At 38.0% G+C, this 62,372-nt stretch overlaps 8 protein-coding genes and 2 long non-coding RNA genes across 27 annotated transcripts; 9 read left to right on the forward strand and 1 right to left on the reverse strand.

Annotated features, from left to right (window-relative positions):
* Window positions 1-635: 635 nt before the first annotated feature.
* On the reverse strand, window positions 636-3,224 carry LOC148692145 (uncharacterized). 3 transcript variants are annotated; one of them, XR_015954235.1, is made up of 3 exons: window positions 3,014-3,153; window positions 2,610-2,696; window positions 636-774 (listed from the first exon to the last, which is right to left on the reverse strand). It is a non-coding gene; the product is annotated as an uncharacterized LOC148692145 (long non-coding RNA). The 3 variants fall into 3 exon arrangements; XR_015954234.1 differs by lacking the exon at window positions 636-774 and adding an exon at window positions 1,088-1,527 and having other exon boundaries at window positions 3,014-3,224; XR_015954233.1 differs by lacking the exon at window positions 636-774 and having other exon boundaries at window positions 2,496-2,696.
* A 2,262-nt stretch (window positions 3,225-5,486) lies between these two features.
* On the forward strand, window positions 5,487-9,547 carry LOC137745879 (vesicle-associated protein 2-2). 4 transcript variants are annotated; one of them, XM_068485913.2, is made up of 9 exons: window positions 5,487-5,871; window positions 6,312-6,365; window positions 6,686-6,756; window positions 6,866-6,947; window positions 7,329-7,444; window positions 7,519-7,698; window positions 7,914-8,360; window positions 8,567-8,644; window positions 9,165-9,547. In XM_068485913.2, the coding sequence occupies exons 2-9, from the start codon at window positions 6,317-6,319 to the stop codon at window positions 9,279-9,281; spliced, it is 1,140 nt and encodes a 379-aa protein (XP_068342014.2). In that variant the 5' UTR covers window positions 5,487-5,871; window positions 6,312-6,316; the 3' UTR covers window positions 9,282-9,547. The 4 variants fall into 4 exon arrangements, with proteins under 4 accessions (XP_068342014.2, XP_068342015.2, XP_088537670.1 ...); XM_068485914.2 differs by having other exon boundaries at window positions 5,548-5,918; XM_088681544.1 differs by having other exon boundaries at window positions 5,553-6,222.
* Window positions 9,548-11,775: 2,228 nt separating this feature from the next.
* On the forward strand, window positions 11,776-14,345 carry LOC137745303 (uncharacterized). Its single transcript, XM_068485238.2, has 4 exons — window positions 11,776-11,994; window positions 12,611-12,728; window positions 12,822-13,047; window positions 14,039-14,345. Exons 1-4 carry the CDS (start codon window positions 11,843-11,845, stop codon window positions 14,065-14,067), a joined length of 525 nt encoding a protein of 174 aa, XP_068341339.2. The 5' UTR covers window positions 11,776-11,842; the 3' UTR covers window positions 14,068-14,345.
* Window positions 14,346-15,226: 881 nt separating this feature from the next.
* Window positions 15,227-20,636, forward strand: LOC137746088 (uncharacterized). Of its 4 annotated transcripts, none has more exons than XM_068486150.2 (4): window positions 15,227-17,540; window positions 18,339-18,881; window positions 19,204-19,376; window positions 19,493-20,636. In XM_068486150.2, the coding sequence occupies exons 1-4, from the start codon at window positions 15,413-15,415 to the stop codon at window positions 20,372-20,374; spliced, it is 3,726 nt and encodes a 1,241-aa protein (XP_068342251.2). In that variant the 5' UTR covers window positions 15,227-15,412; the 3' UTR covers window positions 20,375-20,636. The 4 variants fall into 4 exon arrangements, with proteins under 4 accessions (XP_068342251.2, XP_068342250.2, XP_068342252.2 ...); XM_068486149.2 differs by having other exon boundaries at window positions 15,238-17,540; window positions 19,201-19,376; XM_068486151.2 differs by having other exon boundaries at window positions 15,238-17,540; window positions 18,381-18,881; window positions 19,201-19,376.
* A 1,608-nt stretch (window positions 20,637-22,244) lies between these two features.
* Window positions 22,245-27,906, forward strand: LOC137746128 (uncharacterized). Of its 7 annotated transcripts, none has more exons than XM_088681235.1 (6): window positions 22,289-22,428; window positions 23,049-23,125; window positions 23,216-24,825; window positions 25,594-26,172; window positions 26,459-26,631; window positions 26,738-27,906. In XM_088681235.1, exons 2-6 carry the CDS (start codon window positions 23,097-23,099, stop codon window positions 27,404-27,406), a joined length of 3,060 nt encoding a protein of 1,019 aa, XP_088537361.1. In that variant the 5' UTR covers window positions 22,289-22,428; window positions 23,049-23,096; the 3' UTR covers window positions 27,407-27,906. The 7 variants fall into 7 exon arrangements, with proteins under 7 accessions (XP_088537364.1, XP_088537361.1, XP_088537363.1 ...); XM_088681237.1 differs by having other exon boundaries at window positions 25,597-26,172; XM_088681236.1 differs by having other exon boundaries at window positions 22,290-22,428; window positions 23,059-23,125.
* Window positions 27,907-28,808: 902 nt separating this feature from the next.
* On the forward strand, window positions 28,809-33,314 carry LOC137744692 (uncharacterized). The gene is made up of 5 exons (XM_088681875.1): window positions 28,809-28,905; window positions 29,122-30,795; window positions 31,309-31,881; window positions 32,560-32,732; window positions 32,844-33,314. The coding sequence occupies exons 2-5, from the start codon at window positions 29,142-29,144 to the stop codon at window positions 33,126-33,128; spliced, it is 2,685 nt and encodes an 894-aa protein (XP_088538001.1). The 5' UTR covers window positions 28,809-28,905; window positions 29,122-29,141; the 3' UTR covers window positions 33,129-33,314.
* A 5,591-nt stretch (window positions 33,315-38,905) lies between these two features.
* LOC137745316 (bifunctional 3-dehydroquinate dehydratase/shikimate dehydrogenase, chloroplastic) lies at window positions 38,906-43,947 on the forward strand. 4 transcript variants are annotated; one of them, XM_068485256.2, is made up of 12 exons: window positions 38,906-39,083; window positions 39,191-39,391; window positions 39,865-40,097; window positions 41,326-41,431; window positions 41,520-41,738; window positions 41,833-42,179; window positions 42,250-42,313; window positions 42,458-42,566; window positions 42,673-42,816; window positions 43,033-43,181; window positions 43,330-43,492; window positions 43,616-43,947. In XM_068485256.2, the coding sequence occupies exons 2-12, from the start codon at window positions 39,371-39,373 to the stop codon at window positions 43,657-43,659; spliced, it is 1,599 nt and encodes a 532-aa protein (XP_068341357.2). In that variant the 5' UTR covers window positions 38,906-39,083; window positions 39,191-39,370; the 3' UTR covers window positions 43,660-43,947. The 4 variants fall into 4 exon arrangements, with proteins under 4 accessions (XP_068341357.2, XP_068341356.2, XP_068341358.2 ...); XM_068485255.2 differs by having other exon boundaries at window positions 38,906-39,391; XM_068485257.2 differs by lacking the exon at window positions 38,906-39,083 and having other exon boundaries at window positions 39,370-39,559.
* Window positions 43,948-48,253: 4,306 nt separating this feature from the next.
* LOC137745730 (uncharacterized) lies at window positions 48,254-55,821 on the forward strand. Its single transcript, XM_088681824.1, has 4 exons — window positions 48,254-48,651; window positions 50,061-50,214; window positions 50,302-52,529; window positions 54,878-55,821. The coding sequence occupies exons 3-4, from the start codon at window positions 50,418-50,420 to the stop codon at window positions 55,265-55,267; spliced, it is 2,502 nt and encodes an 833-aa protein (XP_088537950.1). The 5' UTR covers window positions 48,254-48,651; window positions 50,061-50,214; window positions 50,302-50,417; the 3' UTR covers window positions 55,268-55,821.
* LOC137724531 (uncharacterized) lies at window positions 52,826-54,767 on the forward strand. The gene is made up of 4 exons (XR_015954291.1): window positions 52,826-52,966; window positions 53,068-53,136; window positions 53,822-53,883; window positions 54,568-54,767. It is a non-coding gene; the product is annotated as an uncharacterized LOC137724531 (long non-coding RNA).
* A 3,627-nt stretch (window positions 55,822-59,448) lies between the features above and the next one.
* Window positions 59,449-61,742, forward strand: LOC137745457 (protein neprosin-like). The gene is made up of 5 exons (XM_068485420.2): window positions 59,449-60,247; window positions 60,413-60,577; window positions 60,797-60,850; window positions 60,931-61,077; window positions 61,183-61,742. Exons 1-5 carry the CDS (start codon window positions 60,074-60,076, stop codon window positions 61,558-61,560), a joined length of 918 nt encoding a protein of 305 aa, XP_068341521.2. The 5' UTR covers window positions 59,449-60,073; the 3' UTR covers window positions 61,561-61,742.
* The last annotated feature ends 630 nt before the right edge of the window (window positions 61,743-62,372 follow it).

Consider the following 62,372-nt stretch of genomic DNA (forward strand, 5'->3'; position numbering starts at 1 on the left):
AAATTTCGTCATTTCTATTCCATTCGTTTTAAAATTTCTTAATAATCTTAAATTTCCTCATACAGATATAGTATCTAGATTCCCAAGTCCTAATCTCTCTACATTAAAATTTACACCATCACAATATATATTAAAACTTATGTCACAACAATATTTTACTTACTAATCAGTACTTTTTGACTAAGTTTTTTTTATCCCTGCTCATTACTTTTTGATATTTCTCAATCACATACCCTGCATGGATCTACATCTTTTTTACTCCATCCCTAACCATCTTTTTGCTTCCCAACGCCCCTGTTTATCAATGCTACCCCCTTAAAGCTGCAAACTCAGTCCTTTCAATTTCCCATCAATTCAATCCATCGTCCAACAATGTGAATGACTACCATTATAATTTTCCCAGGAGGTAGTTGCATAGCTATTTACTTCGCAAAGTTTAAATATAAGGTACTAACATTTACTTCACAAAGTTACTCCCTTCAATTTCTACTTCTCTCTCTCTTCCCAAATCTTTTAAATGGCTAGGCCACAATTTCAATTTTTTGTAAACGCTACTCCGCTGGCAGTTGAATCCGTTTCAGACCCGATCTATAATGTGTTTTACTATCCATTAAACTCTTGTTCCCCTGCAACTGAACACGGTTTGTGGGTGCAAAATCAAATATTAATGATGCAGAATATAATTTACGAAATTGAAGGACGGTCGTTTTCAACAGTAGCAGCCTGGGTAGTGTAATGGAAAACCAAACTGCTTTATGCGGGTTTGTGGTAGTGCTGCAAAACAAGTGTATAGAAGATAGGTGAGATGCCCTGGATAATGCTAGGGCTGCCATGATGTAGGTGTGATTTCAATTTTTTTTTTTCTTTTTTGCGTATGTTTTAGACTTGATAAGAGTAGCACACTGATCAAACTCAGCCTTCATTCTGGCTTTTAGAAGCTCATGTTTTTGGACTTCCAACTCCTTTTCAGCTATCTGAGCTTTCATTTGTTCGCATTCTAGTTGGAAGGGAGAAACAGCCTCAAGCCTGCTTTTTATGTCAGCTTCTAGTTCATTTTGTTTTGCTTCAAGTTTTTTTAATTCTATCCTTAAGGCATCAACCCGACCATAGATAACATTTAGCCTTTCACCAAGGGCAGTACAGTCATCACAAAAGATTAGAATGATAGAGGGACTAACAGAATGATGATTAATAAATTGTTTTGCTTCTTCTGCTATTGGGAGTGCCTCTAGGAATTCCTGATGAGTTTCAAGAATGGCAATAAAATGAGGGATAAGGGCTTCCTGATGGACTTGAGGAATTACGCATGTCTTAGCTAAAAGAGCTATGGCATCAAGCACATCTTTGGTTGCCTTGGCAACTTGTCCCACATCAAAATCTTGATTCACCTATGCCTGTAGAAGATCCTTGGCCTCTTCAATCTTTTTTCTTTTGAATTCTAAACTTGGGAGGACTAGTGAACCTTTGGAATTTGGCTAGTTGGGGCAACACAGATGAGCCAGTTGGTACTTAGAAGTTATTGCATATCTAGATGAAATGAGGAATGACATTGAGTTAATCAAGGTTAGAGTGGATGTTATTCAATGTGATTTACGAGAAACAAATACTTGTATAAAAATGATGGAATATCTTAAACCATAAATCAAGATTTGCAGCAAGAGTTGCAGCATGCTGACAAATACTCAAAAAGCAATGACAATCAAGTTGGATAACCTGATCGAAGTCATGGAGAAGGGACTTAGGAGGGTATTACCTGCAAAGCCTCAGCCTACACCAACGACACCAAGAGTCGGAATTTATGAAGTTCCCGAGAAGCTTCTTATTCTGGATGTTAATGGAGTTCTCGGGAACTTCATAAATTCTGACTCTTGGTGTCATTGGTGTAGGCCAAGGCTTTGCAGGTAATACCCTCTTAAGTCCCTTCTCCATGACTTCGATCAGGTTGTCCAACTTGATTGCCATTGCTTTTTGAGTATTTGTCAACATGCTGCAACTCTTGCTGCAAATCTTGATTTCTTCTTTAAGATATTCCATCATTTTTGTACAAATATTTGTTTCTCACAAATCACATTGAATAACATCCACTCTAACCTTGATTAACTCAATTTCAATCCTCATTTCATCTAAATATGCAATAACTTCTAAGTACCAACTCAACCAGTGGCAACTACTCCTGGGTCTGGCCCATCTGTGTTGCTCCAACTTGCCAAATTCCAAAGGTTCACTAATCATCCCAAGCCTAGAATTCAAACAAAAAAAAAAAAAAAAACACAGATTGAAGAGGCCAGGGATCTTCTGCAAGCATGGGTGAATCAAGATTTTGATGATGGGACAAGTAGCCAAGCCAACCAAAGATGTGCTTGATGCCATAGCTCTTTTAGCTAGGACATGCGTAATTCCTCAAGTCCATCAGGAAGCCCTTGTCCCTCATTTTACTGCCATTCTTGTCAGTATAAAGCTCGGATTGAATTGTGCACGTAAACTAAACCTTGAACTTGAAGACTGAAACTTTTGACACTTAGGACGAAACAACAAATTATTTTCCATGAAGAATACAAAGTGTAAAGATCTAAGCATAAAATAAGAACAGTTCAAACAGAAACACAAACAGCGCAGGAAACACGAAGCCGCAAGGAGCGTTGCTGCAACCCGAAAGAAAGTGAGCTTCTTCAATAACCATTTGTCCTGGATAATGCCTGTTCAAAAATGAATAATTCAACAAAATTCAAATAAAAAATTCAGTAAAATTCAAATTGTTCGTGCATTTTTTATCAGTACCAATCAAAACATGCGCAATTGGGTAGAATTTCAAAAATACAATCATATATGTAAAATCACATAATTCCAACACCAACACAACAAAATATTAAGCTATATAATCGATAAAAACTATATCAACATGATTAATTGTTACTAAAATTAAAAATTAAAAGCAAATAAAGTGAACTATAAAAAAAACCTAAAATTGATCAAGATGGTAAAATAACAGAGAAATCGAAGAAATGGTGTTTACGAGATTTTGGTGGAACTGTTGGGGAGGAGCGGAGGAGGGAGATCGAGGAGGCTCCGGTGACGGTGGCCATTGATGGAATTCCGGCGAGATCAAATTACAGGAGGAGGGGGAGAGACTCAGACGGCGGGACCGAGGAGGGGAGAGTGTGAGAGAGGGTCGTTGGCAGGTTGGTATTTATGGAGCGGTGAGAATGATTCTGTGGTTGACACGTGTACTGTGACAGAAGGCAAGAGAGAGTGCAGCGGGGAAGCCAATAGACAGAGTGACTGTTGAAATGGTCGTCTGGCTCGTCATGGACCGACGGTACAAATGACTTCGACTTAATGGGCCTGAAAAAGTTGGTTGTTAAACTTCTGAAATTTTTTTTTTTTAAAATTTTTACAAACAACAACGTTATTGCGTTAATTGTTAATTGCTAAAAAGAGGAGGATTTGTGAAAATCAAATCTGCACCAAGGTACATAAGCGATATTGCTTCATGAATATCAATTTGTGATATAGAAACTGAGCTTGTTTGAGACATTTTGTAACGTTAAAAAATGTATTCCAAAAATTAAGTGTTCAAAGTTTAAAGTATTTCTGAATTATGGAAGCACATTTTAAGCGTTTCTTCCTGAACCACTTCCAAATGCTTTTCAAGTAAATATTTATAACCTTTTTCCTAGCAAAATTACTTATTACAAAAGCACTCATGCACCAATGTGCTTCCACTCTCAAACGAGCCGTAAACTATGTAGTATATTTTTTTTTCGAATTTTTGATTTAAAATAGAATCATTTGAACTTGAATTTTTAATTTGGTTAACTTTGGATGAGCAAGAAATTCGGATGGGATATGCAACAAAAATTTCTTGGCCTTCCCTTTGCATGACCAAATTAATAGCTTCTCCTAAAAAATTATGAAAACCTTTTGGGAGCGTTTTTGCTAACCATCTTCAAGTAGTGGTAATTCTCACTATCCTATTTGCCACCGTTGGATAAGTTTAAACTTTGAAATTTGTGTCTTGGATGAGTTTAAATTTTGATATTTATATCTATTTACCTCACGAATCTCGAAATTTAAACTTATCAATTGATTATAAATAGGGTGGTAAGCATCATTATCACTTAAGGCGAGGAGCAAAAACATTCCCAAAACTGTTTTGAGAAATGTTGAAGGGACCCTCTCAAAGTGAATCTTTTTATGAACTCTCTGTCTTCTCACGGTTTAACGTTAATTTTCATATCAACATTACAAAACTTTGTGCTAAAGATATAAAGTGACAAAAAATTCATAAAAAATTATACTTTTAAAAAAAGTCATCCAAGCATTTCTCAACCTTTATATTTGTTTTAACTTTTAAGGAACTTTGACCTTGATGTTATAGCTCTCGAACCTTGTCACGTCCCAACTTTGTTCGCTAATTTTATGCAAAAGCCCAATATAATTAGTATTTATTTGGTTCAATTCGACTGGACGGAAATTCTCGTCCATAAAATTTGAATATTTAAAGTCTTCCCAAAAAGTCTTTAAGTTGGAGATGTGATTCCAATGCCACGATGAGCTTCTGTCAAAGGATGTGATGCTTTGATATTTGAATTAATTTACCAATCACACGAGGTCACATGGAAATACTTGTATGTCCGATAAAATGCTTTTATGACATATAAATACTTTAAGCGTTATAAACGTTTTTTTTTTTTCAACAAATAATATTATTTACATTAAAAGAAGAAGATGTTATAAACGCTCTTAATTACTAAAAAAACTCTTTAAGCGGTTATAGAAGCAAAACCCCAAAAAATAGACTCGTTGTAGTTTGGACATGCCTATAGCAGGAAAGATATCCACTTCAAATCTCTATGCCCTAAGCTTTACCGACTAAGAAATTATGACCGTTGAAGAGAAAGATAAATAGATCCGGACCGTTCAATTTTTTTAGAATTTTTAGTGGGCCCAATAAAAGGCGTATGATTGAAATTGAGCAATCCAAATTTTTCGCTCCACAGCTCCGAACACAAAAATTTAAAGTGAATCTCAATAACTATGAGGAAAAAAGATTCTTGCCAAATCTTTTTCATGGGGATCCGGTGATTATGACATCGTGCGGTCAGTTTTCGTTAAGTACTATTTATATTTAATTTTAAATTTTAAATTTTAAATGATTTCTGATCGTACAATATAGAAAAACATACATGATTGCAGAATCTTCCGGATCCCAGGAGGATTCTTTTCCAACTAGTAGCGGTTAGCGAGGAGGGACTTGCCAGATCGTACATTCCACGGTGTCAATATTTGAATGAAGGGATCTGGTGTACTTTTCCCGGAGCCTGTTTATCCTTTGTTTTTGCTCCCGCCTCATTTCAACCCGACCCATTGAGGTAAAATACCGAAAACAGGAGTCGGTAGAACCCGACCCAGTAAGAGCAAGACGGAGTTTCCCACCGTCCTAACGGCGGGTACAACTAACGCTCACCAGCACGAATACTACTTTCGGGTTGGTTGCCCGTCACTTTCTCCCGTCAATATATCATTAAGCTTCCACCGTAATACTTCAGACCACCACACACACAAACACGCCCTTCTCTCTCTCCTCTCCCTCCCTCTCTCTCTCTCTCTCTCTCTCTCTCTCTCTCTCTCTCTCTCTAGAATCCAGCGACTGACCACCTGCTTGGATTCATCGATTCCACCAAATCACCTTTCCATCCTTGTTCCATCGATTATGTTATATAATTCATCCAAACGCGGCCTTTCTACTTCCTCACCGTTTCTCCCTCGGTAAACGCTTCCGCAACTTCCCCTCCTCCTCCTCTCTCTCTGTGATCCAAACGTCGTCGTTTTCCGAAGTCCATCCCCGGTGAACGCGTTCTGACGATCAGAGTGAGTGAGAAGCGAGTCAACTCTCTCTCTCTCTCTCTCAACGCTGTGTTAGTGATTTTGTACTTGATTTGTTATCTGGTCTGTGTTGTGTCCTGTTTGGTTGCTGAGAAAAAAGAAAAAAAAGCAGAGTGCGGGAAAATGGAATTTGATTGAGTTCGATTTCCGCGGCAAACTTTATTGCGAATCGCGAATCTCTTCTTTTTGTTTTGGGATCTAGTGCTCCAAAACTTTTTCGCGACTTTTCGTTAATTATTATTCTGCTGGGACCCCAAGGATTCGATAATTTGAATCATATTCGTAATCGATTAGTAAATTTTTGTTTCTGAGATTTTCTCAGCAACCAAACAGCCGGTTAGTCGCTAACATATACCATCATATATGTGGACTCTGAAGGAATTTTTTATTTCTGATTATATTTTTATTGTTTCATTGCTATGCAGTAACAATGAGTACGCAGCTGTTAGAGATTCAGCCAAAGGAATTGAAGTTCTTATGTAAGTTCGTCATTGATTGATGACCAATGCTAATCATTTTCTTTTTGATTTAGTGTTTATTCGATCGCTACAATAATCGTTATTTGAAATTTTTTAACGTTTTGGTGTTGCTGACTTACTGGTTTTGCTGATATCATGTAAACTCTGGTTTTGCTGATATCATGTAGTTTACATCTTTTCTAGATTTTTTGTACCGAACAGAAGATCAATTTTGAAACTATGAACGCTGAACAGATTGATTCACGTTCTTGTTAGATATGTTATGTTTTGTTTGTCCATTGCTTTTGAATTGTAAACTGATGGCGAAATATTTCTCGTAGTTGAGTTGAAGAAGCAAAGCTCATGCTCGATTCGGCTTACCAACCTTACTGACAACTATGTTGCTTTTAAGGTGCATATTGCAATTTGTTTGTTTTTCAAATTGTGAAAACAGCATACGTGCATTTGGTTGAGTATGATGAAATATTAGATGGGTTGTAATTTAGTGATGAAATTCGCAGGTTAAGACTACTTCCCCTAAGAAATACTGTGTGCGCCCAAATGTTGGTGTTGTCTTGCCGAATTCAACTTCTGAGTTTTCAGGTATGCTTTTTCATGTATCTCATTTGGTACATTTCAAGCACGTGTTAATGTTTGATTGTTCACGTAAATATTACTTCGTCGGTATGTAGAGAAGCATGAACTTTGACGCTTAAGTTCCACTTCTGAATTTTTGGTTTAAGATGACAGGAGAAAAAGATTAACCATACATTGACATTTTTTATACATGCTGTCTCCTTGTGGATAGAGTAGATTTGCTACTATAAGGTTTTCGGGTTGCTTTTACATGCTTTAGGCTTCATTTTTTTGGCATGTGAATCACAATGGAATGACATCATTTCTTTGGTTTTAAATTGCATAACTTTCTAATAGTTTTCTTCTTTACTGGGTCTTGTTATAACCATTTAAATTTTGTCAACATAGTTATGATGCAAGCACCACGAACCAGTATGACAGATATGGATTGCAAAGATAAGTTCTTAATCCAGAGCACGATTGTTTCTTCTGCGACAACTGACGAGGATATTACATCTAGCATGGTAAAGTCTTGGTAGTTATTTTTGGTCTTGAGATTTTGTATTGATTTCTCATAGTTTATGTTTTACATTCACAGTTTTCTAAAGATGGTGGCAAGTACGTTGAAGAGAAAAAGCTAAGAGTTACCCTCGTTAGTCCACCCAACTCACCAACGCTGTCACCAATGAAGGTAGACTTGAAGCAGGGGCTCGGTCATGAACATTCATTTCTAAAAGATCAATTTGGTGGAGTTGAAATCCTCCCTCCGCTGAACAAGGTTAGAGAATCTATTTTGGCAGTGTTTGATTCTCTTCCTCTCTCCCACTCCCCCTCCCCTTCCTTCCTTCCCTCCCATGGGCTTGCAGAAAACTCAGCGTAGGAGATTTTTTTCAGGAAGTTGGAATAATTTCTTGGTATGCTGTTATGTGGTTCAAGTACACCGTGCAAAATTCACTTCCGGAATCTCATTTTTGGGTTCTTATTTTGGACCAGGTTACTAACGATGTGAAGTTCACAGCTACTAGTGAGAAGCCAAACCCATCAATGAAGACTGAGTTGAAACCGTCAAAGGATGTAGAGTTGAAACCAGAAAAAGATGTTGAGCTGAAACCAGAAAAAGATTTTGAGTTGAAATCAACAAAAGACGTGGAGCTGAAGCCAGCAAAATATGAGGCATTGGAACCAGAAAAAGATATGGAGGTGAAACCAGAAAAAGAGGCAGAGTTGAAACCAAAAAAAGAGGCGGAGTTGAAACCAGTAATAGATGTGGAGCTAAAATCAGCAAAGGATGTGGAATTGAAACCGCCGAAGGCTATGGAGTTTAAACTGGCAAAAGATGTGGAGTTGAATGCAACAAAGATTGTGGAAGATTTGGAGTTAGTTAAGGATATCCAAGAGGTGAAATCAAAGCTAAATGCACTTGAATTAAAGCTGAGCCAGGTTTTGGTCTTGGACAGAATTTTCTTTCGAAACATATGACATTATTGTGATTCTTATTATTTGTCTGTGCGTTGCTTGTAGAAACTGACCTCTAGGCTCTAGCAGTATTCCTCTACATCATGCAAAGAGTTTGTTTAGTGGTTATACACTACATGAACAGTTTTCAAAATGCAATATTAACCAGGTTTCCGTTCTTTGTTTTTCAGGCTGAAGTTACTATTTTAAAGCTAACAGAGGAGAGGAGTTCAAGCATTCAAGAAACGAGAATTATGCAGGAGCAATTAGTAAATTTCTCGCACCCCTTCCTTTTTTATATTCTCGCAACTCTTTTTGTTTGTCTAGTGATGAATCCGCAGAAGTCTGAATTATCTGGTCGTGGTCGTGTGGTTATTACCTGTGGAAGGCTTGGATAACCCACTGTCAAATGATCTGAGCTCAAATGTTTTGAACTGTTTTTCAAGTTTTATTTCGGGTTTGTTGTAATGTTCATCCTACCGTTCTTTCTTCAACTGCGCATATTTTACCATGTACTGTAAATTGCGCAGTTGGGTTTATCTTGAGGATAAAAATGGTTGTGGCCGCTTTTCAAATTTTAACCCAGCTGCATTGCATTTACAAAATATGAAATTTTGAACCAGGTGCATTGCATTTACAACATTTATATTAAGGAAATTTCAGAAACACGTTCGTTTAGCAAACGAGTCAGGATTTCTAATGACTGCAGCAAGTTTTTCGAACACATGCTAATCTCCTTAACGCTACACACTCGTGCTTGCACTTATTAAGACTTGTTCATGATTGCAGGCACGACTGAGTAGAAGAGGTGTGGATGTGAAAACAATCCATGTCGGATTTCCTCTCCTATTTGTTTGTATGGTGGCGATCATCAGTGTTGCTTTCGGATACTGTCTACGCCCTTGAAAAACATGTGCATGAAGCTAGAACCGTCGACGGCAGTTAGATAGATACGTATAAAAGAAACTGTCTTCCCCGTTATAAATGTACAGATGAGGTATAGAGGGGAGAATCTAGCCAAATTTACTCACAGTAGAGATATACTCTGTTTTTAAGTTTTCTGTAAGGTTTGCCTTGTGTACTTGTTTTGAAAGCATAGTGTTTTGAAGGAACTATATGTGCTACTCTAATGGTGTTTATATTTTGATGATCGTGGTCTTATACTATGTAAATCGCTTGCTTAATCATTAATTTAAAATGAAAAAATATTAAATACAAGGAGCGGCCCGGTGTGCCGACATATAGCGTCTAGATCTAATAATGCATTATTGGACCGAGACGTCACAATAACAATAAACTGGTGTCATATAAGTTATTTTCCTAAACATGATCTCTATGTACTCCTTGTTTTGAAAGCATGGTGTTTTGAAGGAAACTATGTGTGCTACTCTGATGGTGTTTATATTTGATGATCGTGGTCTTATGCTATGTTAATCACTTGTTTAATTATTAATTTAAAATGGAAAAATATTAAATACATGGAGTGGTTCGGTGTGTCGACACATAGCGTCTCAATGTAATAATGTATTATCGGGCTGAGACGTCACAATAACAATAAACTGATGTCATATAAGTTACTTTCCTAGACATGATCTGTATGTACTCCAATCGGTTATATGCAAACAAGCTTTAGCTTGCTGCCAGTAGGATCCACGCTATTGGCTACGACGTTGGCCACCAACTCTCCGATGGACCACCAACTCTACGACTTGTATAATTATATATAACATATGTAATCGTGTTTTGAGCATTCTGAAAATCTTTTTCCTTTTATGCCATGGCCTCTTTAAATGTTCCCTTAAATTTTTATTTTATTTGGATTGGATTTGTTTGATTTCATCCATATTTTCAAGGGAAAAAAATTCAATTTAGAAACGAAAAAAGCATACCATTATTTGCTACCAAATTAGTTCATGTGCATTTTGGTAAATAGAATTTTAAATACTTTATAGTTTACTATATCTAGAAGATTTTGTTTTCCAATCATTTGACTCATTACCATGTTTGGTAATTAGAAAATAATGGTACTCCTACTATAAATAAGGGTACATCAATCTCTGTAATTTCATCTTGTACTCGAAATTTCATTATTAATCATATATTTCGACTCTCAGAAATGAGAAATGGAGAAATTCACACTCAAGTTGACTTTCTTGGTGACTCTTCTGATTTTTGTCTCTTGTAAGTCTTTCTCACATTGCGTTTTGTTAACGTACTTGTATGGTTATTTGTCCGCGATCCACATACTTGAACATACCGCTTCACGAGCTCGTTGTTGATCCACATACTTGAACATATCGCTTCACGAGCTCGTTGTTGATGTCACATTATTAGTTGATTTCAACTACAAGCATATTGACAGTGTTTAAAATATTGATATGCAAATTTATGGAAATAACGATTGATAGATTGCTATCGATGCCTTCGATGAAATTTATAGAAATTTGCAATGAAAAATTTCTCTGGTGCCACGATTTCAATTTTGTTGGTCATTGTGATTGGTTTGATTATAAATTTTAGTCAGTGGTGATTTATGTTTGGGAAAAACAAATCCGTTTGTTTTCAGAAGAAAAAAAAAGCTTTTTTTTTTAGCCAAAATGATATGTGAGATTTTCAAAACATCTCATTTTGGTTGTTGAGATTTAAATTGACAAAAGTGGTTACTAAGATTGTTTACAGTCAATCATTTTGGTCCATTCGTGAAAAATCTCCATTAAAATTCAAGAAACCAATTCAAGGTGAGAGAATGATTTGATACCATCAATTTAACAAGGATCTCTTACTGAAGGATCAAAATGATTTTAGGGTGATTTCAAATTAGTCTCAACTTTTAAAACATTTTACATAACTATCTAACGTTTTAAAAATTAGACATCTGTTAGGTCACCGACGTTAAGTAATGACTTTACCAACATTAACTGATGATGTTTCTAGCATTAAATGGTGAGGTAGACAAACACTAAAGTTGGTCTCTATTAATCGGCATCTTTGGAGCTTTGATTCACCAAACCGACTCCTTTCAACCAAGTTAAGCCATAAATTTGCTTAGCTAAAATGTGTCGATTTGGAAACTCAAAGCTTTATAGACGACTTCAGAGTAAAATCATGCTTTAATAATTGTCCACATCATCACTTAACGCTAGTGAACCTAACAAATCTTTACTTTTTAAACATTAAATAGTTATTCAGAATGTTTTAAAAAATTAGAACCAATTTGAAATTACCTCCTAAAATTCGATAGTTATCCTACTTAACCCTAAATTATTTATAATTTTTCTTCACCATTAAAATGTCGTATGGTCGCCCAATGGGCCAATTATCACATACCCACATGCCCATATTTCTATGAGGCCCAACAGTCCACTCTCAAAATCTATTTTTCCTTCTTCTTTTTCTGAAAATAAAAATTAATTTAGAAAGGAAAAATCAGAGAAGAGAGAGAGAGAGAGAGAGAGAGAGAGAGAGAGATGGGGAGGGAGGTCTCAGAGAGCTGCGTGGATAGTCTACTAACAGAGATGGTCTCCATGTACTGCAATCGGTTATACGCCAACAAGCCCGAGCTCGCCGCCAGTAGGATCGACGCTATTGGCTACCAGGTCGGCCACCAGCTCTCCGAGCGGTACACCTTCCCGCACTCTATCCCAACCACCCCGCCCTCTCTAATTGTTCCTTAATTTCGTTGTAATTGAATTGGCTTTGTTTGATCTCACAGATTTTGGGTTTTTAGATCTGAAAATGCATGTTCTCAAAGTGTTTGATTTCGAAATTTGTTCTCTTTTTTCCGTTTTTAATCATTTGGTAGAGTGTTTGGTTGCTTAGAAAATGTGGGAAAGTAATTCCAAGTGTTTGATTTCGAAATTTGTTCTCTTTTTCCGTTTGTCATTAGGGTGTTTGGTTGCTGGGAAAATGTGGGAAAGTAATTCGAAGTGTTTGATTTCGAAATTTTTTCTCTTTTTTGGTTTGTACTGATTTGGTAGAGTGTTTCGTTGCTGATGAAATGTGGGCAAGTATTTGGAACTGTTTGATTTCGACATTTTATTTTCTCTTTTTCCCCATGATTTGGTAGTGTTTGGTTGCTGGGAAAATGTGGGAAAGGAAAGCACAAGTATGTGGCATTGAATCCTATGCTATTTTAAGTCTGCTTGTAACTTTAAGTAAACAAAATAATGCTCATTGTAAATCCTAATCAAATTGTAGGAATAAGAGTGTGATTATGGTTATATTTTACTTGTTAGGTACACGATGGAGCGGCCTCGGTTTACTGATCATCTGGATGCAATTAAGTTCATCTGCAAGGACTTCTGGTCTGAGCTCTTCAAGAAGCAGATTGACAACTTAAAGACAAATCATAGAGTAATTTTTTAGAATCATTTATTGAATTGGGGTTCTTTATCGGTTCTTTGTTAAGGTTAATTTGATAAGACTAAGACGGTGTTTGTGTTATAGGGTACTTTTGTATTGCAAGATAATCGATTTCGTTGGGTTTCACGCATGTCACTTGATCCTTCCGAGAATGGAGACTTGTCTCAAGAAAAGGCTGAGGCGGCTGAAAACAAGGCAGCACAAGAACCAAACATGCATCTCCATTTCTCGTGTGGAGTCATAAAAGGGGCTCTTCATAACTTGGGGATTGCTTGTGCCGTTTCTGCTGACCCGTCCCACCTTCCTGCGTGTAAGTAGTTCTCTGTTTGTTGCTTTAGAATTATGAATACACTGTCTGTGCACATTTTAGATTCATCTAGCAATGCTGTATATGACGTTTTGTTTAACAATAATAAACCCGTTCACCTGTAAAGTTAAAAAATTTGATATATCTGCGATAATTCTTTGTTTTCAGAGTAAATCATCCATAGAATCTATACCCTCTTCAATCCACTTATATGTTAAGCATCACTTTGCAGTGTCAGCTGCCAATATCCTCTTTGTAATCTTTCCAAGAGTGGGTTAAGTTGTGAAATTTTGGGCTAGTGAATAAGTGTCCGTCTGTATCCCGCTAGTCAAGAGATGATGATTCTCACCTATGATAGTTGCTTTAGTGTCTTTTTGACTTATTTTAGGTGGTTCATGTTTAATTAGAGAGCAGTATATTACTTTGAAGTGTAGTAGACGGTAAGAGGATGGGAATTTTGTTGACCAGCCATGCTTAGAATTCCATATTTCCTGGATAAGATGTGACGAAATCAATCATAATCTGCCCTATATATTCTGCTCGTGGGCTCAAGTTTCTGTTTCCGAGAATCAACACTTGGTATATCACGGGTTTCACTTTGACTGCCTTGCTCTTGGAATACAAATGGTGTTGGTTGATTCAATAGCTTGTCATGCAAACTTGTTTTATCCTTTAAATGCATCAAAAGCCTCAACTCTTGAATATTTGGAGTTTTCGATGGTTTTCTCCTTTGGTTTTTTTACGTCGTGCTGCTTGCAGCTTGCCCCGTTATTGCAATTTGACATCAATAAATACCTCTGTCTATTTTCTTTCATACATATCTGTCTCATTATTATTTCATGCACTGAAATACTGAAACTGCTATGATCTCACGACTCTCTTGAAATGTATTCCATTCGTTGGCAAGTTGGCTTAAACTAAAGGATTATATCTGCTTGGTTTGCTGGCCTCCTTGTAGTAATGATCGATTCTTTTTGCTGAAATTGTTGAACAGGTTCATTCGTGGTTCGTATAAAGCCCTGATGAATGCTTGTCCAAGGAAACTTTCGGAAAACTTGTGGTTTAATTCATCAGCTCATCGAGATTTGTAATCTTCTCCTTTCTCGTATGTACAAGAATTTATACTTTGATTTCGGAATTTCGTTGTAACCTTCAAATTGAGAAGATTCATCTGGGAGAAATCACAAGATTGTACCTACTGGTGTTGTGAGGGTGCTAATGTAGGAGAATGTCGACAAACATAAATTGTATTTATCCTAAATTCCTAATACAAGACGTTGAGACCACAAGATTTACTTGAACCTTGTTTCTAAATCACATGATCGATTGCCACTTAGTACTACGATATAGTGGTATTCTTTTTCAGCTGTAAGTGAAAAGTTTTAAGTTCGATTCTAGCTAAATGTGATTTCAAACTAAATTAGTAGCAATTGGATTAGGCACTGACATCTATTTTCATTGTTAAAATATGAAAACCAAAAGTTCTACGCTCCTCGTCTATCCATCCAAGGACCCTTAGACCAACAAGCTAAGTTGTCACACTTAAAAGACCAACTGCCATAAAATGGGTTCATCACCATGTAGCGTCTCAATTTACTAAAACAATGAAATGTGTTGAAAAATGCTTACGTATGTTATTATTCTATTAAACACGATATCATAGTGACAGTAAACCTTTTTCATATAAGTCACCACTTTTCATCCTAGTCGCACCCTCCTCTTGATCCCATGCATTATTTTCATTTTATTAATTTTCAAATTTCAAGTAAGTAATCATGTCATGTTAATGATTCATGTCATGTTAATGATTCCAACACCTATCCTTAATTATTTCAAGTAAATAAATACGTCATTAAATCTGAATTATTACTAATAAGAGCAGTTAAAAACTTATTAGGAAATTTATCAGAAATTATTATAACTTTTAAAGTAGATTTCTGTTTGTAATTGTTGTATTAAATTTCAATAGGTCGAATTTCTGAATTTGATAGTTTACGAGGAACAGAACCAAAGAGGATTCCTTTTCCAATTCAAATCCATTTGGGAAACGTATCGACCATCCAGATTCACACGCGTGGCAACCTGCATGCTTTCGTGGCCCACCACTCAGTCAACTCTTCTTTGCGTACGGAAGCAAACGTCGGTTTACTCTCGGCCTATTTAAACGATACGCAGTCGTGCCTTTATCAGTGTTTGAGAGAGAGAGAGAGAGAGAGAGAGAGTGAGAGGAGAGAGAGCCCGACGGTCTAATCCTCTGTTTTTTTTTTCTAGGGTTTCTGAGCACAGACGATTTTCTTGTGCTCTTGTTTTCTTTGCTTCTCCGCCACCACGACGCCGTTTCGCTCAGGTTTATGCGGTGGCGGAGACAATGGAGAAGATAGATGCAGAATTGAAGGAGGCGGAGACGAAGCAGAGGAGTCTGAGCAAGGCGTACGAGTGCATACACGCGCAGGCAACAGCGCTCATTATCTTCGCCGTGCAATGGAAGGATCTGGAGGAGCACTTTGAGTCGACTCGGTACTCGCTCGAGTCGCGATTCCGGGAACTCGCCCACCGCGAGACGGTGGTCCGTGTGCGGGACGAGGAGTTGGCGGCGAAGGAGATGAAGTTCAACTCGGAAGTTGAATCGAAAGCGGACGAGTTGGGGAGGATTCAGAGTCTGATCGACGAGAAGGCTGAGGAGGTTATACAGAGTAAGAACCACTTGTACTCTCTCCAGTCTTTGATTCTGGAACATAATAATGAGGTTATGGTGCAAGAAAAGAGGTTGATGGAGGTTGAGAGTTTTGTTGGGGAGAAGAAGAGGGAGTGCGATTCGATTGAGAGACGGGTTAAGGAGCGGATGAAGAAGTTGAATTGGGTTGAGAGAATGGTGGACGAGAAGTCGAAATTGGCTGAGTTGAAGGCGGAGAAAGTGCGGGGGTTTGAAGAGGCGTTGGAGAAGTGTGTAGAGAAGACTGAGTTGAAGGAGAGGGAGTTGAATGAGATTATCGGGTCGATTGAGGAGCGCAAGGAGGAGTTCAGTTGGATAGGAGAGCAGATTTTGGAGGCGGAAAAGTTGATTAAGGTGCAAGAGGAGCAGTTGGATTTGAAAGAAGAGAAATTTAAGGAGGCGCAAAAGGCGATTGAAGAGTGTGACAAAGAGTTGAAATTAAGAGAGGAGCGGATTAAGGAGGCAGAAGGGGCGGTTGAAGAATGTGACAAGGAGTTGAAAATGAAGAAGGAGAAACTTAGTGCGATAGAGAAATCGTTAGTGGAGTGCTTGAATGCCGTGGGATCAAGGGAGACAAAGATTAGGGAAATAGACTCGAAAAAAGATAAAGATTTTTGCTTGCGTGAGAGATCGTTGGAGGAGTGGTCCTGTAAGCTTGATTTCCAAGAGAGGGAACTTATATTGAAAGAGAGAAATGTCGAGTTAAAAGCTGGGGAACTCAGAAAGTCGAAAGAAGAAGGCGAAAAGTATTTGGAATCTCTCTCACAGGGACTTAAGGAGAAAGAGAACCAACTTCAAGGCTTTGACAAAGAGCTCAGATTGAAGCAGAAAGAACTTGATTTGATCAAAAAATCCACTGAAGAACGCGCCAAAGACCTGGAATTGAAAGACAGGCAACTTGAAGATCAGGCCAAAGAGCGTTCGTTGAAGCAGAAAGAATTTGATTTGATCAAAAAGTTCACTGAAGAACGCGGCCAAAACCTTGAACTGAAAGAGAGGCAACTTGATGACCAAACCAAAGAGCTTGAATTGAAGCATAAAGAATTTGATTCGATAAAAAAATTCTCTGAAGAACGCAGCCAAAAACTTAAACTGAAAGAGAGGCAACTTGAAGACCGAGCCAAAGAGCTTGAATTGAAGCATAAGGAGTTTGATTCGTTAAAAAAATTCAGTGAGGAACAGACCCAAAACCTGAAAGCGAAAGAAAATACTAGTATTCTTCTTTCTCAAGTGAAAATTGAGCAATTGGAACATATCCCTGCCAACAATGCTGTTGTTCCTTCTCCCGCAAGTAACCAGTCCAGCGTCAATATGGATGGTAGAGGCTTGCTGTTGTTCATAAACGAGCATTTGAAGAACTATGTTCTAGTGGGTAGTGAAATCTCAGCTGTTCTTCAGGCGTCCCCTGACCCGGCAAAACTGGTTTTGGATTCTATGCAAGGGTTGTACCATTCAAATTCAAGAGCGGACAAAAGCAGGTGTGGTTATGATTTGAGCATTACTAGAGTGAGTTGTATCCTTTTGTTGGAGACTTTAAAGAGTATCTCCCCCCAAATTAACCCTGAGGTGAAAGAAGAAGCAATTAAGTTGGCAGGTGATTGGAAGGTTAAAATGACGACTAGGATGGAGAATTGCTTGGAGGTTTTGGGTTTTCTGCGGTTTGTTATTACATACGAAATCACCTCGTTTTATGATGCGATTCAAAGTCTTTGTGCGATCGTTGCTAAGGATGAACACACAACTGAATTATCCTGGCCCCTTGGTATCACTGATAAGGCACCCGGTAAGCTGTTTTTTCTTGTTCATATTTGTACCTGAATTTCTAATTTCCTATTATGTTTCTCATCCCTGTTAAGTCAATAAGTAGAACTCTATATCAGCAGCAAACCAGCAACAGTGCCTTTTAAGGGATCATGTTGTCCATTGAAGATGAATTTCTCGCTAAGGAAACTTATCTCTTCCGATCCTCTCCAAAATGGTATGATAAGAATGGGCAAGTTTCAATTCGACATGCCTTATAGTTGTGCCGTTTAGAGCAGGATTGTATACTAGTCCCTTCAGAAATTCTCAGCCCCTAAGTTACAACTACGTTGTGTATCTTGTTCTCTTCTTATATCTCATCTTCTTTTGTTAACATTTCATCTTGGATCTTCTTTTGCACATTTTACATATACTTCCAAATCGGTCTTTTAGGCCTTCTTTATCTCAAATGTGCCCATAATACCATCTTATGCTCTTAACATTTGCAAAACAAGCCTCGATCACTCTAGCCAGTCTTGGTACTCTCCCTCGTTATCATCAAATATGTTCTGCTCATTTTCATTTACCCGCTCTCTCAGCAAATCTTCTTTCCGGCTTGAAAAAAAAAAGAAGCATATATTCACTTCTCTCCTACCTCCTGTCTTGAACTTATTTACTTTGGCTTTGATAGGATCTTTAAGTGATAGCTTATGACCACCACACCTTACCGATTGACTCAAAACACAAGGGGACACAGTGATCTAGATATATTCGATATGTTAAATTTGGAACTATTCACTCTCTAACCTGCCTACTGCATTTTCTTTGTTTCTTACCACAGCCAAAACTGAGACACCAGAATCTTTACTGGTAAAAAATGCAGGGACTTTTTCTTCTCCGAATCTTCCACTATCTGCCACCACAGATGCTAGTCATTTGCAGGGGGTTTTAAATGAAATTTTCAGTAGGGATCGTCTGTTGCAGAATGAAACTTGGGCTACTTTTCAAATGTCGTTAGATCCAGAAAAGTTTGTGATGGATGTGATGCAAACTTCTTTTGCTAAATACTGCACAGTAGAAGATGTTGGTTTTAGAGAAACTGTCATGTCGAAGTGCATTTCACTACTCGACAAGCTAATGAGAATTAAACCACATGTTGGACCTCATGTTAACAAAGATGCCCTAAAGCTAGCAGTCCACTGGAAATCGAAAATTGGTGCAGGCACCCAAGCCTTCGAACTTTTGGGTTTTTTGCAATTCATAGCTACATATGGACTGCTTTCTATGTTTAATAGAGAGATTTTAGTGTTTCTTGGGAGGATTTCTCAGCAGAAGCAGGCGCTAGAAGCATGTCAGACACTTGGTTTAGCTGATAAGATCCCTGGTAAGTGTATAATTTAATGCTTTATAGATGATGGAGTCTTTTTTATTTCTTTCCAATTAAAACATGCACGAAATTGAATACAATATTAGAGAAAGAAAAGAAATTATGTCGATAAAAAAATTTAAAAACGAGGAATTTTCTTTTACACATGAAAGAACTTCATCCCTTCGTCCCTTTTCTTCAATGTCAATAGTGAAGCTTTCTCAATGTTCTATAATCTTTCTTTCTCAAGATGTAATCTTCAACATTATCTTCTTTATGATATTTGAAACTTCTTCAGAGCAGTTTGATAAATCCTGCAAATCTGTTTTATATGTAGCAGATTTCATTCGGAATCTTATTGAAAAGAAGCAACTAATTGAAGCTGTTCAATTGATTTGCCCGTTCAAGTTAATTGACAAGTTCCACCCAGTACCACTCTTGAAAGAATTTGTGGAGAATGCAAAGAGGCTGTGCATACAAAATAGCAAGAGAAGTAAATCACTTGATGAAAAGGTACCTTGTAACTTCTTTCGACATCCAATATCTCTTCCTTAAAAATAGTTAAACATAGCACCATCTTCAATGTAAATACACATATACTGACAGATACTTTTTACGTTTGTTCACAGGATAAATGTATAAACAACCAGATTGCTGATCTTAGAGTTGTGATTCAATGTATCAAGGATTGCAAACTCGAGTTCGAGTACCCTTCCAGGTTCATTGAAACACGAATAGCTTTTCTGGAAAAACTAAAAGAGGATCAGAGACGTCCAAAGATATCTCCTCCCTCCAAGGTTGAACAACACAATCAGAAAAATTCTCCGGTCTCCAAGGTTGAACAACAAGAGCAGAAAAAAGCTCCTGCCTCCAAAGTTGAGGGACAAGAGCAGAAAAAGTCTGCTGCCTCCAAAGGTGCTGGGCAAGAGCAAAAAAAATCTCTCTCTAGGGTTGAGGGACAAGAGCAGATCATATCTCTTGCCTCCAATGTCGAACAAGGGGCAGCAATGCCCCTTGCTTTCATTGTTGAGGGACGAGAGCAGAAAATATCTGTTCCCTCCAAGGTTGAACCAGAACACCACAGAAGTGGTCAGAAAGTTGAGGGACAAGAGCAGAAAAAATCTGCTGCCTCCACAGGTGCGGTGCAAGAGCAAAAAAAATCTCCGTTCTCCAATGTCGAACAAGGGGCAGAAAAGCCTCTTGCTTCCACTGTTGAGGGACAAGAGCAGAAAAGATCAGTTCCCTCTAAGGTTGAACCAGAACAACACAGAAGAGGTCAGAAACGTAGACCCAACACTTTGCCTCATAGGTTTCAACCACAGCATCAGCGTCAAAGCAAGTATCATCGGACATCTGAATCAATCGGCCCAGGGTATCGGAAGCCATCTTTGTGGCATGAAAACTATAGACACCGTGGGCAGTTCGGTGGGGATGACAACTATGAAATTGGTGCTAATGCTGGTACCGGTTTTACTGCCATCCCGAATCCTCGTCCTTGTGTTCCTGATTAGACCTAGTACGAACCTGCTATACATGCTAACTACAAAAGACCGGTGCGTAACTCTGACCCGTCCCAGATCACAGTGCTGCTTACGGGTAACTTCCTCGTAACGTTTCCTCCTGGTTTTTTTTTGGTGGCACAACTTTGGTAGGTTGGCAGCCCGCTCTTTTCTGTAAGTTGCACTACTGCTATTAGGCGAAGCAACCTAATTTGACCTTACTATTGTAGATACCCTTTGACATATTGTCATTTTTTTTCCTTTTTTGTCCAAAGTTGATATAGTTAGAGCTGTTTTCAAATAGGATAATGCTAGCGAGATAAAAAAATTTAAACCAAATTTGCAAACTAAATGATGCAGTTGATGATTGGATTGTTACTTACGTGTTGATTAACATGCTTACTTCCTAATTTCCTATTAGTTATGCATCATTGAGTTTGCAAATTTAGTTTAAATTTTTGGTCTCTCTAATATTATCCTTTCAAATATAAGAAGTTTTTTGGTTTGAACGCCCGCACCACGCGCGTTGTCCGATTAGGACTCATTGGGTAACACGTATTTATTTTAGGCTTAATTGAATTATTAGTCCCTGTGGTGATAATATAGTTGGAAGATAGCTCATGTGATAAAAAATAAAAAAAAACTAGGATTTAAGTCTCTATGGTGAAGTTTGTTGGGATTTATACTCAAAATTAAAAATTCCGTCAACTTTCTGTTAATTAATAGCATGTGAGCCACACATATTAGGCTAAAATGGAACTCTTCGTTAATTGTTAGCACGTAGGGCTTACATGTAAGGCTCACTTTATATTCTTAGTGTCACGTGTGTGCCTCATATGCTAACAATTAATGGAGAGTTGACGAAATTTTCAATTTTGTGCCTAATCCTAATAAACTTCACCGCAAAAGCTTAAATCCTAATTTTTTTTAATTACAAGAACTATCTTCCAATTACTTTATCATCATGAAAATTATTAATCCATTTAGGCCTTTATTTTAACAAGTAAAATTAATTTTATCCAACTTGCAACTATAAAAAATACAAGAGTTTTGGGCCCAAAATTTGTGTATGCTTAAAGATTTTTGTCTATGGGTTGAGCAAAATCGACGTTTTAATTTGTCAACAACATAATCAAATTACTTTGAAACTAAAAAGTAAACAAGAGATTAAGCGTTTAATCCAAAGTCAAAACAAGTCAACGAACGACCAGTACAAAAAAGTTGGACACGTGGCAAGTTGCATGGTTCCGTGGTCCCTCCTTGTCTAAATGGCAAAAATACGGGAACATGGTAGTGGAATGAAGCACAAACTCTTTCCGATTCATGTAGAAGTTGTTGCTTAAGGACCACTGTTACGAGAGTTTAAGTGTTATAAAGCTCATTTGAAAATATTTTTAAAATGATTGAAAACGTTTTTAGAAAAAGTATTTTTAAGTTTTAAAAGCACTTGAAGTGCTTTTTACAAGAAGCATCAATTATATGCTTCATGCAGGAAGTATTTTAAGTGTTTTTTCAGAATTCATTAACATTTTTACTAAGAATTATTTCTAAAAATACTTTCAGTCATTTGAAAAACAAGCTCATAATATAATTAGTTAAAAATAAAAAAAAAATTCAAATAAATTATATTATGCCACTTAATGTATCGTGTTTTCAACGTACCGAAAATTTTATCTGACTGCAGCTCATAAAACGACTGTGTTGCTTCTGGTCTCTGACTGCATTCCTTAAATGTTTTCACAACTTTGGTTGCTTGGTTAAATGGTAAATTCACTTTTTAAGAAAAACAAAACAAAGGAAAATTTGAAAATGCAGGACACGTGTCGAATTTTAAAAGCCTGTCCAAATGTCATTTCAAAGACATGATCTTTTGAGTATTTGTATATTGTATAGAATCATCTGCATGATTCAGAAATGTTGAACTCCAGAGCTCCAGACACAGACAGAGCTTCAAAAAAGTGACAAAAACCTTGCGGGCACTGGCTGGAGGTTGAAGACGAAGAAGCTTGCCCTAATTTTCCCACAAAATCCACTGCAAGAAAAAGTTTGAAAGACCCAACTCGAAGGTATGTCAAATGAATCCCTCTCTCCCGTTCAATTTCTGAGAAAATGAATAGTATTTCTAGGGTTTGGAGAAAAAGAACAGTCCTTTTAGGGTTTTTATACCTTGGGTTTTGGGAAATGTACCTGCTCTCCCCTGTTACTCTGTTTTTAGGGTTTTGGGAAAATGTAGCTTCCATGGCGGGAGAGCTAGGGTTTTTATGTTTATTTTTCTCCTTCTTTTCTGAAGCTTGTCTGCTGCAAACAAAAGTCAGCAATTGCTGCCAGCTTTCACACTTCTTTCGGCTGCTACATGAAACCAACAGCAGCTTCAGCTGCCTCTGAAAAATGGAGGCAGATCTCCTATTTGGGGTGCCCTTCCCATCCTCTCCTATTTTGTACCATCACAGTTAAGCCACGTTAATATTTTATATTGATTTTTTTTATAAAGATAATAAGATAAAAAACGATATGAATGTAAAATGTTGACGTGGCTTAACAGTAGGAGGAGATGGGAAGGGGCACCCAACAGGAGGCAGACAATCTGCCTCCTTGAAAAATGCCAAAAGAAAAAACGAAGGCTACTTCCTAGTCTTTATTTTTTCTTCCCCTAGCAAACATCATCATTGCTAACTTTTACTATTAGCGGAAAGTAGATGCAATTTGGCCACATATTCAACAAAATGTACCTTCCATGGCGGGAGAGCTTTTCAGGGAAACCAGGTTTTTTATGTTTCTTTTTTATTTGCTTGAGCTTTTCAAACTCTCTGTTCTCCGTGGCCGTGTAGCCTTAACAAGTTGGGGTTTTTACAGGGGCAGGAGAGTAAGAATGGAAGAGAAAGGTTTGAAATTGGAAGAATCAGAGTTGAGGCAGAGAAAGGTGGCCCTGCAATTTAAGGACCTTTTGGACTGTGTTGATTCTATGCGGGACGAGATCCTCAGTCTATTTCAAGAGGTCCAGGATAAGGAGAAGCAAAGTGGAGTTTTGCAGAGCCAAGTCAAAGCCAAATCCGAGGAATTGCATGGACTTGAGAGGTTGATTGAAGAGAAATCAAATGAGGTTGAATCACTCAAGTCTTCCTTGTGCGACTTTCAGTCATCGATTGAAGAGCACAATGAGGAGCTTTCTGCTAAGGAGAAGCGTCTGGAAGAAGTTCAGAGATTGGTTGGAGAGAAAGAGAGGGAGTATGATTCGATCAAAAAAGGTATTGAACATGGAAAAAGTAAATTGAACTGGTATGAGGAAGCTGTGGAAGAGAAGTCAAAATTGGTTGAGTCGAAGGAGGAAAAATTGAAAGGGGTTCTACGAATGTTAAAGAAGTATGATGAGGACATTGAGTTTAGAAAGATGCGATTAAATGGGATTCGGGGGTCAATTGAGGAGCGGAAGAAAGAATTTGCTTTGAAAAATAAGCAAGCTAAAGAGGCGGAAAGAAGGGTTGATCAATGTGACAGAGAGATGAAGGATAAAGAGAAGAAACTTAGTTCAATTCGGAAATTGACTGAGGAATCCTCTAAGAAAATTGAATCGAGAGAGAAAATAATTGATGCAATGAATTTGAAAGTGAAAGATTTTTCTTTGCTGAAGAAATCCATGGAGGAGTGGTCCACTAAACTCGAACTGAAAGAGAGAGAATTTGAGTCAAAAGTTAAGGATCTTACTTTCATTCAAAAGAGAGTGAATGAATGCCTCAATGAGGTTCAGTTGAAAGAACAACATTTCGATTCACTTGAAAAATTGATTCGAGAAGGAAAGAAGAATTTGGATTCACAAGAAAAGTTGTTACAAGAATGCTCCAATGATCTTGAATTAAAAGAGAGGCAGCTTGAGCAGCGGGCTAAAGAACTTGAATTGAAACAGCAAGATATTGTTTCGATTCGAAATTCTACACCTGATAACAGTGTCATTGTTTCTTCTTCCACAACTAATCAGTCCAGCATCAACAGGGACGGTGAAGGCTTGCAGTTACTCATGAAGGAGAGTTTGAAGAGAATTGATTCATTGAGTAGTGAATTGTCAGCTTTTCTTCAAGCATCATCAGACCCAGCAAAATTGGTTTTGGACGCAATGGAAGGGTTTTACCCTTCAAATTTGACTGAGGACAACATGGGGCTTAATTATGATTTGATAGTTATTAGAAGGAGTTGTGTTCTTTTGCTACAGGAGCTGAAGAGGTTAACACCACAGATCAATCCTCTGGTGAGAGAAGAAGCAGTGAAGTTGGCGGATGACTGGAAGGAAAAGATGACGGTGGTGGCTGAGAATAGCTTAGAGGTTTTGGGTCTTTTGTGGCTTCTTACGGCATTTGAACTGACCTCAACTTATAATGCGAGAGAGCTTCAAAGTCTTCTTGCTTTAGTTTCTCAGCCAGAACATGCACCTCAACTGCGCCAGGCCCTTGGCATGACACATAAGGCATCCGGTAAGAACTGCCATTTTCTTCTCAGCTAAAACATATTGTGCGTGTGTGTTATATACAACTATACGAGGGATATTCTTCTCAACTAAATGTATATTTATATCTAAGTTACTTTTGAATGATATGCGAAGGTTTCACATTCTCATTATGATTCTGATTTTGGAATAGTAACAGATGGGATATCAAAGTTGGAATGTTTATAAGGATTGCATTGCATATATAGATACAATTTACCATATATAGCTAACCCTTCTTAAAAAATAATCTTGGCTCCGCCACTGCGTAGAAATGATCCCTGCATTAGCTGGTATTTATTTAGTCATTTGGATAGTAACTGGCATGTTTTTAGCTATGCATCACACACCTCCTTTGGATCTAGCTTTCAACAGCGTAGAACACATTATGAGAGTCTAATAATCAGGTACACTCTGGGGAAGGCTACTCGTTCTCTAATATTGGCTGGTGGTGCAAATTTGGCATATACTCTTCAGTTTGCCTTTTAGGCTGTGCCTTTCTGATTTACGCATAATACCATCTGATATCTGAACTACGAAAAAGAAGCATTTTCTTATTTATGCTTAGGTACTATTTTATTTATATGAGTTTTTCTCGGTATAATTTGAACCAAAAAGATATGCCCACTGCCACCTATTGGTTAACTCTTGACTAGAAGCACAAATGCGACATAATGTTGTAGATATCTTTTATTCAAAGTTATTCGTGTACTGACCTGTGCACTGCCTGGATTTGTTTCCTTTTGCAATTCCATAGCAGATAGCGCCCTTTCTATCCCTATCAAAATTGAGGAACCAGAACCCTCAACAGTCAGAAATGTGGCTGCTTCTCCTTCTCCAATTCTTCAACTAAATGCGAATGCCCCCACAGATGCAAGGAATTCGCAGGGGCGTCCAAATGAGCATTTAAGTGGGAATGATTCAGCTAATAATGAATTGCTTGATGTTTTACGACTGCCGGTAGACCGAGAAAAAATTGTTTTGAACTTGATGCAAAAATCTCTTCATCTGTACTGGAGCAATAGAAATGTTGGTTTCATAGACAATCTCGTGAAGACCTACATTCCCATGTTGAATGAGCTGATGAAAACCTCATCAAATGTTGCCCTCGATGTGAAAAAAGAGGCAACAAGCCTAGCAGTCCAGTGGAAAGCAAAAATGAGAATAGATAAGGAAAATTCATTGGAGATTTTGGGTTTTTTGCAATTTGTGGATACATTTGGATTGCTTTCGACCTTGAGTGTAGATAATACTGTGATGCTTCTTGGGATTATATGTCAGAATAAACCGGTCCTACAATTATGCCAGATACTTAGTTTTGCAGATAAGATCCCTGGTAAGTTTCTCGACCATTGACATTCGTATGTGATGTTTGTATTCCATTACATTTCTCTACAGTTTACTATATTTTGGCTATAGATGTTTGTAACTGTGAATGCCTTAGATGTCATTTCTGTGTCCATAGTGTTGGGTGATAGCTTGGGGTTGGTTACTTCCTTAAAAAATCGTGTTTCTTGTTGATGGCTTTGCTAACAGTAACTTCAAGTTTGGGTGGTGAAACTGTCATTTTTCAGTGAAACTGATCAGGAGCAGTTTGACGAACCTGCCATTTTGTTTTGCAGGTTTTATTTGGAATCTGATTGAAAGGAAACAGCCGATTAAGGCTGTTAGATTGATTTGCACCTTCAAGTTAACTGACAGGTTCCCGCCAGTGGTACTCTTAAGTAAATACGTGGAGGATGTAAGGAAGTCTTTCCGTGCAATATTACAGGGAAAGAAAACAATTTATGAAAAGGTATCTTTACTTCTTCTGGACATCTAATAGCACTTCTTCTTAAGTAGTTAAACCAAGGACTCCTTATTGTATATATATATTTATCAAGGCTTATTTTTTCTCACAGGATAATGTAATAAACAACCTAATAGCTGATCTGAGGGGTGTCATTTGGTGCATAAAGGATCTCAATCTTGAGTCCGAATACCCTTATAAGGACATTGAATTGGAAATAGTTCAGCTGGAAAGACTGAAGGAGAATTTGAGACGCTTGCCAACGGCTATTGCCTCCACGTGTGAACAACAAGAACATGAAAGAAGGAAGAGATGCAGTACTAGTTCTGCCCCTCAGTTTCAACCACCAGAGAAACGTCAAAATAGAAGTCATCCGACAGCTGTAGCAGCTGCTGCTAGATCCTGCACAACTTTCCGTTTGCAGTTAAATCCGTCATCTCAGCTATTTGGAAATAATGAACACCCTGGGCAGTTTAGTATGGCTGCCAACCACCATGAAACTGGTGGCAGTTTTGGTTCTATGCAGTTGACTTCGTCGTCTCAGCTGTATGAAAACTATGGACACCCTTTGCAGTTTGCTATGGACCATGAAATTGGTGCTAATTTTGGTCGCATGCAGTTCAGTTCGTCATCTCAGCTGGCTGAAAATTTTGGATTCCCTCCCCTGGCTTCCAACGAGCATGAGATTAGTGGTAATTTCAATGCTATGCAGGATGCCGGTTTATGTAACTCTAATCAGTTCTTTCCCGGCACTCATGGTTCTAGCCCTAGTGAAACCTAGCAGGGAACCCTCCACACATGCTAACTTCGACGAACCACTTTCAACCCCAGTGTACAGTTCTGATTCTAGCTTACACCGTCCTTATACGGTTATAACGTCTTCCTTGTGTCACACGTAATTGTACCTACGACGTGAATTCGGTAGGTCGCCAGCCTGCTTTCTGTTTGTGGGTTGCATTACTTCCCTTTGACTGTTGTAGTGTAGAGTCCTTCACATGTTTAGAAAACATTACTGTGTATGGCTTAGGATGTTGCCCAAATTCTTGCTACTGAAGTTCATAGCATTTTGGGTATTTTCTATGGTGCTCTGGGTATCTTATACTACGGAGTTTTTAACTGTTAGAATATTATTGGTCAAAAATACACCGACCAAGTTTTAACGGTTAAACCCACAGTATAGGATGGTTAAACCCACATTACAGGATACTTCGAAGCACCGTAGAAATTCTTACCATTTGGATAGCAAATCAAAACAAGTGTCTTTCCTATTTTGATGCCAAATTACATGTTTTTGTTTTCTCTATGCAAAAGACAACCACACTACGAACTCTTTCATTTGATAACTCAAAATATGTCCTCTTTCTGTTTCTGTACGAGTTATATTGGAAGAGGGAGAATAAAACACATGACTACAGGTGTAGAGATAAATGCTTGTAACTTCTTGAATTATATGCCATAAACGTTCTTAACTTCTTGAATTATAAATCATAAATGGTTGCAATGAATATCGTACTTCCTCAGTATTTTCTCCTAAATAAAAAACTTATCAAATTTTTTCATAGAAAGATAACTATTGATCAGTTTTTATTTAAACAGGTTGGATGTCCCATCAAATATTGGAGAAATTTTTAGTGTGTTGGAAACACGGTTCGATACACCAAGTGTCATAGTACAAGTGATTTATTTTTTATTTTTTTGAAGTAACTACACTTATATTATGACCAAAATATGGATCTGTTTCCCTGAAAACTGTATTTCCTTGGGATCCCCATTTCCTTCTAACATAAGACCAATTTTGGAGCGATTTTTCAATGTGACCGGTACATGAATTGGTACACTACGTGTCACTATATAAATGGTGAGATATGTGGGTTAAAAATTTATTAACTTCAAAAATAAAATTTATCATCATTCATATTAAAACACGTGGTGTACTACTTGTGTTTTCATCACAACTAAAAATTTCTTCCAATTTTTGACCGATCATAGGCTAAGGCGGGAAAACGATAGACACGTGGCAGTCACGCGTACGGAACAAGACTCGCTTCTGATTGGCCTAATGGCCATACCCGGTTAGACTCAATCCTATCCGTTGACTCACCACATCTCTAAACCAACAGCCCAGATGCATCTTACAATTAATAAACCCACTGAGCTCTGTAGAGAATGATTCTGCATGAGCTCTCGCCTCTGAGCTACTGAGAACGTCGAGCTGAAGAAGAAAGCTTGAAGCTTCCGCCATTGCCGATACGGCGTCGTATTGTAGCGAAACTGACTTAGGTACGTCGACACGGTGTCGTATTGTAGCTCTCTCCCTCGCATTCTGGTTCAACATCTCACCTCCTCTGTTTTAGGGGCTTTTTTCTGATAAAATTGGAAATGTACCTTCTCTGATCGCCATGGCACATTAGGGTTTTATCATTTTTCTTTCTCCATATTCATATGGCATAGTATTGCAGAATTTAGGGTTTCGATGTTTTTTTTGTTTTGCTGCAGAAGTTGCAGGGACTTCAAAGATGGAAACTATGGTGTCCGGTTCAGATGAACCGGAGTTGAAGCATAGGAATCTGGTCATGCAGTGGAAGCATCTTTTGGACCACATTGACTTGCTCCAGACCCAGTTTGAAGAGCTTCAGGAACGGTTCGACTCGGAGCGGAACTCACTCCGGACCCGGCAGCAGGAGGTTGAGAAGCGCGAGGAGGAGTTGGGGGCTAAAGTTCTGAACTTTCAATCGGAATTGGAGTCCAAAGCTCAGGAATTGTATGAAATCGAGAGAATGGCGAAAGAGAAAAGAAGGGAGGTTGGTGGTAAGGAGAAATGGTTGTTGGAAATTGAGGAGTTGGTTAGGGGAAAGGAGAGGGAACGTGATTTGATAAAAAATGATATCGAAGAGCAAACGGAGAAATTGAATTCGGTTGTGAAAAGTTTGGATGAGAAGTCCAGGGAGCTGAAGGTGAAGAAGGAGGTCACTGAAGTGAACGGAAGGCGATTAAATGCGATGAAGGGGTCTATTGATGAGACCGTGAAAGATTTGGTTTCGAAACAAGAGCAGGTTAAAGCGGTGCAGAAATCTCTCGAAGAATGTCACAAGGAGATTCAATCGAAAAAGGTGTTACTTGGTGGCCTTGAGAAATCGATTAGGGAATGTTACAGTACACTCGAATCTAAAGAGAAAACCATCAGGGCAATGGAGTTGAAACAAAAACAATTTGAGTTGGTGGTTCAAGAGTGCCAAAAGCATTTGGATTCAAAAGAAAAGTTGTTGCTAGAAGGTTGCCATGGACTCGAAATGAAGGAGAGGCAACTTGAAGAACAGGTCAGAGTGCTTGAATCGAAACAAAAACAATTTGAGTTGATGGTTCAAGAGCGCCAAAAGCATTTTGATTCAAAAGAAAAGTTGTTGCAAGAAGGTTTCCATGGACTCGAAATGAAAGAAGGGCGACTTGAAGAACAGGTCAGAGAATTTGAATCGAAACAAAAACAATTTGATTTGACGATTCAAGAACGCCGACAAATTTTGGATTCACAAGAGAAGTTGTTACAAGGAGGTTCCCATGGAGTTAAAACAAAAGAGAGGCAGCTTGAAGAACAGGTCAGAGAGCTCGAATCAAAACAAAAACAATTTGAGTTGCTGCAAAAATCCAAGGAAGACATCCAAAGTCTGAAATCCAAGGAGAAGAATAATTGTTCCTGGGATGGCAGATGCTTGCAGTTGCTCATGAATGAGCACTGGATGAGAACCGATTTTGTATGTAGTGAAATTGCAGCTGTTCTTCAGGCATCATCTGACCCAGCAAAGCTCGTTTTGGATGCAATGCAAGGGTTTTACCCTTCAAATTGGACCGTGGACACCACTGAGTTTGTCTATGATTTGACATTAATTAGGAGGAGTTGTATTCTTTTGTTACAGCAGTTGAAGAGATTCTCACTACAAATCAATCCTCAGGTGAGAAAAGAAGCAAGGGCTTTGGCGGCTGAATGGAAGGCTAAGATGACTGTGGCAACCGAGAATGGATTGGAGATTTTGGGTTTTCTGGAGCTTGTTTCTGTGTATGAAATCACAACTGTTTATGATTCGAAGGAGCTTCAGAGTTTTCTTGGTATAGTGGCTCAGCACGAGCAAGGAACTGAGCTATGCCAGGCCCTTGGTATCACAGATAGGGCACCTGGTAAGCTCTTTTCCAATCCTATTTATGTCAGCTGTTTATTCATTTCAAAATTGCAGATTATTCAGTTAATCGAAGATGTAGTTGTTATATTATGTAGAGATGATAGGGCTTTAAAGTTTTGCAAGTAAATACTTTCTCCTTTTTGCTGGCCTGAAAAAACGTAATCAGTTCTATTCATCCCAATTTTGTAACTGTGTTATTTAAGGATTTCGCATCTGCTGTTTCATGTTCTCTTCTCATTTGTCATGTAAGTATCTTAGTGAAGGTATCTGGTGCCGCACATACTCTTGCTTTGAACCGCTTCATCCCAGATCTCGTTATTGGAGTTCTGCAACTTTTTCTAATTCGATCTTTTAGTTAGCATCTGTCTCCAATTTGCACATAACACCATTGGTGTCTGATACATGCAAAACACAATGGCTATGCCATACCCCAATCCTACTGCTTACCACTTTAGTAAAGCACAACCCTGGCAAGTAATCTTTTTCTTTGTTTCTTCTTGCAACTGCACAGCAGGTAACAGCGTTTCTTTGCCTATCAAAATTGAGGAACCAGAATTTTCACCTGTTATAAATGTAGCAATTTCATCTTCTCTGGATCTTCAACCGAATGCAAACACAGATGCAAGGAATTTGCAGGGCTGTACAAATGAGCATTTAAGTGAGAACGAGTCAGTACAGACCAAAATGCTTTTTAATCTACAAATATCATTGGACCCAGGAGAAGTTGTTTTGAAGTTGATAAGAGAATCTTTGGCTCAGTGCTGGAGAAAAGGAGATGTTGGTTGTGAATCTGCTGTCATGGAGGATAGCATTTCCCTGTTGAATGATCTAATGGATGTCTCCACGCCTATTGGACCAAATGTGATAAAAAATGCAAAAGAGCTAGCAGTCCAGTGGAAAGCAAAAATGAGAGTTGATTCTGAAAATTCAATGGAGATTTTGGGGTTTTTGCAGTTTATAGTTACATATGGATTGGTTTCTACCTTTAGCAGAGATGAGATTGTAAAGCTTCTTGGGACGATTTGTCAGCATAAAAAGGCCTTGGAATCATGCCAGGAAATTGGTTTTGCAGATATGATCCCTGGTAAATTTCTTGAAAATCAACTTTCATAGTGTGGTGTTTTGTTCCAGGACCATTGCTCTTATCTGTTTCTTTTGGTTGTTCACAAATTTTCGGCTATAGCTGGTTGTAATGATGAGTGTCCTAGCTAGATGCCATTCATGTGTCCATTGTGCTAGGGTGATAGCTTTGGCTGTTTTACACTGCCTTTGGGATTTAATTGGGTGAATATTTGCCAATGGCTTGAAGATGATCGATGGAAAACTTCATGATTCAGTATAAGCTATCATGAAAATGTACATGAAATTTAGAAAGAGAATGTTTACAGGCTAGACTGAATTTTCTTTGTGGATGTATTATATATTGTAAGGTGAAAGTTTTATTACTGTGGTTCAGAAGCTCTGAAAAATTTACATACAAGTGTCTTTTGATTCGTTTGATAGATAGTTTTTCTGAATGGTTCTCTTCTCCTCGGGTGAGAGTTCCAGTAATTGGGAACAAAGTTAGGATTGCGTCCTACGTTTTACCTGCATAATTAGGTTGTGTTCAAATTTCTTTCCCACCTCAAATATGTTTTCTTTTGATAATGCATTTGCTAGTGGTGACTTCTTTAAGTTTAGGTAGTTATAATTTGCAATTCTCCTTACGGAAATTCTCTGGAGCTGTTTGATGAATCCGTCAATTTTGTTTTACATGCTGCAGATTTTGTTCAGGATTTTATTGAAAGGAAGCAACTGATTGAAGCTGTCAGCTTGATTTGCACCTTCAAGTTAACTGACAGGTTCCCGCCGGTGTTACTCTTAAAAGAATACGTGGAAGTTGCAAGGAAGTCTTACTGCACAAAATGGCTGGTAAAAAGATCACTTGATGAAAAGGTATATTACATCTTCCTTGGACATCCTATAGCTCCTGCTGCTTAAATAGTTAAATTCGGGATCATTTTCAATGTAAATGTACATGTTTCAAGCCTTTACTTGTGCTCACAGAATGAGGTGCTAGACGACCACATAGCTGGTCTGAAGGCTGCGATTCAATGTATCAAAGACAACAACCTCGAGCCAGAATTCCCATACAAGGACATCGAAAAAGAGATAGTGAAGCTGGAAAAGCATAAGCTGAATTGGAGATGCTCGGTTCCACTTGCTGCCTTCAAGGTTCAACGAGAGCCCGAGAAAGGGAAGAAACCTGATACCACCCGTGTATCCTTCAAGATCAAACCGCCAGAACAGCGCAACAGTAAGCGCCTCAAACGGGGTGGCCTGATGGACTAGTGTGCATAGTAAAACCGGAAACCTTGACAGTAGTATTAGCCTCTAATTACCTGCTAATTGCAAAGTTTGATAGGTTGTTGTCAGCTGCTTTCTTTTGAGTTGCATTACTTGCATTTAGCAGAAGCAACTACTTCAACTGAAAGGAAATGCCTCGAGAGATATATGAAGAGAAATGCCTTGACTAAAGCAGAATCCCTATTGTTTATAAATATATATATATCTTCTTGGCTATTGTTTTTGAATTTCTAAGTTAATTGATAAAATTGCAAGAATTGGAGTTTGGTTGATTTTATTTTTGAAAAGTTTACAATGTTATTTAAATCAATTTCTGTGTACTTTAAAGGACATAGATCCTCTCTGGATCCATGCATTCTAATTCTAGGGATCCATCAATTCGGGCTATTGAAATTTAATCAAACGGCTATAAACAGAGACCTACTTTAAAAATTATAATAACTTTAGCCGTTGGATCAAATTTCAATGGTCTGGATTGGTGGATCCCTATGATTAGGATGCATGGTTCCGGGGAGGATCCATGTCCTACTTTAAAGCTTAAATATGAGGATAGTATTGTTTTTATACCAACGATATCCAACACTAATTTCAAAGGAAAACTAATAAAAATGGTTTGAAAATTTTGAATTTTAACCAAAAAGATAAAAATGTATTATAAGTGAATAGTACTAGGAGTGACTTTTTAAAGTAAAAATGTTCTTAATGTTAAAAGGGAACAATACCAAAAATGTTTCATTAAGATCCCTAAATTCAAATTTGGGTGTCATGAGGGAGGAAAACAATGTTCTAACCCACTTGTCTGACCCCTAATTTCCAAAATGTGATGATATTTTATTTCATTATTATAGACACCGAAGCACCATAAATAATTAAATATGAGGATATTTTTTTAAATATTTAATTTTATTGAACTCTCATGTTTAAATATGATTTATGAGGAAAAAAGAATGCAAGTGGGATCAAATAGTAAGATAAGTTGTTACGATTCTTGATTTAATATGGATTTCAAAGTGAAACTTCGCTTTAGTCGATTTTGGATGTGTTCGTCAACACTCGAATAGTTGGGGAGCACGCAAGATTGATTTTTTATTTTTTATTTTTGTCAAATGATAGTAGTATGTGTTAAATTTGCAATGGAATGTTTTCATCATCAACGAGGATATTTAACAACCGCTCGAAAAAAAAATCATTACAAGGAGGCCTAATGGTTAAGAATGGATTTTAAACTCTTATTCCATACAATGTATTTTACGTTCCATTTATAACGTTGATGAACAACACGATGGTGGCCAAAAAAGGCCTGCTAAAATGTTTCTGTGAGCCTTCCCAACCTTCAGCTATTAGGTTGTTTATTACATTATCCTATGAGAAAAAATAAGCTTGATAATTATTAAATATATATACACTGAGGAGTTCTCGGTTTAACTGTTTAAGAAGAAGCGCTATTGGATGTCCAGGTGAAGTAAAGGTGCCTTATCAGAAATTGTTTTCTTTCCCTGCAATTGTAGCATTTGAAATGATAGTACCTCTTCATATGTAGCATTTGTGTTCGATGAACTAACGTGTTGTGTTGTGTTGGCGTTTATGATTTCAGTTTACTGCCTGGATTTTCACACTAGCAATGGCGGATTTCAGAGCAGTCATACGCTGCTAAGTACGGAAAATTTTTCATTGTGACGGGAATACGGATGGTACATCAAGTGTTTTTAAGTAAGCGATGAGAAATTTTATTTTTTAAGTTATTAACTTTTTAAAACACATATTCCACTATTTATACAGTGATATACGATGTACTACTCGTGTGCCTGTCACATTGAAAAATTTCTCGCTATGTACGCTGCAAATGGGAACCACGGTGGACCAAATGCTGAATGAGACAAGGCTAAGGAAATCGGAGCAGATATTGTGGCAATCAGGCTTGCCTGTTTGAGAAACTTCAATTCTCAGGGTGATCTCGAAATTCTTATAAAGCAGTTTGCCTACCCTCTTGTTACTTATAGTTAGAGGTAACGAAAACTTTTCAGTTGTCCCAGCTGAAAAATGTCGCAATTCATACTATCCTAGCGGCTGACGAGGAAGGTTATCTAGTTAGGACACTTTACGATAGTATAAACATCACAACCAGAATCGATCATTCTCTTTATTTTATCTAATTAAAGAAATAGATGGTTCATCATGTGGGCTTCATGTTATTATAACCATTTATTTGTTTGTCACATATAAATGGCTAATCAATCTCCTAATCGAACAAATTTTTCTAAACGTTGTTTCTATTAGTTTATATTATTACAAAAAGAATGAAAGATTTCATTAATTACGAAGTTTGTACGATAAAATGATACTTGAGAACTTTCATAAAAGGATCAAATTAACTAGCACTAGTTGCGCTGATTAGTGCAAAGTTGAGGTTCAACAAAAAAAATCAAATACAACAATAATAGATGTTTGCTCACCTACGCACCTAAGTAGCGCGCATGACCTGGTAGATAGTGTATTGAAAATATAACTTTATTATAGTGATCATATATAATGTGTTGTCGTTATATTATCAATATAGTAAAGATACATCGTCAATATGAGTCATACACAGATCAACCCAAAATACGAGTACTAATGTCCAATAATGATATGGGGAGGTCAGGTAACACACGTTCTTATGCTTTGTTTTCTCTTTACACATCAAATCAACTGCATATTAAGGAGATGAATTGTCTGCCCTCCCCTCCCCATGTCCTCCCCATACCCTCCTATTTTATGCGGTCATGGTTAAGCTACATCAACATTTGCTTTTTGTCTTATTATTTTTATAAAAAAATTAATATAAAATATTAACGTGGCTTAACCGTAATCGCACAAAACAGGAGGGCATGGAAAGGGTATGGGAAGGGGAGGGCAGACAATCCATCTTCCTTTTCGAAAGCTCAAGAAAAGTTTGAATGGCAAGGGAGGGGCCAACAAAATGGACTGACCATCTGGAAAGCTCAAGAAAGGATTTGGATCCTCTCCTGAGCCAATGGAGAGGATCCTCTTGATCAAGTATTGTGGGTCGTTGGATTTTCATCCAACGACTATAATTATTATAACTTTAAAGAAAGATTAGATGAGGTTAGCTCTTCGGCAATGGTCGCATGCGAGATACCTACTCGCCCTCGAAGGGATGAGGATCATTACCACCAAAACCCCTCACCCGTCCCTTTTCCACTTTTTTTATTTTTAATAATAAAAGAAAGTAAACGAAAAGGATACATATTGGGGACTATGCCAAGAACCACAAAGACAAAAACGATAAATGAAAACGGTAATAAAGACAAAACAAATTGTCATGAGCATGAGCAAAGGTTACAAAATCTGCAATCATAGGTCACCAATAATAAGCATAACTATCTACCCCAAAAGAAGCTAAAGCATTTTAACCTGATTTATGTGTACACTTAATAAATCCCATTTGACAAAGTTGCTAAAGACAATTTTATTTTATCATAAAATCAATTGGTAATATAGAGAGTAACAACTATTCATTAACACATACAACATCCATTCTTTCTCGATATGAGATTAATACTCTCAACAAAACGTTTTTATCCACTTAATTTAAATTCCAAACCTAACCTCTACATTTAAAGAAACACAAGTACAACTTGACTACTTTGTCATCCCAGTCACTCGAGAGTCAAGATCCATAAGCTGGTTGTGGACCAACTCCATCGGATGAAAAGCGTGGACTCCCGTGAAATCACATGCAACATGCAGGATTCAGAACCATACATGTATAAAACATTGTTGACCAAGAAAAATACATATGAAACATTAGTAGACAATGTTGGATATATGTCAATAATCTGTGATAAAATTATATATGCTAATAAATAATAAATGCAAATAGGAAATTAACAGAGTATGAACAATGAAATAATATTGAAGATTGAGGCTTGCATACTGCAATGTCCTTGAAATAGAAATTTCATCACTACTCAGTGCTTGTAGTTCTACAGACGTCTACTTCACCAGGATTCAACAATCAAGTCAGAATTCCAGCACCGGGAAAATTGACTTTTGGCAAATTTCTATGTGGTTCTCTCAGTAAGGATGTTTTAGATTATAGAAGAAGAATTGTTTGATCTGTATTCTAAATATCATGCAGATGGATGTATATATAATATGATCATGCATGTTCGCAACAGGTATGAGGAAGGGATGCATATGTTGGGAGACATCTTCTCAGAGGAGTGTTTTCTTTCTGCATTTTTCTCTTCAGACTTCTGAAAAGATGAGTGTTTTCTTTCTGCATTTTTCTCTTCAGACTTCTGAAAAGATGAGTCTGTTGGTAAAAATTAATTAATTAATTAAATTCTAAATTAATTAATTAATTAATTATCAAAAGATGAGCCTTAATATATAATTAATTATAAGGCCTTAGATAATTAATATGTAAGTAATTATAATTACCAATTAATTAGTACATCACAAAGTCCAACCTTAAGGGTGAGCTTAATTTTCGTCTCCAAGGCTTATCATTCTAATAACTTTTTATAAAGAACAAAGTCTTATAAAGTGAGAAAATATTTTGAGAATGGTCAATATGGGACAAAGAAATTTCTACTTAAAATTTCTAACAGATAAAACATGTTTTTGTACGGATATCTATGAAAAAAAGTTCCCGCCTTATAAAATACAAACACACAAAAATAAAAAACTCGAAAACGTGAGCTGTTTTTATTTTTGTTTTTTTTATTTGCACAGTTACTCTGCAAATTGCATAAACAGATGCAGATACAGCCAATATACCCCGGCCCCAGGACTTGCAAGGGAGAGGCAAAATAGTAGGTAGTTGGGGCAAATGGGAAACCATGACCTTTTACAGTTTCCAATAGACAACTCTTGAAGATTTTTTTCAGTATGTTAATAATTCGTTCTGATACACAAAGTGTTATATTATAAGTAGTTTGAATTTTTTTTTTTCAAATATCTAATCACTTATATTAGAGTAAACTGCCTATATGCCCCCTGAACTATCACTTAACTTTCGATTTCCTCCCTGAACTTTTTAATTGGAAATTAAGGACTTAAACTAATTTTTTTGGCCGATTTTCCCCCTACTGTTAGTTTTTAAGAAATTTCATCCACATTAACGTTAACCTCTTATCATGTGCACACCATGTAACTCTCTTTTGTGGAGAAAAGTGTCATTTCACTAGACCTTTATACATAAAAGCTATAGAATCACACATATTTGCATAGGTTTATATTTTAGAATGTAATGTTTTCAATTATTTTAAAGAATGAAGCGACCGAACTACTCACACTTGTTATGCACATACTTCCATTTAACAGAAATTTGGATAGAATGAATGAAAAATTAACAGCAGGGGTAAATTGGCCAAAAAAAATTAGTTTAAGTTCTTAATTTTCCAATTAAAAATTTCAGGGAGGAAATCAAAAGTTAGATGATAGTTCAGGAGGCATATTGATAGTTTAACCCTTATATTATGACGCTTCATATATCGGGTCATATTCCCAGCATACTAAAAAATCTTTTCAATTCTTAGCTCACTTGTAAGTTAATTTTTTTATATATGTCGAACAAATCGACGATTATAATTATGCTAACAAATAATATTTTAATGATGGATTGTCAATATGTTGATTCATATGAATAATTAAATAATCTTTAAATCGAAATAACTTGTAGACTTAATAAAAAAAAGTGAACAAGTCAAGATCGAATTGATAACTATGAAGTAAAAAAAATTAAAAGAAAATCCAGACATCTGAAGACTTATCAGAAGTGCGCAAAAATCCAAATAGGGTCCATCCCCAGACGGACAAGTAAGAAGGCCAGCTTGATAATTCCAACTTGCTTCGTCTACCTACTACCTTCGCGGTTGCTGCTTTGCTCCTCTGCCCATCTGTCGATGAACTACCGATTCCAAACTTTCAAAAGTTAGTTTGTGTCGGTAAAAAATTCATTAACACAAATGCAAAAGCTGATAGAAGATTAATTAACTGCCATTTACAGATTGAAAATCCTCCATTTTTTTACTTTGCAGGATCGGAAAATATAGCGTTGTTCTGTCCTGTTTCTATATATTTCCACCTAACCCCAACCACCAACCTCACTTTCTCTCTCTCATCTCTTTTTCTCTCGCTAGTCTGTATAGAAAAGGAGTTTATTTTGCTGACATTGGTCGCCAGCTTTGAACCTCCAAGCTTCACGCAATCGACCGACAATGACGCTCGACACCCTTCCGGTAATCTTTCTCTTTCTGCACCCAAGTTCTCTCTCTACTCTGTTTTATCTCCCTCTCTCTCCCTCTCCGTGTTCTGTTTTGTTGTTAAGAGGCACTGAGGATTGTGATTAGTATTTTTCGGATTTGAATGCTACTTGTTTGATTCTTGGTTTTCTGGGGACCGAACTGGTAAATAATCCGACCCTTTTGTTTGGTTGCTGAGAAAATGGAGGGAAAGGGAAAATGAAACAGAAGATTTGGGGTATTGGGTTTAGTGGGTTTTTAACTTCTTATTTGGTTTCATTGCTAACCAAAAAATTCAGTTCATTTTTGCTTCAAATGTATGAAAAATCTGATGCCATTTGGTTCTTCTCCCCTGTTTTTGAAGAAAATTCAGGGGAAGAAATTTAATAAGTAGGTGTTTCAGCTTGATTTTACTTTCCTGCCTTGAATTGTATACTCATTTTTGTTTGATTTGTTTGGTGAGATTTCAGTTGGCTGCTTCGGATCTTCATATCATGGATGGAAGTCGAAGAAATTCGACACTGATATGTGCGCCGGTGATGGCGGAATCAGTTGATCAGATGCTGGTCCAAATGGGGAAGGCAAAGGAAGTTGGCGCTGATCTCGTTGAAATTCGGGTGGATTTCTTGAAGAACTTCAATCCAAGACAAGATCTCGGCGCATTGATTAACCAAAGTCCTTTGCCCACCCTTGTCACTTACAGGTAATTGTTGAATATATTGGTTTATCACATAGGGCAGGCTTGTTTGCCCCCACTAGTCTTCACTAGCTGGGATTACTAGTCCTTGTTTTGTGCGAAAAAGGACTAATTTTAATGAGACTAAGTCGGATTCGTGTCAAATAAGTCCTTTGCTAGGTGGTCTTAGTGGGACCCCTCGAAACGCATGAGATTACTAATCCCGTCTCCAAACCTGCGTCGTTTGCCTGCTACGTCCTCTGCAAGCGTACTTCTTTGCAACTCCGTCTGACCACCCATGCCCAGATCTGAAACCCAGCCCCACCCAGCGCCTAAATCTCATACTTCAACTCCCAAAATTTGAAATAAAAAAAGCAAAACAATATCAACAACAATCCAGTAGAAAAATTCTTCCTTTTTCCCAAAAAAATTCGAGATTTTTTGAAAAAAAATCAGAGAAGGCGCATGAAATAGAAAGAGTGATGGCGAAGTCCATGGCGATGGGTTCCGAGAGGACGAAGCCTTTTGCACAATTTTAACTTGCCTTGGGATTTGAAGTGGCAGCAATAGTTTAGGGGAATCATAACGAAAAGGAAAAGAAGTTCACCATAAAAAAAAGAAAGGAAAAGAAAAGAAAATGGTGATGAAAGACGCAATGTCGAGGGAGGAGAGAGAGTGAAAAGGAAAGGTAGAGAAAGGGAGGAGAGACAGTGGGAGGGAAAAGAAAGAGAAAAGAAAAGGTAGATAAAGGGAGGAGAGACAGTGGAAAGGAAAAGAAAGAGAGAAGGAAAGGTGGAAAGAAAGAAAATGGCTAAAAAGTATTTGAATCTAAAAAATAATTCAAGTACTTCGATACTGCATTAAATGCTTTATTATTCTTATACTACTTAGTCCTTATCAAGTCAATTTTTAGTTTCTGAAACTAATCTAATCCGAAATAGTCCACTAAGTTTGATACAATCTATTCACATTACTAGTTAGTCACAGTTCCGGATTTTAAGAATTTGATAACGAATGCATTGCCTTTTATGCGTATGGGATCGAATAATGTCTGCCGAGAGACTCAAGTAATGAGATTTTCGGTGCTGAGCAAACGCGTTAGATTAAGGGCTACGAGCAGTTTGATTGATTGCTTTGTTTATGTTGTTTTAGTTGCTATTTATATGTTTTCGTATTTATCGAATTCAGTTTGGCAGTGTAGTGTTTCTGTTAAGTGTAGTCTAGCAACATTTCTTACGCATCAGCTACCTTGTAGGCCATCATGGGAAGGTGGACAGTATAAGGGCGACGACAAACAGCGACAAGATGCACTGCGTGTAGCCATGGAATTGGGAGCGGATTTTATCGATGTTGAACTTAAGGTACGAATCTCATGTATCGTTGAAAAGTTTCTATAGAAAGCTTTTATCTTCTTCAGATTTTACTGACTAGAGTTTTTCTGTTTTGAAGGTGGCCGATGAGTTCTACAATTCCATTCAAGGGAAGAAGCCGGAAAAGGTCAAAATCATCGTTTCGTCACACAACTATGAGAAAACTCCGTCCTCTGAGGAAATAGGTGATCTTGTTGCAAGGATACAAGCTACGGGAGCTGACATAGTTAAGATCGCAACAACTGCCTTAGACATCACCGACTCTGCACGTGTATTTCAAGTATTAGTGCATTCTCAAGTAAGTGACTCAAGCGCGTTGATCTGATTTTGAGTTAATCTCATTATACGGCAGCTTCTGCAGTGTGTGAATGACATTTCAACTGATACTCTAGGTCCCAATGATAGCACTTGTTATGGGCGAGAAGGGTTTGATCTCACGCGTTCTTAGTGCAAAGTATGGTGCATTCCTCACATTTGGTACGATAGAGGCTGGAGTAGTATCAGCCCCTGGCCAGCCCACCGTAAGAGATCTATTGGACTTGTACAATTTCAGACTTATAGGAGCCGATACCAAAGTACATGGTGTGATAGGAAATCCTATTCGTCACAGCAATTGCCCTCATCTTTACAATGCAGCATTCAAATCTATCAATTTCAATGGAATTTATCTGCCTTTGTTGGTTGATAACGTTGCAAATTTTATTGATACCTACAACTCACCGGATTTCGCTGGATACAGGTAAAATCTGATCTCAGAAGCTTCAGAATAGCATAATTTTGATTCTGGAAATAACTTTTATACGTAACAGTTATACAATTCCTCACAAGGAGGCAGGATTGAAATGCTGCGATGAAATCGATCCACATGCCAAGGTACCTTATTTCTTTCATATCTTTCGGACATTTTGTCATAGCCTCCCATCCCGACTCCTTTCAATATTTTGACATTAAATTTCTCTAGGCAAGATCGTTGAGCCTTCTCGCAGTTGTATTTTTCTCAGTAAAATCATTTTACAGGAAATAGGAGCTATTAATTGCATGATCAGGAACCCGGCTGACGGGAAATTAAAAGGCTACAATGTTGACTATCTAGGAGCAATTGCGGCAATTGAGGAAGGACTGCGAGGTTGCTTTGCATTTCACAAGCTATAGAATATTCATGTACTAACCATTTAAAAAAATATGGACCGAGCTATTTTAGTGTTGAACAACCGCTATAACTTTCTGCGCAGCGTTGAATGGTTCAAGTAATGGATCTGGTTCCCCGTTAGCCGGTAAATTATTCGTGGTCATGGGAGCTGGTGCTGCTGGAACAGCACTTGCATATGGCGGAAAACAAAAGGGAGCAAGAGTGGTAGTTGCCAATCGCACGTATGGTGAGAATCTTCTGCTTTTACTCTGACAGCCAAGTGATTGGTCTTAAACTCTTAATCCGTAATGAGTTAAATGTTTAAAATGATGGAAATTAAGAAAAAATGGAAACCGAAACATGTTGTAAAGGTTAATTAAATTCATTCTCTCCTTGTCAGCTTGAATTGACCGTCCTATCTCTTAGCGAATTCTTTTTTTTTTTTTTCCCTTCTGAATGCTAGACAAAGCCAAGGCACTTGCAAATAAAGTTGGAGGAGAAGCTATTACTCTCGCGGAATTGGAAACTTTCCATCCAGAGGATGGAATGGTTCTTGCCAACGCCACATCCGTTGGAATGGAACCAAGAATTGATCAAACACCGTTATCCAAGGTTTGTCCGGATAACATGTGAAGTGATCAATTTGATAAAAAGATTATGCTTTCTTGGATTTGTGTGGCCATTATGTAGCGGCACATTATGATTAAGATTGTCGCACAAATCTCTTTATTGTTTGACATATCTTTGCTCCTTTTGACAGAACGCTTTGAAGAACTATTCTTTAGTGTTTGATGCCATTTATACACCTACATGGACAAGACTCTTACAAGAAGCACAAGAGTGTGGAGCAGCTGTTGCTTTCGGGACAGAAATGTTCATCAATCAAGCATTTGTACAGGTTGAAAAGTTTTCTGGTTCACCTGGTAAGTTCAACATGAAAGGCTTAAAAATTTTGTAACTTTCTCCGTAAAATCTTCCTGCATATTACCCGCCCTTTCAACCGTAATCTTATCATGCTCCTTTTCTATCATTGTTCACTAATGCAGCACCAAAGCATCTGATCAGGGATGTGTTGGCAAGAAATACATGAGGAACGTGTCTCAAGTCTCTCGTTCCCGATCAATCCTGAACTTTTGCAGCTGTGGTTAATTCATTTCGATTTGTACTTTTTGGCAAGTAGCCATTCACTTATCCTGTTGTACCAATAAAAAGTTTCAATTATCTCGCCTATGGGATGTCAAGTAATTCTGTGAACATGAAGTTCGAAACTTGTTGTGTCTACGCCAGACTGTAAATATTTGGTGACAAGTGTCCTTCGACAAGAAAGGATTTTTTCTGTAGCGAACCCCTAAAACTTCTAGAGAATGTTTGAAGTCCATTCTGGTCTCTTCTGTTTGAGATTTCAATGTCACTAGCCAAATGAAATGCAAAAAGAAAATATGGAGAAACAATGAGCACCAAGTCTATTAGTTAGATACATATAAAGCCAACCATTTTGGTGGGGAAAATTGGTATATGACTACATCCAAATGCAAAAGAGCTAGATGACTTGTATTGCAATCTGCATCACTTTGGAAGGCAAGAAATATGCTCTCTGTTTCACTGCATGAACAAATTATAAATGTATTTTAATTGCAAAAAATACAAATTCATAATTTGTTCATGCAATGCAACGGAAACCATATTTCTTACTTCCCAAAATCATGCATATTGCAATAAGAGTCATCTAGCTCTTTTGCATTTGGATTTAGTCACTACCAATTTTTCCCACCAAAATGCTTAGTCTTAGGTTGACTTTATAACGTAATAGACTCAGTGCTTATTGCGGTCTGCATATTTTGTTTTTTCATTTCATTGCGCTGGTTAAAATGGTTTATGCTCTTTTACATTTTTTTTTCTTTCTATTTTTTCTTTTCAATTTGTTTGTCTTGCTTACTTTCTTTTAATTTTTTTTAAACTTTTGCAATGTTGAATTATAAATATATTTTAATTGCAAAAAATGTGACCTCATAGCTACCACCCAGGAAGACTTAACTAAGCACTACGGACTAAAGCGTAGAAAAATACATGTGCTACGTATGCAAACAACTTTTTAATTTTTAAAGATGGGATAGTAGCAGATGCCCTTGTCTCACACAAAAAAGGAGGAAAGTTCTTCAATAACTGCTATAATATGTATTACATGGAATCTGACAAGAAGGAGCACAAGTGCTACCTTTGTGCTCATATTCCATGTAGTACAAATTACAGCCGCACAACTTTTCCTATTCTTTTTTGTGTGAGACATAGGCATATGCTACTATCCCATCCTTGAAATTAAAAAGTTGTTCGAATATAGACCTATAATTTTCCACATTGACATGCTTGAGTCCATTGTGGTTGGTGAAGTGTTCCGTGATGTCAGCTATGAACTCATAGTTCTCACAATTATAATATATTGTTAATTAAACAATGCAAAAGAAGAAAGAAAAAAAATATTTAAAGGAATTAAGCAAAAAAATGAGCAAGACAAACAAATTAAAAGGAGAAAATAGAAAAAGGAAAAAGGAAACAAAGCACAAACCTTTCTAAGAGCAATGAAATGCAAAAAGAGAGACAGTAAATAAGCACAAAGTCTATTAGCTTCATATATATAGGCACAAAAATGCAAAAGAGATAACTCTTATTGCAATCTGCATGACTTTGGTAGGCAAGAAATTTGAGTCAAAGCACACACTTTTCATTATTTTATGGAAGAAAATAAAAAAGCATCAAACATTTTTTTATGGTAGTATTGCAAAGGAAATAGAAAACATGTATATATAAGCTAGGTTTGTATGGAAGCACTTTTAAAACGACTTAAAGCATTATTGATGAGAGTGTTTTTGGAACCAATCCTTATTAAAAATGCAAGTGCATCATAAAAAAGAATTTAAAATGCTACCTGCAAAAAATACATAAATGAGCCCATATAAACTACCACATCATATGATTTACAAAATTTAATTTAAATAATTGGTCTTCTTAGCATTACCCAACTCCAAATATGTGCATCATAGATGAATGTACGTATTTATAAAAAAGGGTAAATACCGCTTCCACCTCTTGAGAGCATCACCTTGTCCACGTATTTTCTATTAACGTAAATATTTTATATTTATAACTATTCATTTACTTAAGGAGAATGAAACCCAAAAATGGAATTTCATGGAAAACTCAAGACTCCTCCCCACTGACCCCCCACCTCACCAGTACACACCCTCTCTCTCCGCTGTGTTAGAATGTGTGATTGCAGTTCTCTTCATGTGGAGGATTATATGAAGATACTAGTGTGGGAATCTTCCTCTTTACATTACGAAAAACTTTTAGTGTGCTTGAAAGTTTTGAAACACGAGAAGAAACACCACATGTCATTGTACAATATGAAATCTACTCATTCTACCAGATGAAGTCTACTCACTCTAACACGCTCTGCCTCCAAATGTTCATATGGTAGACTTCATATTGTACAATGTGAGAGGAACATTTGGAGGCAGAGCGTGTTAGAGTGAGTAGACTTCATATGGTAGGAAAAAATTCTTTCCTACCATATGAAGTCTACTCACTCTAACACGCTCTGCCTCCAAATGTTCCTCTCACATTCGCTTCCTCTCTCTCAGCGGAAACCCTAGCAATCTACAATCACCAGTAAGCTCTCTCTCTCTCTCTCAGCGGAAACCCTAGCAACCTCTAGTGTCGATAGGAGGAATATAGGGACATTTCTTTGCTCCAGCCATTTTCTGTGATTTTAAAAGGCTAAACACTTGTAACTCGAGTGAAAGGAGAAGACCTAACGTTTGTCTTTCTCCCAAAGACCAGTTGTTTCTTCATTGTCTGTATTTCGTTGTGCTTAGGGTTGTTTCCGTTGGTTTTGTGAGCTCTTTTTTTTGTGAAAGGCACAGTGATTTTGGGATGGTAAATTAAGAAGATTTTAGAAGGGAGGCTTGGATGCTTTATGGGACAAAAATTATGCTTTTGGGGTTCACTTTAGGCTTCTGTTTCTTTGAAAATCTGGGGAGTTTCCATTTTTCTCCATTAATATTATATTTGCTGCTTTTACTACTAATCTCGGCTTATGGTGGTTTTTGTCCTCATAGATTGTATTTGTTTTGATTCTAAATCAGTCATGGAGTGCAACAAAGAGGAAGTGTTTAAGGCACTGCAACTATCCGAAGTAAAAATGCCAAAACAATGATTTCACAGGAGCAAGGAAGATGGCTCAAAAGGCACAACGACTCTTCCCTGGGCTTGAGAGCATTGAGAAATTACTTACAGTCTGTGAAGTTCACCGTTCAACGGAGAACAAAATAGGTGGATTTGAAATGGAATGGTATAGAATTCTTCAGATTCAAAAATCGGACGCTGATGATGTAACGTAAGCATCAAGAAACAATACGGGAAGCTGGCCTTGTTACTTCATCCTGATAAGAATAAGTTTGCTGGTGCGGAGGCTGCTTTTAAGTTGATCGGGGAAGCAGTAAGCGTGATGGCAGACCAACCAAAGCGCTCTACGTATGACATGAAGCGTAGAGCTCAAGTGAAAAATGGTTCTTCACCAACAGCTCAACCGACAAATGGAAACTTATTTGTCAGGAAACAAAACAATACTCCTCAGTCACGGTTCCCACCAGACACATTCTGGACACGTTGTCCTTCTTGTAAGACAAAATACCAATACTTCAAAGACTTTGCAAATCGATTGTTGTTGCGTTGTCAAAAATGCAGAAGAGCCTTTGTTGCTCAAGATTTGGGTATTCAATCTCAGGGTGCTCATCCAGAATCTGCCTGGAATATCAACTTCCAAACCAAAAAGAACCTAAAAGTCAGGTTACTTCAAATGCAGCCCCACAAAGCAATGGTGGCACTGGAAAACCATCCTCCGCACGATTTAATAACGGAAAGGCAGCCTCAAATCCGGCACCAAAGGTGGGAGTTGCTGCTGATGTTAAGATGTCCAAGTCTGGTCCTGTGAAGTCCAAGGGTTCAAAAACTTCAGGAAACATGAACAATATTAAAAGAGGAAGGGAACCAGTGAAAGTTAACTACAGGAAGGAACAATCGAATAAGTACGTGAAAACTGAAAAATCTCTTAAACACTGTGTTCCAAGTTCAAACTCTCCTCATTTTCTTAGTGTAGATTAGTGTACAATATCTCTAGTAATTAAAAAAAAATTCTTTTTAACAAATCAATCAAATTGAAGATTGTTTAATTATGATTGCGATAAGAGTTTGCTCGAAACAACTCCTATCGGCATTATTGAAAAGAATATCCTTCATCAACGGAGCAGATGGTGCCATATGTCACACAATAGAGTCAAATGTCATTCATTGAATTGAGAATTTCATATTCATTCACGAAATCGACAATTTCAAAATTCTTAATAACGTTTTAGTTTTTCAATAAAATATCTCTGACGTATTGAAAATCGATAATTTCAAAGTCATGCATTAAAATTGACAATTTCAGAACTCTCAATGAGTTTTTCAAGAAAATATCTCTGATGCATTGAAGATCAGTAATTTCGAAGTTATGCATTTAATCGGCAATTTCAAAACTCTCAACAATGATTCAGTTTTTTAAGAAAATATCTCTAATGCATTGAACATCTGAGGCTAACACCGCACCATTTTAAGTAACTAGATATGTGATCATCCTAATGCTAGTCAATGCATAAAAACCCTAACACAGCAAACTCATCCAATCCAAAGGTCCTTATTGGAGATCAAGACCACCCCAAAGACCAGAGTCTCTAGACAATTCCTGAAAAATTCAAATTTAAATAATGGAAGCCAATGTCATTGAGAGTTTGACACAGTAGAGTGAAATTCCCAAAAAACACAATCATTCCGAGAACAAAAAATAAAAATATCCGGAGAAGTAAAACCCAAAATTGGAATTTCACCTAAAACCCAGAGACTCCATCTTCCCCATATCACCGGTACACCCCTTCTCTCTCTCTCTCTCTCTCTCTCTCTCTCTCTCTGCGCTCTGCCTTCAAATATTTCGCTCACTTTCGCTTCCCGCTCTCTCTCTCTCTCTAGAAGCCGAAAAATACATTCACCAGTAAGCGCTCTCTCTCTCTCTCTCTCTCTCTCTCTCTCTCTGAGCTAACTCTGGTCAGCAACATTTCTAGGTTTTTGAAAATTTTGCATAATTACAATTTGCCCCTTCCGATCCTGGGTAATTTTATTCCAGCTCCTTGCTTTGTTCGAATTCTGATTTTCTGAGCTTAATTTTGGCTGTTTGGTTCTCCAGCTCTGGTTCTCCGATCATGCATTTACTTAGATTTGTAATTTTTGTTTTGTTTGGGGTTTATCATTTTTGGATTTTTGTAATTCATGTATATGTTTAGATTTTGGTTGATTTTATTGTGCACTGTGGAAATAGGATTGTTTGTGGGGGTGTGTTTGGTAGCTGAGAAACTTAGTGGAAAGAGTAAGAAAGTTGAGTGCTCAAGTCTTTTTCTTTTTTTAAGTATGCTGAAGTTTCTGTGATTTTTTTAATTAATTTGGTCTTTTGGGTAATCTGGTTGGGTTGGGTTTGGTTTTTTTTTTTCTTTTCAAGTTTTATTTTTGAGTTTTGAGCGTTTGATTTAAAGGACTAATTGGATGCATCGATACGGATACTTTTGAAAGAGATTACATTAATGTGAATTTTCGTGTAGCATAGCGCACACACATCGCATATGCATACAAATTTTCCATGTATCATAATGTTCCCACAGCTAGAATGGCTTCTGTAGCCTTCTTGTAATCGTTATTGGGAACCTTTATTTTGCAACCCTCGTGTCGATAGAAGGAGATGGAATTAGTTGGGGGATATTTTCTTTGGTTCAACCATTTTCTGTGATTTTAACAGGCTAAGCACTTGTAACTTGAGTAAAATGAGAAGACCTAATGTTTTTGTTTCTCAAATGGTGTTTCATGTGTTGGGACTGTGGACCAGTTGTTTCTTCATTGTCTGTGTTGCGTTATGCTTAGGGTTGTTTCGGTTGGTTTTCTTGGATCTTTTTTGTGAAAAGCACAATGGTTTTGGGATGGGAGGAAGGCTAAGGTAGTGTAAAGTTGTGGGGTGTTGGCTGTATAATGGGGAGTGTGGTGGGAAAGGAAGAAGAAGATATATGAAGATTTTAGAAGGGAGGGCTAGATGTTTTATGGGACAAAAAAGTAAGCTTTTGGGCTTCACTTTAGGCTTTTGTTTCTTTGAAATTCTGGGGAAGTTCCATTTTTTCTCAATTCTATATTTGCTGATTTTAATATTCATCTTGGATGATGGTATTTGTTTTACGTATGTTAGAGCTTTATTGTGTTTTCTTGGTTGTATTTAATTGATACCTTGTCCTCATGGATTGTAATTGTTTTGACTTCAATAAAAGTTTGTTTATTATATAAAAAGTTAAAAACACCCCTATACATATGTACAATGTATATGCTAATTGTTTCTGATTCTTTAAATATGGATTGGGTCTGCAGGTTTGAGATCTCCTAATCAAGCTTCTGTGCTTTGGGTGGTAGTTTCATGTCATTGGGACTGTCCTGAACCTTTTGGTCATGAAAAGCCAGGTTGTTGATTCTCATACTTTACAGGATATCTTCTCATCATCATTTTGATTATACTTACTGAATGGTAAGTGAAATTATTTTATCATGTTAATTAGATAAATATGTACCTGGCGGGTGCATGCTCGACTTAAGTTGCTTCACTTGTATACAGGGTCAAGATTTTGGATGAGTAGAGAGTGGGCAGGCAGGGTCGATTTGATTTGCTTTGTCTTGGTGTATATCCTGTATGTGAAAGAACTTTAGGTGAATTTTAAATCTAAATCACTCATGGAGTGTAACAAAGAGGAAGCGTACAAGGCAATGCAACTTTGTGAAGTAAAGATGCAAAACCATGATTTTACAGGAGCAAGGAAGATGGCACAAAAGGCACAACGACTCTTCCCTGGGTTTGAGAACATTGAGAAATTACTTACAGTCTGTGAAGTTCACTGTTCATCGGAGAACAAAATGGGTGGATTTGAAATGGACTGGTATGGAATTCTTCAGATTCAAAAATGTGATGATGATGTAACCATAAAGAAACAATACAGGAAGCTGGCGTTGTTACTTCATCCTGATAAGAATAAGTTTGCTGGTGCGGAGGCTGCTTTTAAGTTGATCGGGGAAGCAAACAGGGTGCTAACAGACCAAGCAAAGCGATCTGTGTATGACATGAAGTGTAGAGCTCAAGTGAAAACTGGTTCTTCAGTACCATCAGCTCATCCGTCGAATGGAAACGCATTTGTCAGGAAACAAAACGATACTTCTCAGTCACAGTCCCCACCGGACACATTCTGGACATGTTGTCCTTTTTGTAAGATAAAATGCCAATACTTCAAGGACTTTACAAATCGATTGCTCCGTTGTCAAAAATGCAGAAAAGCCTTTATCGCTCAAGATTTGGGTATACAATCTCAGGGTGCTCATCCAGAATCTGTCGGGAATCAATTTCCAAATCGAAAAGAACCTACAAGTCAGGGTACTTCAAATGCAGCCCCACAAGGTAATGTTGGCACTGGAAAACCATCCTTCAATTATGGAAAGGCAGCATCAAAGCCGGCATCAAGGGTGGGAGTTGATGGTGATGTTAAAAGGTCCAAGTCTGGTCCTGTGAAGTCCAAAGATTCAAAAACTTCAGAAAATATGAACAAAAAAAGAGGAAGGGAATCCACTGAAAGTTGTAAACCTTCCGAACTCAATGAAGGCCATCGCCATAGGAGATCTTCGAGGATCAAACAAAATCTTTCTTACAATGAAAATATAACTGATGATGATGGTTTTGTGAGTCCGCCCAAAAGGTCGACGGATTGTCAATTTTCCCGTGCTACTGAAATGGAGAGGAAGAATGCAGCTGCGGATGGTGCTGTATCTGAAAATAATAGTCAACCCGATTGTGCTACTACTGCTGCTGTGGGTGGACATAAGAAAGAGGCAAAACAAAAAGTGACTCCCCCTCTAGAAGAATGTTTGCCCAACAAAAGAAGCAAAACTGGTGAATTTGAGCAAAGGGTGAAGGAAGCAGCTATGCCAGATAACGTTGACAAGAAGTCCAAGGCTGATGATGGTTCGAGACCAAATTCAAATGTCACACCCATACCAGAGGGCGTTGTGGTTCCTGATCCTGAATTCAATAAGTTCATGCTTGATGTGGATACGTTGGAGAATATGTTTAGTGCTAATCAAACGTGGGCTCTTTACGATCCACTAGATGGAATGCCAAGATTCTATGCTCGTATCAAGAAAGTATTCTCCCCTGGATTTAAGCTGAGATTCACCTGGCTGGAGCCCAGTCCAGATGACCAACGTGAGATTGCTTGGTGTGACAAGGAGTTGCCTGTTGCTTGTGGCAAGTACACGCTTGGTGCCACTGAAGAAGTTACAGATCATCTTATTTTTTCTCATCAGATGCACTGCATAAAAGGCGGTGGCAGAAGCTCTTTTTTCGTATATCCTAAGAAGGGAGAAACCTGGGCCCTCTACCAGAATTGGGATATTGGGTGGAGTTCTGAGCCTGAAAAGCATGCACCCTACAAAAATGAATTTGTGGAAGTCTTGTCGGATTTTGTCGAAAATCATGGCGTTGCAGTAGCTTATCTGGGCAAAGTAAAAGGATTTGTTAGTCTATTTCAGAGAATTGAGCAGCATGGGGTTGTCTTGTTTCAAGTACCACCGAATGAGCTATATAGATTTTCTCATCGAATTCCCTCTTTCAAGATGACAGGTACTGAAAGAGAGGGTGTTCCAGAAGAATCCTTTGAGTTTGATCCTGCTGCTTTGCCCACCAGTTTTGATGATTTCATTGGTTCGAAGGCGGACAACAGAACCATAAATACTGAAGCTAATGGTTCGTCCTGTGACTTAACTGAAAGTAAAGCCAAACCTTTAATGAGTTCTGGGAGAGTGTAAGAACCCGTCCCGGGATTTACGTAAGAAAATGGGTATTTTTGTATTTTCACTAAGTTTGGGGGATACTTTCCTTTTTAAAATTGTTTTTGAACCTTAATTGGTGAGCCCAAGGGGCCCACCCCCTGTTTTTGTTCCCCGGTTCCCTTTCCCTTTCCCTTTCTTTTCTTTTTTCTGAAAAGTCTCTCTTCTCTCTTCTCTCTTCTCTTTCTCTGTGATTTCTTTCCCCCCTCTCGGTGCTCTTTCGTCCGACAAGAACACACACACACACACACCCATGCCCACACCTATAACTCTTTTCTAACCCCGTGGTTGTGTTTTGGACGTCAAACCACGAAGAAATCACCTCGGAGACATTTCCCAGTTTTCCGGCGAGCACCGCCCCTTTCGAGGCGATTTCCGGCCAAACCACGGCGAGTTGGCCGGCGTGCGAGGTATCAATCTCTTCGTCTCGCTGAGTGCTACAACTTTCCTTTTTGTTTCACCTAATTTCATTGAGTATTGAAGAAGTTATGCTCATTTGAATCTTACCCAGTTCCGGCGGACACCCGTGGCTTCCAGGCTGTTTTCCGGCCAACTCCGACCACGATGACGGGAACCAAGGGTATATTTCGATTCCTTACCTTCGGGGCTTCAATTTGGTTTATTGAATGACATGTTTTGGTTGAGTTGTGAGCTCCAACGGAGCTTGGGAACTTTCCGGCGTCCTTCTCCGGGCACCCAGGCCTTCGGGCCATCTCCCACACCCACGGGCCTTAGGCCTGAATTGGTTTCTGGCCCAATACCCTCACCCTTTCCTTTTTTTATTTTTAGTTTATTTCATTTAAAAACCCAAAAGGCCTTAGGGCCTGTTAGCCCAAAACCCATCACCCTTTTTGTTGTGGGCCTTCGGGCCGTATGGGTTCAAGCCCAACCCAACCCACCTAAAAACCTAAACCCATTTACCCTAACCCAAACCCTTTAGGCCCAAACCCGGATCCAACCCAAGTCCAAACCCTTTAACCCAATCCGGATCCAAGCCCAAACCCATTGACCCGTGACCCTGACCCGTGACCCGTTTCACCTGTTGACCCGGACCCGGACTGACCGTTGACCCGGTCAACGGTCAGCGTTGACTTTGACTTTGACCGGTCAACGGTCAACGTTGACTTTGACCGTTGACTTTTTGGGTTTTCGTGCGGGACCCCTCCTAGGCTAATTTCGACGTTCTGAACCCGTTTCCGATGTCCGTTTTCCCAAATTCAATCGTTTGAGTAGAGTTTGACTAAATGTACCCTTTATGTGCTTAGGGGCGTTTAATTGTGGCGTTTCCGTCTTCGCTAGTGGCGTGGCTTTTCGACAGCGAAGTACTGTGAGTGGACCCCTTCTAAAAATGCATGTTTTGATAGTAGAAATGCATACATGAAAAGCATGATTTGATGATTATGTTTTATGAACGTTTTACGAGATAACATGCTTACTGAGGCTAGTTTGAATTATTACTATTTTTCCTATAACCCATGTTCTTATAGCATATCTGATGGATGACGATATGATATTTAGAACATGTTTAGAACACCTCTTTATAGTATAGATGATGGATGACTTTATACTATGAAGTTGATTTTCAATATATGTATGTTCACTGGTTTTGTACTTACCTAGTGGTCCCTTCCGCTACGGGACGTAGGGATAGATCCGGTCCGTCCCGGGCGACGGTTTGGTGTTGGCATAGGGCCTGGAGTGTGTTTTCCTCTGACTGTCTGCTCAGAGACGGGGAGCCGGCAAGGGGCCTGAAGTGCATTTTCCTCTGACTGTGTGCTCAGAGACGGGGAGCCGGCATGGGGCCTGAAGTGTTATATTGGACATTCACTAGTGATTATTATTTTATGCGATTGATGATTTGAGACACTGCACGACATGCTAGATTAAGGAAAAATCTATATTTCTCATTATATTTGTGTTTTCATAAAATCTGGGGGTTAGTATGTTGATAACTGTTTTATTATATATATATCAACTTGGTCCACTCATGTTTGTTTTGCGCCCCCTTCAGGACTTAGAATCGAGGCATACAATCCCGACGTCCAGGCACTTCCGCATCGGCATCTTCGAGTCCTCTCGGTGTAGGACCCACTCCTTTGTTTCATTCAATTTTATTATTATTTTCTTTTAGTGTTCTAGATTAGTGGTGTGCTCTGAACACGGTCCTTATTGGCATATTCATTATTCTTTTATATTTATAAACCTTATTTATCCCTTGTTTTCAGCATTTGCATTCATTAAATGGCTTTCGTCACCCTCGGGTGTCGGCCAGCACGTGCCTACCTTGGTATTCGGGGAATATCGGGGTCGGGGCGTGTCAGAGAGTGTGCTCAGCTGAGAAACAGGAGAAGAACTATTCAGAAAGAGCAACTTCAACACGTAGATCTCCACAAATGTCGAATGGCAAGTTTGCAAATTCTGTTAAGCTAGAAGCAACTCAAGGTGTTACTGAAGACAATGGCATAAACCTGAGTAACCGAACTCAATCTAGGGGAAGTTCTACTCCGCAGAAGGCCGATGAGAGTATCAACACACCAAAGAAACATCAGAAAAAAGATTCCGATAGTAAGTCTTTTAGCCTTAGAAGATCACCAAGGGATTTAAGCAAGAAAAGTCCCAGACCAAATGTTACTGAGACCTGCCCAGATTCCGCCAATGATGCAAGCCATGCCAGCTTCACTCCAACTAAACTCAACTCTACTTATATTTAGACAGATGACAGGATGCATTCGAGCTTGAAGGATCATCCTTCTGTCAGTTCCGTTAAAAGCCCTGTTGCCCCTATTGTATCCAAGCTCAGTTCTACGACTTTGATCGTCAAAAGTCCGAGGACAATTTTCAAGCTTGATCGACTCTGGGCACTGTATCGTGATAAGGATGGGATGCCGAGGACTTGTGCTGAAGTTAAGAGGTTTATGTTGAAGCCAAATTTTCAACTGTAAGTAGCGTTGCTCGAACCGTGCCTACAGGAAGACACGACTGAATGTTGACTAATCCAAATAGTTATTCAGGGCCCCAAGGATCTACAGATCGAAGAATGGCATGATCGACATATAGCAGCCTGAGTTAAGTAGATTCTCTCACCAAGTTCCCGCTTTTCTTCATACCGGATAGATCGACATCCGGCTTGCAAGCCGTTAGGATCCTTTTGGATTAAATTTAGCATGTGGTAAATTGTCGCGTCCTTTTGTTTACCATTGATGTATCGGTTAACTCTTGAGGATTTGCTGCATTTGAAAAATGGAATGAACTTCAAACTTATTTATCTTTGCTCGTCTTGCATTGTGGATCAGCTTCATGTGTCGCATTGTATGCATGTTCTATCATTGGGACGCCATTGTGGCGGTATCTCGCAATTCTTGAGTCTCGCGTGCAAGAAAGGTCTAAACTAATGACATGTTACTTACATCGAATGACTATTCGCCTCGCTAAAATATGGGTATTTTTTTTACTTCCAATGTGATTACCAACATATACGAAATAAAACATAAAATAAAAATATTGGTAACAGAACTCGGGAATCAAACTCGAGATTGTCGCACACAAAGCGAGAATCCAAATGCCCCCGTCATGTTAATAATTTCTACTATTTTTTCAACGTATGTTCTCCAACTTAACTAAGACTTAACGCTGTTAATTTTTATTATTTTGTGTTTAAAAAAAATTAAATTAAACAGATGTCAAAGCCCCCCACACCAACTCAGCCGCAACAAACATTCTTCTCGTTGTCGCGGTCGTCGCGGATTTGATTAGATTCTTCTACCCCGGTTCATATTTGATTGTTTGTGGTTGGTTTGGAAATTGTTGGACAAGTTTATTGTAGTGTATGTTTAAATTTGGTCGGATCAATGAGTTAGGATGGATAGATAATCCGCGTGTTTGCACACAAGTTTAATTATTTCTCGTACAAATTATACAGAGTAATCATTAAATTGCAACGCTTAAACGGTAAACCTTAGATTATATTGAAGAAGGAAAAAGAAGACATGATAAACTAAGAGTTGAGGTAGCAGAGTTGAGGAGGCAGATCAGTTGGAAGTATGTGCCCTTGCAAAGGATATTAATCATTATTCTTGGAAACTCTTACATATTAAGATAATTTAAATATGACATTGTCTGCTCTTGCGGGATGGAGCGAAAGAAGTTTTGAGAATTCAAGAGAAGATCATGACAAGACGAGCCATATATTATTACAACATAAACTCTTACATTTGATCTCAGTATAAACGCACATCACCATCGAATTTAACAAGGAGCAACCATCTTTCTTTCCAAAAGTGGTTGTGTCTTGAAATTAACCACAGAAATGCCCCACCAGTCTTCCAAAGCAAGCTTATTGGATGACTTAGACCTAGTTTGGTACTGAGGTGATTCTGAAAAAAGTTGGGAGCTGTTTTTGTATTTGGTAAACATTCAGCTTCAGTTTTTTTTCACAGTTTTTGGTAAAAAAAGCCAAAAACAAGAAGCTGCAAAACCCAGCTTTGAAAAATCGGTTTTTTTTCATATCTGTTTTATATAAAAGTTTACCAAACACTATAATACTGTTTTTTTTTTCAAAAGCACTTTTACAAAAAAGTTTACCAAACACTCTGCTGCTTTATTTCACAGCCGCTTATTCTCACAGCACAGCAGAATCAGTTTTTTTTCAAAGCACAACAATATCAAACCAGCCCTTAATCTGCAGCTCAATCATTGTTTTTTTTTTTTCATTTTTAATTTTTTTTTTTTTTTAACAAAATTGAAATCATTGGTTAAACTCTACTAATCGTTTGAAACAAGTACCTGCACTTGACTTCTTGTTATATTTTCTGACTGTCCAAAGAGAGAACAAAATAAAATATTTTAGGTGCAAATTACTCTTGGGTTGGGACTAAACTATTATCTGGGGAAAATTTGGATGAACCATGTTTATATACATGTTATATAAACAAAGAAATTGTGAGAGAATGAAGTAATGTGGAACTCAAATATATTGTATATTATATACATGTTAAAAGTTCAAAAAAAACCATAACATATTTATGGGTACAAATATCAAATGCACTAATGGGTACATTTAATTTACACATGTACGCATTAAAGAAATAATAATTTGAATTCAAACTAAGATACAAATGAAATCAAACTGTATCCACCAAACATATTTTCTTTTGCCTAAAATGTAGAAATTGACTAGTTCTCACCAATCTTATGAAAATTTGATAGGTAATGAATTAATTACATTTAATGTCATATTTTAAATACAAATATGTTCATGTGTGCAAAGTCAAAGGACTTTAATCAAAGGATCCTAATTTTTCAAACAAAAAAACCTAAATTGTATTAGAAAGTGTGTCAACAAATGTATCAGTTTTGTGTTTATCCAAATAACATAACTTGGTTAATAATAATAATATTGTAATGTCACTCCGGTGCTTTGACAGTGTCTAATGCAGTGTCGAATGCAATTATGGTGTTTTGAGTGGTAGTGGTCGACGTGCAGAGTGGCTGCATGGCGATGATATGTTGACACGCAGGGGCTTGAATTGTTGCTTGCCTTTGGGTATTATTTATGTTGTGTATGGATAGATCTTAAGGATCAAGATTACGAAGTTGCAAAGTGTACATTCCATGTTCAGTTCACTTCAGCCTCAATTTATATAGTAATACTGAAGCGGATTTGACATTGTTATTTAATAAAAATGAAAATACATATGCTAGTGGAAATATTTCACCAAGAAACGAAATTCAATAATGTTACAAGCGTGCATGGACAAAAAAACTAATGCCATTTCTGAACAATGTCAATTGCAGTAGACATTCAACCTGTCGCTTTTGGCGTCCTTCATTTAATCTTTTTTCTTTTTATCAAATGACGTTAAACCACACAGCGTGATGGTAGTGTTGCAGTTGGATTTATTGGTCTAGAAAATCTCTGGAGAGAGAAGTCCTCCGACGTTCAACTGGCATGTCGGAGACTTTGTGAGGCTGAAGGCCAGTGTGTTCTCTCCCAGATTTGAGTGGCCTTAGAAGAATGGAGAAGCATGGGCGTCTGGAAGGATCCAACAAGTCCTTTCGAAGGGCTGTCTGGTTGTGAGGTTTCCCGGAAGGTTTGTACTTGGAGATGAATCTTATAGCTCCTTGCAGGATTTTCACTGGGCAGTGAGGCCTCTTGCAATTGCGTTTGCCCTATTTACAGCCATGAAGGTCAGCTTATTTGTTGGCCGAAATGTAGGTGCAAAGCTGAAGGGCCGAAGCTCAACACGGAAGGATGGGAATAGCCGAGATGGTCAGAGTGGTGGCAGTGCATCCGCCATTTGTAGCTACTCCAAGATTTTCCCCATCATTCCCAGTCTCGTTCGCTTCCTTCTTCTTGCTTCCTCGGTGTATCCGGCGGCCGCCAATCAGGCGTTGAAGCAGGAGCAAGAATCGAACAAGTTGAAGATTATAGCAGCTGGTCTTAACAAGATCAACAAGCCTGCTCTCAAGACATTTCAGGCATTGGCTTTAACTTTAAATCTGTTTTCCTCTGTTTTGTACTGTATTTTTTTTATTTAATTTGTCGAATTTTGTTTGTTGATCTGCAGAGTCGGGATGGCGATCTTATAGACTGTGTTCTCTCTCATCATCAACCTGCTTTTGATCATCCCCAGTTAAAAGGACAGAAGCCACTGGTACTTAGTTCTTCCTTAAGTAGATTTTTCATTTTCTCAAGGTTCTTCGAAAATAGTTTAAAGTTAACGTTTTTATCTTTCATTTACTTTATCAAACTATGTCTATTAGTTTTTCGTTTGCCGGCAGATAGATTGATATTGCATTTTCATGAGCGTGGGATCTTCAAGGCAAAAAGTGGGACGTATTTTGAGAGAGTGTGAGTTTGCACAGGCTTGCATCTGTGATTGGCTTTCGTTCAATATCCTTCCATGGGAATTCAATGAAGGATTGGTTACTCTTTCTTTTGGACCAAAACGGATTTGATTTTGATTGTTGTGCTGTATGGTGCTATGGGCTTTATGTCAGGAAGGGAATTCACTGGTGTGGGAAGGCAAGAGAGGGCAGCCTTTGGAGGTGGTGCAGCGAGTAGTTTGTTGGCATCAGGAATTTCGACAGGCCAACACCAAACCGAGTTTGTCTAGACAGCCAATGTCGGCAAGATGACATGTACCTAACCTAGGGAAGCTTGGTTTAAGAATATTGTTGACAGAGCCACTCGGTTTGCAAAAAACTTAGGTGGAGTGGGGGTCGTAATTCGTGATTGGCATGAGCACTTTGTGGCTGCCGGTGCTTGGAGGAAGGAGGGCATTTCGTTTGTACCACACATCGAATTGCTGGCAGTTTGTGTAGGTCTTCGGTTAGCATAGCGTATAAATGTACAACAGATTGTGGTCGAGAGTGGTTCTACTCATGCTCTTGCTGCGTTTAATGTTTTTAACTTTGATTTATTTGTCAAATTTTGCACAAAAAAATGAAAAATGAAAATTAAACCCTAAAATTTGTAGGATCCGCCAGAGAGACCGAAAGGCCGAAACCCTCCACGAATGGCGGCTGAAACTTACCAGCTGTGGAGCATGTCGGGAAATGTCTGCCCGGAAGGAACAGTTGCAATAAGAAGAACAAGAGAGGAGGATATGATGAGAGCCAGCTGCGTTGAAAGATACGGAAGAAAACTAACGGGGCAAGTCAGAAGAGAGACATCCAACAATGGCCACGAGGTTACTGTTTATTTTTAATAAAAAATACATGACAAATCAAACTAGTAAACCTTAAATAACTTAAATTAAATAACTACACACACACACACACGCACGCACGCACACGCACACACGCACACACATGCACTGATTGTGGTTTATGTTTTGTGATAATTGGGTTTGCAGTATGCAGTTGGGTATGTGAGTCGGGATCAATACTATGGAGCCGAAGCTAGCATCAACGTATGGGCCCCCGAAGTTGTTATTCAGCATGAACACAGCTTGTCTCAAATGTGGCTCACCTCTGGTTCATTTGATGGTGATCTCAACACCATTGAAGCTGGTTGGCAGGCATGTTTATCTTTCATCACTAAACTAATTAACCTCTCTCTCTCTCTCTCTCTCTCTCTCTCTCTCTCTCTCTCTCTCTCTCTCTCTCTCTCTCTGTGTTTAATTATTGAACTAAAAGTAGGACTAAGATTCTCGAAACATGCACAGATAGAACTGAAGGCAGTAAACACGACCTCTCTTCTTCTTGTGGGCCAAATTCATTTAATTTTGTTTGTGCAGGTCAGTCCAGGGCTATATGGGGACAACCATTCTAGATTATTTACTTATTGGACTGTAAGTATACAAAATCACCTTGCCTTCAACAACAAGCATAAAATATTATAATAATAGTGATTATATTATTTATTTTGCAGACCGATGCATATCAGACAACGGGATGCTACAATTTACTGTGTCCGGGCTTTGTTCATACCAATAGAAGATTTGCCCTTGGAGCTGCAATTTCTCCAACTTCTTCCTACAACGGTGACCAATTTGATCTTAGCTTATTAATTTGGAAGGTAACCTAGCTTTTCTTTTCATACCAGCTTTTTATTTTAAACTAGCATGTGTAACTTGCTTAATTAAAAGCTTTTATTAACCATAATTACTTGTGCACATTGTAGGATCCAAGGCATGGAAATTGGTGGCTGGAATTTGGGGACGGAGTACTACTTGGATACTGGCCATCATTCTTGTTCACTCACCTTCAAGACTACGCAAGCATGGTACAATTTGGTGGAGAAGTTGTGAACTCGAGGCCTTCAGGCTCCCACACAGCCACACAGATGGGCAGTGGGTACTTTGCAGGTGAAGGGTTTGGAGGAGCTTCGTATTTTCGAGACCTGCTGGTTGTGAATTGGGATAATAACCTAATCCCATTACCCAACCTTACATTTTTGGCAGATCATCCAGATTGTTATGACATTCAAGGAGGGAATAACAACTCTTGGGGGTATTACTTTTACTATGGAGGTCCTGGAAGAAATGAGAGGTGTCCCTAAGAGAAGGGAAACGTATAGAGCTAGCTAGGGTTTTATTTTACATAATATTCAATTTTACAATTTTCATTTTTCTTGGGTGATTTTTTGGGTTAATCCATCGGCAATTCAGTTTGGGGTATTCTTGTATTTGTCTTCCTTTGTTGAGGACTAGTGTGAATTTCGGGCAACAAAAAAAAAGTGAATATACTATGGCTCGTCATTTTTCATTTTCTTGTGCTGTGTTTTCACCTTTGTTGTACATGCAAAATTGTATTGTGCGAGAAGCTGTAATTTTGTGTTTTTGTTTTTTGTTGACATGTTTAAAAGGATATTAATCATTATTCTTGGAGACTCTTACATATTAAGATAATTTAAAACATGACATTGTCTGGCCCTGCGGGGTGGAGCGAAAGAAGTTTTGAGGATTCAAGAGAAGATCACGGCAAGACCAGCCATATATTATTACAATATAAAAAAGAAAAGGAAATAACTAGATGGTAAGGTTGATGCGGCACCTTCGCTTCATGAACCACGAATCCTGCAATATTCAAACGAAAACACACAAATTTCAATCTCTTAATTAGCTACTTCACTTTCTCGTTTTCATAAACGAAAAAATCATTCAACTCTATCACACTGTTACATCATGTTAAAAACGAGGCGAAATCAGAGTAGGATAAAGTTGAGGAATGTATGTTGGATTTGTAGCATCGATTAGAAAAAAAAATAAAAATAATAATCACAGAGAGAGACAGAAAGAGAGAAGAAGAGTACTCGAGGTCACTAAAGCGGCAGAAATGGCCGTGGCAGCAAGGAAGAACAAAAGGAACTTT

This window comes from Pyrus communis, chromosome 12, assembly GCF_041283825.1.
Source record: "Pyrus communis isolate YQ-2024b chromosome 12, ASM4128382v1, whole genome shotgun sequence".
Lineage (NCBI taxonomy): Eukaryota > Viridiplantae > Streptophyta > Magnoliopsida > Rosales > Rosaceae > Pyrus > Pyrus communis.

What these genes read in the sequence shown, in the direction of transcription:
- LOC137745316 (XM_068485255.2), top strand. Translation starts at nt 39,371, where the DNA reads ATGACGCTCGACACCCTTCCG. An exon ending in AATTGAGGAAGGACTGCGAG is followed by an intron (nt 42,567 to 42,672) that starts GTTGCTTTGCAT and finishes CTTTCTGCGCAG; the next exon opens with CGTTGAATGGTTCAAGTAAT. An exon ending in AGTTGCCAATCGCACGTATG is followed by an intron (nt 42,817 to 43,032) that starts GTGAGAATCTTC and finishes TCTGAATGCTAG; the next exon opens with ACAAAGCCAAGGCACTTGCA.
- LOC137745730 (XM_088681824.1), top strand. Translation starts at nt 50,418, where the DNA reads ATGGAGTGTAACAAAGAGGAAGCGTACAAGGCAATGCAACTTTGTGAA. An exon ending in CTTTAATGAGTTCTGGGAGA is followed by an intron (nt 52,530 to 54,877) that starts GTGTAAGAACCC and finishes GGGGCGTGTCAG; the next exon opens with AGAGTGTGCTCAGCTGAGAA.
- LOC137745457 (XM_068485420.2), top strand. Translation starts at nt 60,074, where the DNA reads ATGGCGGCTGAAACTTACCAGCTGTGGAGCATGTCGGGAAATGTCTGC. An exon ending in GATTATTTACTTATTGGACT is followed by an intron (nt 60,851 to 60,930) that starts GTAAGTATACAA and finishes TTTATTTTGCAG; the next exon opens with ACCGATGCATATCAGACAAC. An exon ending in TTAGCTTATTAATTTGGAAG is followed by an intron (nt 61,078 to 61,182) that starts GTAACCTAGCTT and finishes TGCACATTGTAG; the next exon opens with GATCCAAGGCATGGAAATTG.
- LOC137746128 (XM_088681233.1), top strand. Translation starts at nt 23,133, where the DNA reads ATGTTTCTTTTTTATTTGCTTGAGCTTTTCAAACTCTCTGTTCTCCGT. An exon ending in TTTTGCAGATAAGATCCCTG is followed by an intron (nt 26,173 to 26,458) that starts GTAAGTTTCTCG and finishes TTTGTTTTGCAG; the next exon opens with GTTTTATTTGGAATCTGATT. An exon ending in AGAAAACAATTTATGAAAAG is followed by an intron (nt 26,632 to 26,737) that starts GTATCTTTACTT and finishes TTTTTCTCACAG; the next exon opens with GATAATGTAATAAACAACCT.
- LOC137746088 (XM_068486149.2), top strand. Translation starts at nt 15,413, where the DNA reads ATGGAGAAGATAGATGCAGAATTGAAGGAGGCGGAGACGAAGCAGAGG. An exon ending in TATCACTGATAAGGCACCCG is followed by an intron (nt 17,541 to 18,338) that starts GTAAGCTGTTTT and finishes TTCTTACCACAG; the next exon opens with CCAAAACTGAGACACCAGAA. An exon ending in TTTAGCTGATAAGATCCCTG is followed by an intron (nt 18,882 to 19,200) that starts GTAAGTGTATAA and finishes TTTTATATGTAG; the next exon opens with CAGATTTCATTCGGAATCTT.
- LOC137745879 (XM_068485913.2), top strand. Translation starts at nt 6,317, where the DNA reads ATGAGTACGCAGCTGTTAGAGATTCAGCCAAAGGAATTGAAGTTCTTA. An exon ending in ACAACTATGTTGCTTTTAAG is followed by an intron (nt 6,757 to 6,865) that starts GTGCATATTGCA and finishes TGAAATTCGCAG; the next exon opens with GTTAAGACTACTTCCCCTAA. An exon ending in GAATTATGCAGGAGCAATTA is followed by an intron (nt 8,645 to 9,164) that starts GTAAATTTCTCG and finishes TCATGATTGCAG; the next exon opens with GCACGACTGAGTAGAAGAGG.
- LOC137745303 (XM_068485238.2), top strand. Translation starts at nt 11,843, where the DNA reads ATGGGGAGGGAGGTCTCAGAGAGCTGCGTGGATAGTCTACTAACAGAG. An exon ending in GGCCACCAGCTCTCCGAGCG is followed by an intron (nt 11,995 to 12,610) that starts GTACACCTTCCC and finishes TTTACTTGTTAG; the next exon opens with GTACACGATGGAGCGGCCTC. An exon ending in ACTTAAAGACAAATCATAGA is followed by an intron (nt 12,729 to 12,821) that starts GTAATTTTTTAG and finishes TTTGTGTTATAG; the next exon opens with GGTACTTTTGTATTGCAAGA.
- LOC137744692 (XM_088681875.1), top strand. Translation starts at nt 29,142, where the DNA reads ATGGAAACTATGGTGTCCGGTTCAGATGAACCGGAGTTGAAGCATAGG. An exon ending in TATCACAGATAGGGCACCTG is followed by an intron (nt 30,796 to 31,308) that starts GTAAGCTCTTTT and finishes GCAACTGCACAG; the next exon opens with CAGGTAACAGCGTTTCTTTG. An exon ending in TTTTGCAGATATGATCCCTG is followed by an intron (nt 31,882 to 32,559) that starts GTAAATTTCTTG and finishes TACATGCTGCAG; the next exon opens with ATTTTGTTCAGGATTTTATT.